The sequence below is a fragment of the Notolepis coatsorum genome (genome assembly GCF_963971535.1).
Source record: "Notolepis coatsorum genome assembly, chromosome: 2".
NCBI lineage: Eukaryota > Metazoa > Chordata > Actinopteri > Aulopiformes > Paralepididae > Notolepis > Notolepis coatsorum.
In genome coordinates, this window is record NC_140166.1 from 168,969,233 (window position 1) to 169,041,321 (window position 72,089).

Here is a 72,089-nt window from a genome sequence, read left to right on the forward strand (position 1 = left end):
TGCTCCAGAAGCGTGTGGTGGGGAGAGCACCAATCAACACGGCACCTTACAGGAAAGAAGCGTGTGGCGGGGAATGCAATTAATCAACAAAATACCTTAAAGGAACGGAGCATGTGGGTGAGGAGCGGACCAATCATCACAGTACTTTAGGAAGCCTGTGGTGGGGAAAGAACCAATCCTCACAGATATAAAGCTAATGTTTTGTGTAATTGTTATACTCATTGAGGACCATTACATTTGTAGTATTAATCGTAGAATCATATCATATCAGTACCTTCAATAAAGAGTAGATCTGACTACTTTACTGAATTAACAATTACTGTGAATATCTCCAAACCATGCTCACAAACATTGAGTAACAATACCTTGGATGATGTAACTGATATTAGTCGCGCTACTGGAGAAAAAGACGCTGGTACCCTTGACAGTTAAAAAAAAAATCACTTTATTCATTCCAGATGTAGCTTATTTTTCCAATCATATTGTACTGAACAAAGATTAGCAACACATTTTCTTGCGGTGAATTCCTGCCTCAAGACATGCTGTATTGCGTGGGGCTTTTAGAGAGGAAGATCCGTAGGACATCACAACGTCGATTCCTGAACGCAACCTCTTTGATAGAAGAGAGATTACACCCATGCAGCCGAGTGTCGTGTGCAGTCAAATACAGTACGGCGCAATACAAACAATTGTTAACACTTTGAGCGCCACGTCGCGGCTTTTCTCGGGTTTACGATAGTTACGTTGAAAGCCACGTCACGGCTTTTCTCGGATTTTTTTTTTTTTTTGCGATCTGAAATCATATTGCATCACGCGAGCCTACCCTAGCCTACCCAGGGGCCGCCGGCGATCAGATGTGAAAAAATCGCCCCCTATCGTCTCCCAGATGGTAAATTACCCTTTTGGAATGGACTCAATGAAAATGGATGGGGAAAAAAAAATATTCCAGTCCACATTTTCCAGTCCACTGATGCAGCCGGAGTTACCAGAGTTAATTCTGGATCGGTTATACTGTACACACGTTGGATCAATATACTTATCGATTTTTTCGAATGGTGATCAGGAATTGGAATATACCATTTGGATACCATCTGATGTCAGGTAAGGAATCTATGTTATCAGTGTTAGGATAATCAGACTCGTTTTCGAGGAGATAATAAGCTTTTTTGTGATATGTGCTCTATCTGTTTCACTGTAAAATCCATGAGCTATTATCAGCGCGCGGCTCGAATGTGCGTGTGTAACGGGGAAGCCCGTGGGTATGTCCACAGTCACGGAAACAGGTGTGTTGACGAGTGACTGTGGCAGTGCGGGCTGGTAAATTAAACTCACTTCGCCATAACAGGGTTAACAGACGCATAGGTACGGTAGTTAGGAGTGAATTCACTTCTTAGTGCAGCGGCCTGTGTCGTCGCCCGCGGACGTGGGAGCCCCCAGACCCAATATGATCAGTCACACGTGCGTGCACGTATACTATTGATCATCTAGCGTTTATTTGAAAACGATTCATAAATAGGCCGACAAATATCAACATTCTGGAATATTCCAGTAAAAGGCGATTATCACAGAATGGGCTGTTTTTCACCTGAAAACTGGTGCTTTTCAAAATGCTCTCAAACGGAAATGAAGCGATAAAAAACCAATCTGCCTTGACAACACTGACTGGAAAATGATTCTTTGATAAGCGACAGGCAGATTAGACACATAGCCATAATTTAAAACATAGATTAGGCGATATTAACGTTAACATTAGGAGTGGACCGTGGCATTCAAGCGGGTAAAAAGGAAAACACGGCGTGGCACTCAAAGTGTTAAGGGGATGCAGACCAGAGAAAGACTTTCGTCTTGTTTACATCAGGGTCCCCCATTTTCAATTCATATCAACATTTATGACATACACAACAACATACATGACATTAGGGATTAATAAGAACGAGCCGCCTCGGAAGAAGACGGCCGCTGCTGCTGAAACCACCGCCTCACGTCGCCTCGCTGGCTCTTCCGCTTCACAGCGCGGCAGCGGGCGATAACGGCACGGGCACACTGCTGACGAATTAATTCCACGCGCGGCTCCCTCGTGAGATTGCGCGCCTGGCCAGGCACACACAGGCATGCGTTCTTCATGGGACGGGCAACCCCACATATACTCGCTATTTGCATATCAATAGCGCCGGTCGTCAGGTGTGTTAAATACGTTCTCAGATGCATTCACACCTAACTTGTTGTGAAGACATGTGTTACATTCCATTCGTAGAGGCAATTAGGCACTGTCTTTAGTCTGTGCTCAAGCGAGGGGACATTAAATGCGCATTCGCGGGACTATATAAGCGCGCGGCGCGCAGGGAGGAATGCACATTTAACAGAGCATTCTACAGACTAGAGTTTACGCGTGGCGCGCCGCCTCGAATAGGATTGAAACGAAAAGATAGCTTGCCGCCCGGGAGCCGCTCGCGAGGCGCGCTCCCGCTCGCGGCCAGTGTGCCTACTATCGTCCATTAACATGGGAGCGGAAGTGAAGAGGCAGCCGCCCGTCCGTCCGTCTGTGTTCATTCGTCAGCAGTGTGCCCTGCGCGGTCATGTATGCATGTATGTCATATATGTCCTGATGAATTGAAAATGGGGGACCCTGATGTAAACAAGACGAAAGTCTTTCTCTGGTCTGCATCCCCTTAACAATTGTGTGTATTGAGCTGTACTGTATTGTACCCATTCTGCAATCTGTTAATAAAGTTTTCAATCAATCAATCAATCAATCAATCAATAAGTCACGTGGGCTTAGTGGCCAATCAGAGGAACCCGGAAACCGAACTGCGTTGTATTTGGCATAGACGCTTTTGGAACGGCGTGCACTGAAAATCGAAACGAGTCTCCTGACCAAATGATCATTCCATTGGTCAGGGTTGTAGGCGTGGGTATGTATGCGTATGCGTTCGATTCTCTACCGGGCGGCAGATAATGGTTTGATTGAAGCATGCTTTTGAATGGATTTTCACTACCCCGCCCGGGCGGGCTGTCATTGAAGACATAAAACCCACGGCATCCGGTGGTAGAATGGAGAGTGCAGGAGAGGACGGCGTGTCATCATAATTACTGCATTCAGAGCACGTTTCCTACAGTTTTTATGAAATGACAAATATACGAAATTATACAGCTAAAACCATACTTTAACAACAAATATTATCTTACGCACTTGTTTTGGACATCTGAATGAATTAGGAGGGAGTGGGGGTGGGTAGCATAATATGCAACTCCTTTTGGGTTGCCAAAAGGAGATTACAAACAATACACGTATGGATAAATAATACATAATAAATGAATGAATGAATTGTGTTTTATTTTTATTTTGCCCCCCTCAATAATGTATTAACAAATTCAATGTAAACGGTATTTTCTACTTTGGTTTTCTGCCATCCGAATCCTGCCCGTCTGTGACGACATGTCTTCTCCTGCTGGTTGCATTTTACTAGTCAAGACGAGAACCTTTCTGCCAGCTACACGTAAGTTCTGTATGTAAACATCGTACCTCTACTACTCTCTTCTGATACTGACTGTATGTTTGATTGACATTTTTATTAACAGATTGCAGAATGGGTACAATACTTACAGCTTGTGAGCATTGCATCAACATTGTGAGCATAGGCTGCATAGCATTGCAATGTGAGCTGAGCCTGTCACTCATTGTATTGCTAAATAGAATGGTTCAATTAGCTAAAGCATTTAGCTATCATTATACGGTTTAGTCAAATCAATAAATACTAAAGAGATACTCCGTTGTCTAGCCGTTAGCTGTGTCACCTCACCGGCTGGAGCGCTGGCCTGCTACTGCTAGCCAAAGAAGAGCAAAGCGTCGGTCGGTCAACGTCAACGTAAAAGTAAAGTTTACGAGATATACTACTAATACATCTATAGCGCTTTTCCAGATGCTCAAATACGCTTTACATGGGTAGAAGAAACAAAACGATGGCAAAACAAAAACAGAACAAAAATAATATACATGTCAAAATAAAATAAATATATCACGTTTCACTGACCCTTCACCACCTTTTGTGGCGCAAACATACTTTATTTTCAACCCGGAGTATCATGAGCCATAATCAGAAATATGATGTTGACACGCTGGGACGACGTGCACCCCCCCCCCTCCCTACCTTCCCACGAGTTCAACGTGACGCGCAAGTGCAGTAGTGGTCTACTGTAGATCACCTCATATTTACCTTTTTGGTCGCCTGACTCATTCCTGACTTGACGAGTTGGCGAGGACCGCACCGTCAACCCATCGGTAATGTTAACGTTAGTCAGGTCACCTGCTAGACACATAATGGACATTGGACACATGGGACCATCCTACCCTTGTTCTAAATATAAGTGTTTTTTTAGTCAGTCGTCGTTACATGGACTGGATTTCAAGGTTGAATCGTCTTTTGAGAGAGCTGCTACCTCAATTATTTCTGTGCATTGCTGTCTAGAGTAGACAGTAGACAGTCTATGTGCTTTAGCAATTAACTGTAAATGTGATGATAACCACAGTGCTGTGATACTATACTAGAATAACGATGGTCTGTTATGTCCCATTTCTATGCAGCATGAACATATCACGGCAAGCCCTCAGATACTACAGCTCTGCATGTCATTCGGCTCAAGTAAACTGTACAAGAACGTTTTGTACCTCAACAGTAAGTCTCTGTGGTCCACGGGCCTACACTTCTTGTTTTGTGTGCACTTATTAGTTAAGTATGTGTCCATGCACAGTGGCAACATCAGATGGTCACAGGGGCTCATAACAACTTGAACAAGTTGTTCACTCACGCCTAATGTCTTGTTACAGCACATGACATCGCGGCATAAACCTTCGAAGCGCATCGAGGGGCTGGACAAGAATGTCTGGTAAGTGAGAGTTCAGAACATTTGACCAGGAGAACTGATCGTGTTTTCTCTGTCCATCATCAGAATTAGAACTTTTTTTTGCATTAGAACACCTGCTAACAGGAGACTGTGGCCTATTTCTAATTAATTGTTTTAGCACTTAATATTCAATCTTTTGTCAAACTTATTTTGCATGCAAAATATTAACACGCTACCATCTGTGTTAGGATTTTTTTGTGTTCTGTTTTGGATAATGGTTGAGGTTTATGTCAAGACAGAATAATCGTTCAGTATTGTTGTGTATATAGTATAAAAAAGGGGAAAGCATCCTACTGTAATGCATTCTAATAGGTTTTCACGTTGAAAATAATATCATAATAGTTCTATGTGATCCTCCATCTACTTTCCAAACCCTGATGTAGGGCTGAGTGATAAACTGAACATGTATTATACCGACATTTACAGACCTACCTCTGTCCATCCATATCGGTATGTTAGGTAGATGCATTCCTCAAGTGCATACTTAGGCTGTTTTAAGTTTGTGCTTCTTTAATTCAAATGAATGTACAACAACAATTCACATGTTGACAGACCAACATGTTGACAGAGGGCTATAACACAATGGAGAATGTGGTATTTGTGCGCTGGTGTTTAAACTATTTTTTGAGAGCCTGCGGTAAAGGCTGATATGGTCCTCAGGTCAACTCTTTGTAAAAATAGACATCCTGAGAAAGGTAGAGCTGTGTTGTCTATGAACACACAGTGGCTTATTTATTTATTATAATTTTGTCTTACCTTATTCACCCAGGGAGGATTCGCTGAGCACTTTTTCAGAAATGCCCTGCTTCACACTCATGTAGTTGCACACACTGAGCAGTAGGGAGTTAAGTGCCTTGCTCAAGGGCACTTCTACACTAAGGGCACTAATCCCCCCCCCCACACACACACACACACACAGACATTTGTCTGCCAATCTGGAAATCAAACCAATGACCTAGTCACAAGCCCACTCACTCATCTAACCTAAACGACCACTGCCCCTCCCCCTTTTCCTAATTGTTTTCTGGCAATCCGCCAAAGCAGCTAGTAATACTACTGACCGTCCAACCAAAGCCAAAACCTGTTTGCTGGTGGTGGCTAGTGTTAGTCTCTCAAGCCTTGTATAGTGCTATAGGCAGCCTGCTGATAGATTCTATTAAATAATAAACATGGCTTGGTACAAATGTACAAGAAAAGGAACAGACACTTATCCATTCATCACACCATGTGCCACGCTGGCAGAGCCATTCAATCTTCATTTAATCTCAAAGAGAGAGCAAGGTCTCCTTTGCAATTATGTCGAGACATTTCTTTACAGGCGTATTACGACTGATGGAAACACAAAATAAAGATACGGAAAAGAAAATCGGCATAGACTAATTACACGTTGAATGAATAGGACAAAAACACAGATGCAAAATGAAAAACTGTCTGAAGCGGGGAGATTTGTAATAATTTTTTAAAACCATTCTTAGGTTAGCAGGGTATTGATTTCTTAGCCAGAGTTGAAGGTCATTCCAAGAAGCTGGGGCATTCAAATAAAAAGGCTGACTTTCCAAGCTCTCGGCCTGCACTCTGGGGACTTTAAGCATTTAAAGCAATTGATATGGTCTTTACAGGGTGGCCTTTACCTCGGTGGCAGCAGACCCGTCCATCGTTAACCTGGGCCAAGGGTACCCAGACATCCCTCCCCCCTCCTACGTGAAGGAGGCGCTGGCCCAGGCGGCCTCCGTGGACAAGATGAACCAGTACACCAGAGGCTTTGTAAGACACGCTTCACTTATGAATGGCTACTGTACATACATAATGGTTTCATGCAATCCGAAGTCTTTCAGCAAGCATTAAAAAAAAATACATATAAAAAACATATATATACATACTAGGGCTGACCCCGATTAGTCGGCTAATCGATCGAAAGGAGCCGTAAGTCGACTGCCAACCTCTTAGTCGAATGCACAAAAAACTAAAATAATAATAATTATAATTGTTTTATTTATTTATTTATTTGTATCATTATTTCCAAAAGCAAAGAGGCCTAGAAGCATGGCTAACGCTAATGGCGTGCATACCAGCGATGCTAGCTGCCCAAGAAAACACTGAAGGCACTGAAAGAGGATTTTACCCATCTAATGAACACACTAGACTAGACAAATATTAGGGATGCCCCGATCACGTTTTTTGCTACCGATACCGATCATCGTGAGCCATATCGGCCGATACCGATCCGATCGTTTTTGATTAAAAAGAAATATAATATATATATTATATAATTAGACTTGTACTTGTATTATCTGCGAGACATCGCCACCACGCAACAAGTCAAAATGCTCGCTATCGGCAAACAGCTCCACTGTCTGTGTGTACTCTAGTAGCCTCCAGCTCCAAAAAGGATTCTCCTGTGCTGCAGCTGGACCCTATTGGTAACGAGGGCAATAACGAGTGATGCATATCGTCAATAAAAACAGTCGGTTGCCTATTGTAATTATTACATTACCTCCACTCTGTCTGCAGCAGGTCTCTCCGCTCATGGAATGGCATATTTATGTATCAATAGTCTATGAACGCTAGGCAAAGTGGGCGACATGATGTTGGCACAATTTGTAAATGAACAAACGCAAACTGCTGTTTTTTTCTTTTTAGATAATAAAACACTAAGCGGGCTGTATTCTTCTAACGCAACAAACTTTGCTGTAACATTTAGCGTACTATCCATGCTCCACAGCTTCCATTGTTGTCTTCCTGCAACAACTCACACATTTACGGGATTTCAGACCAGGATTTATGTTTCAGTGGCGAAAAGAAGCACTTTTGGTGGACTACTTGGTGGTAACTAAAAAGTAACTAAAAACCCCCAAGTAACTGAGTACCCTCAAAAATCACTCAAGTTCAGTTGAAACGGTGAGTTTCAATTACTCGATTACTCATGCCCATCCCTAAAAAAATATATCCACATACAAAGAGGATCTGTGTCATACTAGGACTAGAGGTGGATGTGAATATGATGTCCAGTTTGATTAACCATACCGTTCTTTTTTCATTTAAATATTTTTCCAAGTATGTTGCGATTGCAACTATTGGACGGGAATGTCAGTGTTCTTAAAAGCTTGTAGTTGTGCATGTCATAAAAAAACAACCTTGCATCATTTGGGTATTTCTGAATGTTTTGGCATATGAGTCTATATAGGATGCATTTTTGTGTAATTGTTTGATCATAATACAGGACTAAGGAACATGGTATTTTTTTATTTCAAATTATATATATAGGACTATGTATAAAGAAACCATTTCTTCTTTCAGAAAGGCTGATATTGTTAGGGTTTGTAACCGACCTCAAGCGCAACGGCACAGAGAGAGTTGTTTCAGAGTTAGCCAAAGCAAGGGCGTATTTATTCTCAGAGTCACAAGATTGAATTAAGTTGAGCAACAGAACAAACGGGGAATCTGGCATGTGAAGATTGTTGCGGCTCTGCAGATTCTCCTAGTAGGTGGTGGTGAGGAATTAGCTTGTGACGTCTGAAGCCGCTCTGCAGATCCTCCCAGCTTTCGCTCCAGGTGGAAACGGAGAGAGAGAGAAATCTCAGTTAGCCCAGCGCACAGAAACAGAGAGGTGACTGATCCAAATAAATATCCAAGTGACTTGATCTTCGGTGTAACACACACAGTTAGCAGAGTCCAGAGAAAAAACAATACGGTAATCCAAAGTGTAAATCCAACACAAAAAAGGTGAGAACAGTATCAACAAAAAGGGATCTCTTCGGTGTTTCACTAACACACAAAAAACTGGTGATCCAAAAAGAACTGTTTCCAAAAACTCACCAGAGCGCAACGCGTAACGCGGGCTGATAACGAGGCGCAGCTTCGAACGGGGAATCAGGTTCTCCACAGGGATTACTTCACGAAAGTCCTGGGGAGCAACAGACAGGGAACAGCGACGGGAAAGACAGGCAAATGCAGGAGAATATTCAAAACGATCCAACCTCGATATTAGGGGGATCAGGGTATATAAAGCCACAGGGCGCTGATGACAAGCTGTGACAGCTGCAGGATGAAATTGATCATTGCTCCAGAAGCGTGTGGTGGGGAGAGCACCAATCAACACGGCACCTTACAGGAAAGAAGCGTGTGGCGGGGAATGCAATTAATCAACAAAATACCTTAAAGGAACGGAGCATGTGGGTGAGGAGCGGACCAATCATCACAGTACTTTAGGAAGCCTGTGGTGGGGAAAGAACCAATCCTCACAGATATAAAGCTAATGTTTTGTGTAATTGTTATACTCATTGAGGACCATTACATTTGTAGTATTAATCGTAGAATCATATCATATCAGTACCTTCAATAAAGAGTAGATCTGACTACTTTACTGAATTAACAATTACTGTGAATATCTCCAAACCATGCTCACAAACATTGAGTAACAATACCTTGGATGATGTAACTGATATTAGTCGCGCTACTGGAGAAAAAGACGCTGGTACCCTTGACAGTTAAAAAAAAAATCACTTTATTCATTCCAGATGTAGCTTATTTTTCCAATCATATTGTACTGAACAAAGATTAGCAACACATTTTCTTGCGGTGAATTCCTGCCTCAAGACATGCTGTATTGCGTGGGGCTTTTAGAGAGGAAGATCCGTAGGACATCACAACGTCGATTCCTGAACGCAACCTCTTTGATAGAAGAGAGATTACACCCATGCAGCCGAGTGTCGTGTGCAGTCAAATACAGTACGGCGCAATACAAACAATTGTTAACACTTTGAGCGCCACGTCGCGGCTTTTCTCGGGTTTACGATAGTTACGTTGAAAGCCACGTCACGGCTTTTCTCGGATTTTTTTTTTTTTTTGCGATCTGAAATCATATTGCATCACGCGAGCCTACCCTAGCCTACCCAGGGGCCGCCGGCGATCAGATGTGAAAAAATCGCCCCCTATCGTCTCCCAGATGGTAAATTACCCTTTTGGAATGGACTCAATGAAAATGGATGGGGAAAAAAAAATATTCCAGTCCACATTTTCCAGTCCACTGATGCAGCCGGAGTTACCAGAGTTAATTCTGGATCGGTTATACTGTACACACGTTGGATCAATATACTTATCGATTTTTTCGAATGGTGATCAGGAATTGGAATATACCATTTGGATACCATCTGATGTCAGGTAAGGAATCTATGTTATCAGTGTTAGGATAATCAGACTCGTTTTCGAGGAGATAATAAGCTTTTTTGTGATATGTGCTCTATCTGTTTCACTGTAAAATCCATGAGCTATTATCAGCGCGCGGCTCGAATGTGCGTGTGTAACGGGGAAGCCCGTGGGTATGTCCACAGTCACGGAAACAGGTGTGTTGACGAGTGACTGTGGCAGTGCGGGCTGGTAAATTAAACTCACTTCGCCATAACAGGGTTAACAGACGCATAGGTACGGTAGTTAGGAGTGAATTCACTTCTTAGTGCAGCGGCCTGTGTCGTCGCCCGCGGACGTGGGAGCCCCCAGACCCAATATGATCAGTCACACGTGCGTGCACGTATACTATTGATCATCTAGCGTTTATTTGAAAACGATTCATAAATAGGCCGACAAATATCAACATTCTGGAATATTCCAGTAAAAGGCGATTATCACAGAATGGGCTGTTTTTCACCTGAAAACTGGTGCTTTTCAAAATGCTCTCAAACGGAAATGAAGCGATAAAAAACCAATCTGCCTTGACAACACTGACTGGAAAATGATTCTTTGATAAGCGACAGGCAGATTAGACACATAGCCATAATTTAAAACATAGATTAGGCGATATTAACGTTAACATTAGGAGTGGACCGTGGCATTCAAGCGGGTAAAAAGGAAAACACGGCGTGGCACTCAAAGTGTTAAGGGGATGCAGACCAGAGAAAGACTTTCGTCTTGTTTACATCAGGGTCCCCCATTTTCAATTCATATCAACATTTATGACATACACAACAACATACATGACATTAGGGATTAATAAGAACGAGCCGCCTCGGAAGAAGACGGCCGCTGCTGCTGAAACCACCGCCTCACGTCGCCTCGCTGGCTCTTCCGCTTCACAGCGCGGCAGCGGGCGATAACGGCACGGGCACACTGCTGACGAATTAATTCCACGCGCGGCTCCCTCGTGAGATTGCGCGCCTGGCCAGGCACACACAGGCATGCGTTCTTCATGGGACGGGCAACCCCACATATACTCGCTATTTGCATATCAATAGCGCCGGTCGTCAGGTGTGTTAAATACGTTCTCAGATGCATTCACACCTAACTTGTTGTGAAGACATGTGTTACATTCCATTCGTAGAGGCAATTAGGCACTGTCTTTAGTCTGTGCTCAAGCGAGGGGACATTAAATGCGCATTCGCGGGACTATATAAGCGCGCGGCGCGCAGGGAGGAATGCACATTTAACAGAGCATTCTACAGACTAGAGTTTACGCGTGGCGCGCCGCCTCGAATAGGATTGAAACGAAAAGATAGCTTGCCGCCCGGGAGCCGCTCGCGAGGCGCGCTCCCGCTCGCGGCCAGTGTGCCTACTATCGTCCATTAACATGGGAGCGGAAGTGAAGAGGCAGCCGCCCGTCCGTCCGTCTGTGTTCATTCGTCAGCAGTGTGCCCTGCGCGGTCATGTATGCATGTATGTCATATATGTCCTGATGAATTGAAAATGGGGGACCCTGATGTAAACAAGACGAAAGTCTTTCTCTGGTCTGCATCCCCTTAACAATTGTGTGTATTGAGCTGTACTGTATTGTACCCATTCTGCAATCTGTTAATAAAGTTTTCAATCAATCAATCAATCAATCAATCAATAAGTCACGTGGGCTTAGTGGCCAATCAGAGGAACCCGGAAACCGAACTGCGTTGTATTTGGCATAGACGCTTTTGGAACGGCGTGCACTGAAAATCGAAACGAGTCTCCTGACCAAATGATCATTCCATTGGTCAGGGTTGTAGGCGTGGGTATGTATGCGTATGCGTTCGATTCTCTACCGGGCGGCAGATAATGGTTTGATTGAAGCATGCTTTTGAATGGATTTTCACTACCCCGCCCGGGCGGGCTGTCATTGAAGACATAAAACCCACGGCATCCGGTGGTAGAATGGAGAGTGCAGGAGAGGACGGCGTGTCATCATAATTACTGCATTCAGAGCACGTTTCCTACAGTTTTTATGAAATGACAAATATACGAAATTATACAGCTAAAACCATACTTTAACAACAAATATTATCTTACGCACTTGTTTTGGACATCTGAATGAATTAGGAGGGAGTGGGGGTGGGTAGCATAATATGCAACTCCTTTTGGGTTGCCAAAAGGAGATTACAAACAATACACGTATGGATAAATAATACATAATAAATGAATGAATGAATTGTGTTTTATTTTTATTTTGCCCCCCTCAATAATGTATTAACAAATTCAATGTAAACGGTATTTTCTACTTTGGTTTTCTGCCATCCGAATCCTGCCCGTCTGTGACGACATGTCTTCTCCTGCTGGTTGCATTTTACTAGTCAAGACGAGAACCTTTCTGCCAGCTACACGTAAGTTCTGTATGTAAACATCGTACCTCTACTACTCTCTTCTGATACTGACTGTATGTTTGATTGACATTTTTATTAACAGATTGCAGAATGGGTACAATACTTACAGCTTGTGAGCATTGCATCAACATTGTGAGCATAGGCTGCATAGCATTGCAATGTGAGCTGAGCCTGTCACTCATTGTATTGCTAAATAGAATGGTTCAATTAGCTAAAGCATTTAGCTATCATTATACGGTTTAGTCAAATCAATAAATACTAAAGAGATACTCCGTTGTCTAGCCGTTAGCTGTGTCACCTCACCGGCTGGAGCGCTGGCCTGCTACTGCTAGCCAAAGAAGAGCAAAGCGTCGGTCGGTCAACGTCAACGTAAAAGTAAAGTTTACGAGATATACTACTAATACATCTATAGCGCTTTTCCAGATGCTCAAATACGCTTTACATGGGTAGAAGAAACAAAACGATGGCAAAACAAAAACAGAACAAAAATAATATACATGTCAAAATAAAATAAATATATCACGTTTCACTGACCCTTCACCACCTTTTGTGGCGCAAACATACTTTATTTTCAACCCGGAGTATCATGAGCCATAATCAGAAATATGATGTTGACACGCTGGGACGACGTGCACCCCCCCCCCTCCCTACCTTCCCACGAGTTCAACGTGACGCGCAAGTGCAGTAGTGGTCTACTGTAGATCACCTCATATTTACCTTTTTGGTCGCCTGACTCATTCCTGACTTGACGAGTTGGCGAGGACCGCACCGTCAACCCATCGGTAATGTTAACGTTAGTCAGGTCACCTGCTAGACACATAATGGACATTGGACACATGGGACCATCCTACCCTTGTTCTAAATATAAGTGTTTTTTTAGTCAGTCGTCGTTACATGGACTGGATTTCAAGGTTGAATCGTCTTTTGAGAGAGCTGCTACCTCAATTATTTCTGTGCATTGCTGTCTAGAGTAGACAGTAGACAGTCTATGTGCTTTAGCAATTAACTGTAAATGTGATGATAACCACAGTGCTGTGATACTATACTAGAATAACGATGGTCTGTTATGTCCCATTTCTATGCAGCATGAACATATCACGGCAAGCCCTCAGATACTACAGCTCTGCATGTCATTCGGCTCAAGTAAACTGTACAAGAACGTTTTGTACCTCAACAGTAAGTCTCTGTGGTCCACGGGCCTACACTTCTTGTTTTGTGTGCACTTATTAGTTAAGTATGTGTCCATGCACAGTGGCAACATCAGATGGTCACAGGGGCTCATAACAACTTGAACAAGTTGTTCACTCACGCCTAATGTCTTGTTACAGCACATGACATCGCGGCATAAACCTTCGAAGCGCATCGAGGGGCTGGACAAGAATGTCTGGTAAGTGAGAGTTCAGAACATTTGACCAGGAGAACTGATCGTGTTTTCTCTGTCCATCATCAGAATTAGAACTTTTTTTTGCATTAGAACACCTGCTAACAGGAGACTGTGGCCTATTTCTAATTAATTGTTTTAGCACTTAATATTCAATCTTTTGTCAAACTTATTTTGCATGCAAAATATTAACACGCTACCATCTGTGTTAGGATTTTTTTGTGTTCTGTTTTGGATAATGGTTGAGGTTTATGTCAAGACAGAATAATCGTTCAGTATTGTTGTGTATATAGTATAAAAAAGGGGAAAGCATCCTACTGTAATGCATTCTAATAGGTTTTCACGTTGAAAATAATATCATAATAGTTCTATGTGATCCTCCATCTACTTTCCAAACCCTGATGTAGGGCTGAGTGATAAACTGAACATGTATTATACCGACATTTACAGACCTACCTCTGTCCATCCATATCGGTATGTTAGGTAGATGCATTCCTCAAGTGCATACTTAGGCTGTTTTAAGTTTGTGCTTCTTTAATTCAAATGAATGTACAACAACAATTCACATGTTGACAGACCAACATGTTGACAGAGGGCTATAACACAATGGAGAATGTGGTATTTGTGCGCTGGTGTTTAAACTATTTTTTGAGAGCCTGCGGTAAAGGCTGATATGGTCCTCAGGTCAACTCTTTGTAAAAATAGACATCCTGAGAAAGGTAGAGCTGTGTTGTCTATGAACACACAGTGGCTTATTTATTTATTATAATTTTGTCTTACCTTATTCACCCAGGGAGGATTCGCTGAGCACTTTTTCAGAAATGCCCTGCTTCACACTCATGTAGTTGCACACACTGAGCAGTAGGGAGTTAAGTGCCTTGCTCAAGGGCACTTCTACACTAAGGGCACTAATCCCCCCCCCCACACACACACACACACACAGACATTTGTCTGCCAATCTGGAAATCAAACCAATGACCTAGTCACAAGCCCACTCACTCATCTAACCTAAACGACCACTGCCCCTCCCCCTTTTCCTAATTGTTTTCTGGCAATCCGCCAAAGCAGCTAGTAATACTACTGACCGTCCAACCAAAGCCAAAACCTGTTTGCTGGTGGTGGCTAGTGTTAGTCTCTCAAGCCTTGTATAGTGCTATAGGCAGCCTGCTGATAGATTCTATTAAATAATAAACATGGCTTGGTACAAATGTACAAGAAAAGGAACAGACACTTATCCATTCATCACACCATGTGCCACGCTGGCAGAGCCATTCAATCTTCATTTAATCTCAAAGAGAGAGCAAGGTCTCCTTTGCAATTATGTCGAGACATTTCTTTACAGGCGTATTACGACTGATGGAAACACAAAATAAAGATACGGAAAAGAAAATCGGCATAGACTAATTACACGTTGAATGAATAGGACAAAAACACAGATGCAAAATGAAAAACTGTCTGAAGCGGGGAGATTTGTAATAATTTTTTAAAACCATTCTTAGGTTAGCAGGGTATTGATTTCTTAGCCAGAGTTGAAGGTCATTCCAAGAAGCTGGGGCATTCAAATAAAAAGGCTGACTTTCCAAGCTCTCGGCCTGCACTCTGGGGACTTTAAGCATTTAAAGCAATTGATATGGTCTTTACAGGGTGGCCTTTACCTCGGTGGCAGCAGACCCGTCCATCGTTAACCTGGGCCAAGGGTACCCAGACATCCCTCCCCCCTCCTACGTGAAGGAGGCGCTGGCCCAGGCGGCCTCCGTGGACAAGATGAACCAGTACACCAGAGGCTTTGTAAGACACGCTTCACTTATGAATGGCTACTGTACATACATAATGGTTTCATGCAATCCGAAGTCTTTCAGCAAGCATTAAAAAAAAATACATATAAAAAACATATATATACATACTAGGGCTGACCCCGATTAGTCGGCTAATCGATCGAAAGGAGCCGTAAGTCGACTGCCAACCTCTTAGTCGAATGCACAAAAAACTAAAATAATAATAATTATAATTGTTTTATTTATTTATTTATTTGTATCATTATTTCCAAAAGCAAAGAGGCCTAGAAGCATGGCTAACGCTAATGGCGTGCATACCAGCGATGCTAGCTGCCCAAGAAAACACTGAAGGCACTGAAAGAGGATTTTACCCATCTAATGAACACACTAGACTAGACAAATATTAGGGATGCCCCGATCACGTTTTTTGCTACCGATACCGATCATCGTGAGCCATATCGGCCGATACCGATCCGATCGTTTTTGATTAAAAAGAAATATAATATATATATTATATAATTAGACTTGTACTTGTATTATCTGCGAGACATCGCCACCACGCAACAAGTCAAAATGCTCGCTATCGGCAAACAGCTCCACTGTCTGTGTGTACTCTAGTAGCCTCCAGCTCCAAAAAGGATTCTCCTGTGCTGCAGCTGGACCCTATTGGTAACGAGGGCAATAACGAGTGATGCATATCGTCAATAAAAACAGTCGGTTGCCTATTGTAATTATTACATTACCTCCACTCTGTCTGCAGCAGGTCTCTCCGCTCATGGAATGGCATATTTATGTATCAATAGTCTATGAACGCTAGGCAAAGTGGGCGACATGATGTTGGCACAATTTGTAAATGAACAAACGCAAACTGCTGTTTTTTTCTTTTTAGATAATAAAACACTAAGCGGGCTGTATTCTTCTAACGCAACAAACTTTGCTGTAACATTTAGCGTACTATCCATGCTCCACAGCTTCCATTGTTGTCTTCCTGCAACAACTCACACATTTACGGGATTTCAGACCAGGATTTATGTTTCAGTGGCGAAAAGAAGCACTTTTGGTGGACTACTTGGTGGTAACTAAAAAGTAACTAAAAACCCCCAAGTAACTGAGTACCCTCAAAAATCACTCAAGTTCAGTTGAAACGGTGAGTTTCAATTACTCGATTACTCATGCCCATCCCTAAAAAAATATATCCACATACAAAGAGGATCTGTGTCATACTAGGACTAGAGGTGGATGTGAATATGATGTCCAGTTTGATTAACCATACCGTTCTTTTTTCATTTAAATATTTTTCCAAGTATGTTGCGATTGCAACTATTGGACGGGAATCACGGGATTCATACTATCAATCTATTTGGACCTGAAAAATGTATTTTAATAATCATCATATGCAACAAAAGTGCATCATCCCTTGGCAATTAACTTAATGGTCCTCTGATGTTCTGTTCTAATGGCTTTGATACAGTAGCCTAGAATATTTCCTTTGTGTACGTTGTTACATACATTATCTGTTAATTTGCATGTGACATGTCTATTCTTCATCACTCAACAGGGTCATCCGTCTTTGGTGAAAGCTCTTTCTCAGGTTTATGGGAAAGTCTACGACCAGGAGATTGACCCTCTCACAGAAATCCTGGTCACAGTGGGGGGTTATGGCTCCTTATTCAGTACCATGCAAGGCCTTGTGGACGTGGGAGACGAGGTAAGGAAATGCAATGGAATTGACCTATCACAAACCTTGCCTTGTTTTCTTGATCCTCCAATCACAATTATTGGGATTTAGAGGATCAAGAAAAGAGGGCAGGGCTTGAGATAGGTCAATTGTTCTTCAGGATATTCATGATGTGACTGATGTACTTGATTTTACTTTAAATTCATAGGATAATCCAGGATTTGACCCTGCACACATACAGTACTATACTTTTCTACCGTATTATTATTTGCTGGTTTTCTTCGTGGTGGCGGGGGCACCAGGACCGGGGTAGATGGGGCGGCTCGCAGGTGTGGCATTCCCGTCGCCATGCATGGCGGTGTGAATGGTGCGTGGGCTGTTTGTGTTTTCCTTCGGTCATGGCGTGCTTTATCGGCGGGTGTGTCTTGGATGGGGATGTGGTAGGGATTGATGTGTGGGGTGTTTGGGGAACTGACTGTTCCGGGGGGAGTTCACATGCCTTCGAGCAACATTGTACTATTGTACTTATTTTATGCCTATTCTTAAGTCTGCACGTTTTCATTGCACTACTTTTATTGTCTTATTTTATACCTATTCTTATGTCTGCAATTTATGCATTGTTTTTTATTTTGTCAATTTGTGTGCTGATGTTATGCCTATGTTCATTTTATACTACGGTAATTGCTGTGGTGCACTCTGGACTGCGGTCCATGTGTGAAGAGTACTATATAGATAGTTATTCATATTTATTATTGTTATATTTGTAGAAATGTCTGCATTGAAATGTCTGTAAAGTCTCGACGACATTGAAAAGGAGGGTGACCTCAATTGTATTTGAGAATAAATAAAGGTTGATGATGATTATGTCAATCTCTCTCTCAAGGTAATAATAATTGAACCCTTCTTCGATTGCTACGTCCCCATGGTACGCATGGCGGGGGCCAAGCCTGTGTTGATACCATTGCGCCTTGTAAGTCTTAGCTCAACCTTTTGTTTTTTGCAAATTGCATTCCACATATTCTTTCTTATCCCTACTGAATGCTACTGAATGCTTGTTAGCAATTGTAAGGAAACCTAACAATGACGTGTCTTTCTATCATTTCTATCTCTGTTTTTAGAAGTCGGATAAAAAGAAAACCATTACAAGTGCTGACTGGTTTCTTGATCCAGAAGAGCTAGCCAGTAAATTCAACTCCAAGACCAAGGCCATAATCATCAACACCCCCAACAACCCCATTGGAAAGGTATGTGCATCTATACAGGTTTCATGGAGCTCTGGAAGTGAAGTAATGGCTGTGTTGGGCATGGGCGATTAATCAAGTTTCAATTTCAATTATGAGCAATTACGTTCATGATAATCGAGATAAAACTATTATTGTGCCACATGTCGTGTTGCTCTCATTTAGTCTTGTGTTGTAAATGCTGCACAGTGGTGCGCCCCCAAGCCCAAACAGCCACAACACGTTTTTCCAGTTATTTTCAAACATCTTTGGTAACTTGTAGAAGATGACAGAAAGGCAGTCTTTGGTCAAGAAGGGTAAAACAGTCGCCATCATATGATCTCAAGTCGATGAGTAATCGTGTTTTAATAATCATGATTTCAATATTGATCAAAATAATCATGATTATGATTTTTTGCCATAATCGAGCAGCCCTACTGTCTTGGCATAATGGCAAAGAACAACAGATATTTAAGCATTACATCACGCGCAGGAGTGGTTTGTGAACAATAAACCATGCCTAGGGGTGGTCGTTAGACCCCCCTAGGCATGGTTTATTTTTCACAAATCACAACTGCAAGTGGTGTAATGCTTTTATACAACTGCCACATTCATCCAACCTTATTGCTATACAATAAACACACATTAATCGAAGATTTATTGAAAAAACCATCCGCCAGAAAAAGTAGTTACCACAACAACAAAAAAGACAAGTTGCCTCCATGTGGAAGCAGCTCGGAAGTGCATCCAACGGTTCTCATCCAACAAACTAACGCATCCAACTGTGTGTTATTGGAATGATTGATTGATTGATTGAACATTTTATTACCAGATGCAGAATGGGTACAATACAGTACGGCTCAATACACACAATTGTTAAGGGGATGCAGACCTACTTTCTATAGAACTTCATTCTTAGATGCTTCTATAGAACGTAGGTAAAACAAATTAAAAAGTCAACAAACTAACACATCCAACTGTGTGTTATTGGAATGATTGATTGATTGAAAATGTTATTACCAGATGCAGAATGGGTACAATACAGTACAGCTCAATACACACAATTGTTAAGGGGATGCAGACCTACTTTCTATAGAACTTCATTCTTAGATGCTTCTATAGAAAGTAGGTAAAACAAATTAAAACGTTTTCTTTGCCCAAAAGGGGAAAAAAAGTTTTCTTCGCCCTATTTTTTTATTTATTTTTTTAAACCTACTTTAGAGGGCCTAAACTTAACCAGTTGGAAACCAGGCGTACAGTAATAAAATTAGCAATCAATCAATCAATCAATTCAATAGGCCATGCTCACTTAAAACAGCGCAGCTGCTTCTATGTCTCTCAGTCTGACTCTCCTCCGCCGTTGTGTGTGTGTGTGTGTGTGTGTGTGGTGGGGGGGGGGGGGGGGGGGGGTGGGTGGGTGGGTGTGCCAGACAGTGTGAGAGAGTGAGCAAGGAAGAAATTTAAAATAAAATTGCAAATAATCAATCAATCAATCCGCGATTTTTCTTTTGTTCCACAATGACTCATGACCCATAGATTACACAATCCAACATTGTGTAAGAGACTAAGACATTCGCCGTGACAGAATCTGTTTATATTTAGTCGTTATGATGCTATCAACATATCCATTTGTAAAGATTATTGTCCCTTCTCCTCTCCTCCGCTCTCCGCTCCCTCTACAAAGTCGAACGGCGGAGTGATAGTGATTCGGTTGTGGGTGGGTCCTGGGACCAAGAGCGTGGAATTGTGACAGATACATACGTGTAAATTGACTGTTTCAGCCAATCAGAATCGAGAAATTTGCATGCCGTTGTATAAATGTCACATAACAACCCTCCCATCTAGTTTAATATTTCGTTTATTTAATTTAACCTTGGAAAAGATTGATATTTGTTTTTTTGGTTGATAACGCAGATCAACGATAAATATAAGATGATGCACACCTTTTTCGGCCAACTTGTAATTTGATTTGTGTTTTTTTTGTACATGCTAAATGGCTCGAAATAAACTTCATTCATTCATTCATTCATTCATATTACCAAGATTACATTAGGCAGAAAGAAAACAAAAATTATTAAAACAAAAACACAGAAGTCGGACAATAAAAACGCAAATATTTAGAAAGATTTATAAGCCTATTTAATATGTTATCAGGGAATCAATATTCAAAGTGCTTTGTAAGTTATTCCACAAGTCTGGAGCACAAAATCTAAAAGCCTTTCCAAATTCAGAATTTACCCAATGAGCATGCAGTGTGATCCAGTCCTGAGAGCAGGTTTGATAAACTCCTACATTGAGGAACATGCAGTGTGATCCAGTCCTGAGAGCAGGTTTGATAAACTCCTACATTGAGGAACATGTAGTCGTGTAATCCAGTCCTGAGAGCAGGTTTGATAAACTCCTACATTGAGGAACATGTAGTGTAATCCAGTCCTGAGAACAGGTTTGATAAACTCCTACATTGAGGAACATGTAGTGCAATCCAGTCCTGAGAGCAGGTTTGATAAACTCCTACATTGAGGAACATGTAGTGTAATCCAGTCCTGAGAGCAGGTTTGATAAACTCCTACATTGAGGAACATGTAGTGTAATCCAGTCCTGAGAGCAGGTTTGATAAACTCCTACATTGAGGTCTAATAGTGAAGTAATGTAAATTGGACATTTGTTTAGGAGCACTTTGTAAATAAACACATACCAATGTTGATCTTGTCTCACAGAGAGAGAGCCAGCAAACCATTTCATAAGAGAGTACAATGATGGGGTACTGTAAATTAATACATATTTTTTTAAAGAGCAGAGTGATATACAGTATCTAAGGGTTTAAGGATGGTAACAGTGTTTATTACGTCACCGTAATCCAAGACGGGGCTTTCCCTAGGATTTTCAAACAGGATGGTGGAGTCTCAACTAGGGGATGGTCCGGAGAAGGGCTGGGGCCCCCTCCGGGAGGCAAAATAAATTGCAATAAAGAAAGACATTTGCTGTAATTTCTTGCAACTTAATAACATCATTTCAATAAAATAGCAAATACAAGGGTAAGTTCCAAATAAGTTATTTATTTAAGTATAGTGTATAAGGTTGCACAATAGTTTAATGTTGAACACGCACGCACACACACACACACACACACACACACACACACACACACACACAGAGGAACAAGCAATCACCTATTAGACAATGATGCATTTTATTTTAGCATGGATGTGAGTCTGACGTATACAGCGGGTCTATACCACTGTTTAGGGAAAGGACGGATACAATACAGTTTCAACAATTGTTTTCCTACTAACATGGGGACGCAGGTTATATTTCTATAAAGAAAGCAGGTTCTATTTCTATAAAAGCCACATCTCGTCCACCGCTTTTAAACCAGATTATCAACATGAACTTCAAAAGTGAATTCATCATCAATTGAATCAATCCAGATGCCTAAATATTTAACATGTGGGACTCTTTCAGTAGCTGTGCTGACTAGCTGGACTGCATCTGGAGTGTGTTGGTCATGTTTGTCTCATTCTTGGAACCTGTCCAACATGATACCATTAGCAATAGTTTCCAATAATATCCAGAAGAGTTCCTTCCCTCTTCTAGATACTGTTACAGTAGTGTGATATTGGGCATTACAAATAAAACGCGATCATTGGCTATAATTATGTTTCAGCATAATGAGAAATACATATTATACATAATAAAATGTTTTACTGTTTAATGTCCATGACATCTGCTACCATACCCATAATCCTAGCTGGCTCTCAATCAATCGCTACTCCTAACATTACATAAGATTGACGCTTTCGCTGGCATGTGTGTGTTTCAGAGGGAAGGCCTTTTTGGAAATGTTGCCAATGAGTGACGGGGAACGGAGTACAGCTGGCCAATGAGCTGTTTGTAATCTATTAACAGGCTAAGCCTAGTATACATACAGTCTTGTACCTTTGACACTTACATTTTTTTAAGTACAGTTCTACAGTATTTGGCCATTTGTATCACCTCGAAGGATTCTGGACTAATTAACTGTGTGGAACGGTGTGAGTGATGTCCAATATGCATCATATTCCATTACACTTATCATTGTAGACATCATGCTAGGCAAACAACATTTGCTTGTAAAAAATAAAAATAAAAAGGGTAGACTATTACCACATTGTCTACTGTACATAATGCATTAAATGACAACTGTGGCCAGTGAGCTATGTTTATAGCATTACACCATATTGTTAGGAAAAGCACAACACATTATGAGAATATTATAATATAACTTTAACTTTGAATATTTCCTTTCAATTTGCTCCAGGTATTCACCAGAGATGAGCTGCAGATGGTTGCTGATCTCTGTATTAAGCACGACACCCTGTGCTTCAGTGATGAGGTGTACGAGTGGCTCATCTACAAAGGCCACCAACATATCAAAATAGGTACAGGATCTCTAGACAAATTTGAGAAAACTCAGAGACCCTTTATTTCCCCCACGCACAGACCCTGCTACTTGCAGAGGAGTGGTGATGTGGGCTTTCTTTCTTTTTTAATTATTATTATTATTTATTTTTTCATTCATGCTCAATGTTTAATTTTTTCGTGTCTTAGGGATGTGGGGGAGGTGGGTGGGGGATCTTGGGAGGGGAGGGCGGTTGAGCTGGGGCACTCGGGAGTGTGGTGGCGTGTTGTCTGGGTTTATGTTTAATTTTTATAAAGTTTGTAAATAAAAACATGTGAATAAACAGATTTATAATAAAATGGGTACATTTTCAGACTTGATCGTCTGTTCCTCCAGTTGCTCAGTGGATCACACGTTTCTATTATTCCCTCCAAAAACAGCCACTCTGCCTGGAATGTGGGACAGAACGATCACGATCGGCAGTGCGGGGAAGACGTTCAGTGTTACAGGGTGGAAGGTAAGAAATGTGTAGATGTATAAAACCATTGTAACGTGTTTGTTATCATTCCTCTTGTGAGTGTTTGTAATGGATTGGCGATTTGTGTGCGTCAGCTTGGCTGGTCTATAGGGCCAGAGCACCTGATCAAGCATCTTCAGACAGTCATGCAGAACACCCTCTACACCTGCCCTACACCTCTACAGGTAAATGCACATCTAGATGTATTCCCCTTGCAACACATAGGATAAACCAACCTCTCCTTGATGGATTACTCTTTACTTTATTAAAGGAACACGGCAACATTATGGGAAGTGTGCATCAAGTGCGCTTATGTCTTCTCCAGAGTGAGACAAGAAGATGGATACCAGTTCCCTCTCTGTGCGTTCGGTCGACAACCACCCGGCTGCATTTTAGCCCAGCTTAGCACAATCAATAGAACAGGGGTGGCCAACCAGTCAGAGATTAAGAGCCACAAAAATGACTGTGGTACCACAAAGAGCCACACCATATACCAGCGTTTCTCAACCTTTCTTTTCAGTCAAGGCACCCTTCATGTGTTTATAGGTCTCACCCTCTGGCCTCTGAAGTTACTAATGTCTTTTTTATTTGGGCCTCACAGGGTTAAAAGTACCCTGTGAGCCCCCCGGTTGCAAAATTACAAAATCATGTTTAGCCATTTAAAAAAAAAGAAAAAGTCTGTAAATGTTTATTTAAAAAATGTTATGCACATGTATAGTCAATTGGTCCTGTTGTTCAGCCTCACAATGCTATTTGATAGTAAATGTGTTTATATGTCCCACTCTCTGAAGTTGCTAATGTCTTTTTAATTTGGACCTCACAGGGTTAACCTCTTATGCCCGAAAACCAATGATTTTAACTGTTATCAGTGAAATATAAGATTATAGAAATCTCAGGGCATTGAGTCGGAAATCGGCGCATATTGACAGGAGGAAGTGGAGCAGCCAAAAGTGAGTGTAGTCTTTTGAAGGAAGAGACTCTGGGCTTTCGAATTTCGAAAAACTACCCTACCCAGCTCACGCCAGCCCCTGTCAATCATCTGACTTCTGGATTTACTTTTTTATTTCTCTTATTTTTGGGGATTATTTCCCACAAACCTGAACGTTATTGCCATAAAACAGAACACAGTTAGTTTCTCTACCTTTCTGTGAACGTCTAGCAAAAAAGCGGTGTTGCAATATGATGAAAAATGGTGGAGAAATTTACATTATAAAAAAGATGGCAGAATTCAGTAGGTTTCAGGTTTCAGGTTTTTATTTAGACTCCACAACATAAACAGATCATTACTCCAGCTTACATTGCTGTCAAGGATTGAAACGTAAAAGCCTCTTGACTTATTTCCATCGTTGTCCTTGGGTAGTACTGTCTACAAAACCTGTTTAATCATCTTCCCTTTATTCATTTGCTTAGATTTTTCAGGTCTGGTAAATTTTAGCATGGTGTTATTCACAGTCAAAGATAACAAATATTTTTTAAATATAATTGATATTCTCCTTTGGTTCATTACAATTTACTCAAGCCTAGTAACAGACACACTATTTCTGACACTGGGAATACATTCCCTGAGATCCATAGATGTCCCTAGATTCAGATACCAAGAACATGCAAATGTTCCACAAGGAAGCATACTAGGACCGCTACTATTCCTAATTTATGCAAATGACATGTCGTCAGCTTGTGACTGCAACTTGTTCCTGTTTGCGGACGACTCAGCCCTGCTGGTCTCTGACAAGAACAAGTTACAGGTTGAAAAAGCCCTCAGCACGGAACTAGGCAAAATCTGCATATGGCTCGCCGACAACAAACTATCATTACACATGGGCAAAACAGAGTCTGTAACTGAGGGGTACAATTCCCTGACTGTATGGTTAGATATGATACTTACTACCACTACCTCTTGTACTTTAGACTCTGGCCACCCAGTACTAGGTATGAATATGTTGAACACTCCCACCTGATAAACGGATCCAACACAAATGTACCAAATCGAAAGTTTGAGTTTTAATACATAGCAAAAGGTATGTACAACGATCACTTAATTACATTTATGATTTGAAATAGTATGCACTTTTATGGCAAATGAGTATTCGTAGGTAGATCAATATCGAATGTCCAATCTCTGATTGCGCAGGAAGCAAATATACAACCTGGAATATTTAGGGAACAATAGCGATGATACTTGAATGATTATATAGCTGGATACACTAGGGGAAGGTTCCGACTGCTTGTAGGACAGCTGGAGGGGGGGGGGGGGGGTTAGAGAGTCACTAGCTGGATCCCGTCTGGCCGAGGGTATCTTGGGAGAGTCCACAGTTGTGCGACACGGTGCCCAACGATCCTCGATCCACAGATGAATGCAGTTGGACCCTCTGTGGCCGGCGTCCTCCGGTCCACGACGGAGAGACGTGAGGCGACCTCACTGTGCAGAGCGCCGTCTCACCTGTCGTCCTCTCCGGGGGGGGTATTTCCAACACACCGCAGTGTTGGCCTTTATCCATAGAATAATCAAAGTACTCAAAGCATAATCCAAGCCGGGGAAGGCTAGCCGTCGTCGGTAGAATAATCCAATATACAGGTCCACTCGCTCTTTGGCCTGGAGCTCCTCGGGTGCAGCTTCACGTGGGGTCAACCACCCTGGATAAGCGTCCAGCTGATGCCCGAAACGATGGGGGTGCTGATTACTATAGAACTCTTACCGCACGAGGCACTATATATGAATAGACTATTATTAGCTTAATAGAATACGTCCAACTCGACGATATAGTGCCAAATATGACTATTCAAATATTAATATACACAATGTCTCAATGCCGATACTGGGCCGAATTGGCCTTACTGCCCACACGTGGTTCGCGGGGAGGCTTTTGCGTCTGTCACTCTGTTGGAGGGTAAGGAACTGGACTAAAAGAAAGTTCTACTTTAATAGCGCGGTATATATACGCACTATGAACAAATAGTACCATTAGTGGTGCGGTAGACATATTCCTACGCGGAACTAGGACTTGTCCATACATGTTGAGCGGTACGATTGAACTTGGTCTGAGGGGTATGGCGACCTGACACCAAGGTCTCGTCCAATGGTAGAATGGAGAGGAGACTATTATGGGATGTTCAGTAGACTAGAAGGGATATTCAATGCATATTGTACAAGGAATATACAGGGGATATCAGGGGATATCAGGGGATATACAAATACAATTAAATATATATATATAAATAAATATATATATTCGGTTTAATCTGATCCTTCAGAACAGCCGCCCCCTAATTGGTCCCAACCTAATTAGTTAAGCAGAGACAGATTAACCGCACTGTCTACCACTCAAGGGTTCGCTGTAAGGGTCAGTCAACTCACAAAGTCATAGGGTCATGGTCATCATCGATTGTGTCTGGGAGTCGGGGCAGTTCTATGAGCCTCGCCACAGGACGGGTGTAAGTGCGCCCTTGGACGAGTACTTCAGCTGCTCGGACCTTGCCATCGGCACCGGTGATCACTTTGCTTACGCGGCCAGCCGGCCACATAGCTCTGGGTAGTGACTGGTCAATAATCATGACGACTGTTCCTTCCGTCAAATTGTCTCTCTCTTTTACCCACTTCTGGCGGGTCTGTAGAGACGGTAGGTAGTGCAGTAGGAAACTGCTCCAAAACTTGTCGGCTAATACTTGGCTGTACCTCCACATTCGTCGGCCGTTCGCTTCTTCAGGCCGGTACATTGTCTGGGGTAACGCGGGATCTAGCCGCCCCATCAGGAGGGTGTTGGGGGTGACTGGGTCGACATCTGCTACATCACTGGAGACGTAACCGAGGGGCTTTGAGTTCAATACTCCCTCAATCTCCGTGAGGACTGTCATTAGGACTTCTTCCGCCACAGTCTGGGCCCCAAGTACTGCGTACAGGGCTGTCTTTATAGAACGTACTTCTCGTTCCCAAGTTCCACCGAAGTGGGGTGCGTTTGGGGGGTTGAATTGGAAGTCAATCTGGGCTGGAGCGAGGTGGGTCTTAAGTTCTGGGCCCATAGCTTGGAAGCTCTCCCTCAGCTCTCTTTCTCCGCCTTTGAAGTTTGTCCCGTGATCGGACAATAATGTAGACGGTTTTCCTTTCCGTGATGTGAATCTTCGGAAGGCCATAAGGAATGAGTCTGTGCTCATGGTCGGAAGGAGCTCGATATGTATCGCTCTGGTGGTCATGCATTTGAATACAATACCCCACCGCTTCTCGGTGCCTCTTCCTTTCTTTATGTGCAGCGGGCCAAAACAGTCCATGCCTGTTGAGTGGAATGGCTTGTCGCCGAGTCGGAGGCGACATGGAGGTAGGTCAGCCATCCGTGGTATGCTGGGCTGTGCGCGCCACTTTCGGCAGTCTAGACAGGTTCGCTGGAAGCGTCGCACCGCCTCTCTTCCTTGAAGTATCCAGTAACGACGTCTGATCTCCGCGAAGACTCTCTCTGCTCCTGCGTGGTGTACATCCTCGTCGTATTTCTTTATAATCAGCTCTGTGACCTTGTGTCGGCTGTTCAATACGATCGGGTACTTAATGTCATCCGGTAAATTGGGGGCTCTCCGCAGGCGACCACCCACTCTGATGAGGGTATGTGTGTCACTCTCGGGGGCCAGATGAATCAATCTGCTGTCTGATGGGACGGGCTTTCCTCCCTGTAGACAGTCTAGTTCATCGGGGAACGAGTCTCTCTGGGCTCGTTGCAGTAGAAGCAGTTCTGCTTCCTCGTAGTCAGCTGCTGACATATCAGCGGGGGACTGAATCTCTGGGTGGTGCCGCAGGAATGTCCGTTGCTGCGCACTCTCTATGGTAATGCAATCGTCTATGTTGGGGTCTGCGGAGACAACAGTGCTCAATCCACAGAACATAGGTTTCTTATTCTCAGCCTCCTCGTCACTTGCTTCCCTCGGGGTGGGCGTGGGCCAATCTCCTTCCGGGAGCTTGAGGAATGCTGGTCCGTCACTGTAGATGTTACGACGGGTTAAGTCATCTAGGGACATTCCCCGGGTGATGACGTCAGCTGGGTTGTGTTTTGTATCAACATAGCGCCAGTTTGCTTCTCCGGTTAACTCTCCGGTTAACTCTTGAATCTCAGTGACTCTGACTCCCACGAAGACTTTGTATTTGCATGAATCCGATTTGATCCAGGCGAGTACTGTCGTGGAATCTGACCACAGGATTGTTCTATGCACCGGAATGGTGAGCTCACGTTGGATGAGCGTGGCTAGATGCGCTCCTGCGAGGGCTGCGCAGAGCTCTAGACGTGGGATAGACTGTTGCTTGCGTGGGGCTATTCTCGAGCGGGCGAGGATGAATGCTGTGTAGATCTCTCCCCCCTCTTCTTGGGCCCGCAAGTAGGCTACTGATCCGTAGGCGACCTCGGAGGCGTCACTGAAGACGTGTATATCCATTTTACATGTCTCTGGCCTCACCGTGGGTGGGAAGTAGCTTCGGCGTATATTAACGCCTGGGAGTGAGTGGAGTTCCATCTCCCACTCTCTCCAGGTGGATGCAAGGTGTGCGGGAATGGGGTCGTCCCAGCCCTGGTCCTTGTCTCACAATGCTCGTACAATCATCTTTGCCCTGGTGGTGTACGGTAGTATACATCCTAACGGGTCATATTGTCGGGCGAGTGTTCTGTACACACTCCGTCTGGTGGTCGGTATTGCCGTCGACCTTCCCTGCTCCGTGGTCAGGGGTTTGTGTCTATAGTGGAGCGAATCTGTTTTGAAGCGCCACACTAGTCCTAGTGTCATCTCTTGGGCTTCTCCTGGGATTGTGGCCATCCAGGTCTCGCTGCTCGCTGCCTTGTCCTCGGAGGAGAGGCTGCGTAGTACGTGCGGATCGCTGCTGGCCCACTGCCTGAGATCAAAGCCGCCTTTGATCAGAGAGGCGCGGAGTTTAAGTAGGAGAGCCTCGGCTTCTTCCTGGGTCGAAACGCTTTGTAGACAGTTATCTACGTAGAAGCTGTTCTTCACACTGTGTCGGACCTCTTCGTCCGCTGCTGGGTCCTCTGCGACATGTCTCTGTAGTGCAAATGTAGCACAGCATGGGCTGCATGTAGTTCCGAAAGGGAGGACTTCCCATTGGTAGATGGCTGGGTGCTCATCTCCTGGCCTCTCTCTCCATAGGAACCGCAACAGGGGCTTGTCCTCCTCTACTAATCTCACCTGCAGGAACATCCCTTTGATATCCCCGCTGATAGCCACCTTGTCCTGGCGGAAGCGGAGTAGTACGCCTAGTAGGGAGGGGCCGAGTGTAGGACCGGGCAATAGCTCTTTATTCAGATTTTGGGATCCGATCTGGTAGCTGCAGTTAAACACGATGCGGTCTTTGCCGTTGTGATGAACCTTGTGGTGGGGCACGTACCACGATTCAGTCGTCTGGTCGGCCTCTTTAATGTCAATCTTTGTGACGTGTCCCGCTGTGATGAGCTTCTCAATCTCAGCGCGGTATACACTTTCTTGGGTGGGGTCCTTGGCTAAGCGCCGCTCTGTGTTTAGTAGGTACCGCTCTGTGGCGTCTTTCTTTGCGTGAAAGGTAGGCATCCCTTCCCGCCGCAGGAGTGGCGTGGCGTATCTCAACACGCCGCTGACTGGGACTCTCTTTGTTCCCGTCTCGAGGAGGTTAATGGCGTAGATGTCGTCTTTAGAGCGAATGTCTTTCTTTTCGTTCTTAAAGGGCATTTGTTCTAAGGTCCATAGCCTCTCTACATGCTGCAGGAGTGCGGTGTCTCCCTCTGTGACTCGGGAGTGGAGACAGCTAGTGGCTGTGGTTCGGTTGAGAGATTTGGCGAGTGGGCCTTGGAGAGTCCATCCTAGGCGGGTCTCGACTGCAGCAGGACAGCCTCTGGGTCCGGTATGAACCCGGTCTATCGGGACAATGAGGTCTGCATGGTCGGAGCCTATCAACAGTGTCGGGGTAGCACCGTCTATGAGTGGGATCGGTAGCTTGCGTAGATGTACATATTTCTCCATCAGCTTGGCTACGGGGTATGTGTACCGCGACAGTCCTATTTCTTGGCTGGTGAAAGCGTCTGTAATCCTGTACCGTCGCTCGGGCTGGCCGCTTGCTGCGATAGAGAATGAGACATTCTCGCCCTTTATCGTTTTCAAATCTCTTCTTATTGTCCGAATTGTCATTTGGTTTTCGCTCCCCCGCAGCCCTAGCTGGGCCGCAGCGGACGCGAGCAGAAGGGTCTTCTCTGACCCGTCATCAAGGACGGCGTAAGTGTCCATGACTTTATTCTGGTAGCTCAATGTCACACGGACTACCTTTAAGAGCACTCTGGCTCCGCTGCTGCTGGCGGGGTCGATGTACATGACGCTTGCTTTGCTGCTTGATGGTGCGGGTGGAGGCCGCCGTCTGTTACTGTCGTGGAGTATGTCCAGATGGGCTCCATCGCACCGACTGCACTTTTTCTTTAAGCGGCATTCGGCTGCCATGTGTGATCGCGCACAGCGAAAACAGCGTCTGTTGGACTTTATCCATTGACTCGCTTCCTCCGCATTCATCTTGGGGAATGAGTCACATTGTGACAGCCAGTGTTCTTTCTCACAGTAGGGGCACACTATCTTCCACTTCTCCTTTCTTGAGGGGGTACTGTGGCTCCTACTGCTTGGCACTGACTCCGATTGGTGCATGACAGTCACCGATCTTCTTCCATCATTTAGTCTCCTGGTTCCTTCTCTGGAGCCAGGGGTGCTCCGTCCGAATGTATCTAGCCGTAAGCTGCTGACTTCTCTCGCCAGGAAGTCGGCTAGATCGAGGAGGTTCGGTTCGGGGCCATTAGGGTCTCGGTGGTCTCTCTGCCGCCTAAAGCGCTCCTGTCGGGCGGGCGGTAGCTTCTCCAAGATCCTCTCTACATTTGAGTTGGCGTATAGTTCATGCCTACCCTTTTCCCTCTGCGCTCCCAGCATCCCTACCAGGGACTGCACTCTGATGGACAGGTCGTCCAGTGCTCGATTGTCTGTTGCTGGGGGTAGGCGGTCGATGTGCCTGATCTCCTGGATCACGTAATCCCATATACGTCCATATCTCTGGTCCAACGCTACCAGCGCTGCGGTGTATGGGGTCGTGGAAGTGGCGTAGGCGAGCGCTATGTTGTGCGCGCGGGGTACCTTTAAATGCTTCAGTAGTATCGCGTATTTATGGCGTTCATCAATGACATCCACCAACATTGTCTCCAGACACATGCGGAGCTCCGTATACTGGGCCCGGTTCTCCTGGGTGAAGTCTGGTACCATAGGTGTGCCAATGTATGACGCGGATTGTTGATACATCGGCGAGCGTTGGGGGAGAGGCCTCCTAGGCGAGTCTCCTCCTGCTCCTTGGCGTGGGCTGGTACCGGCTGTGTACCATGGCCCGCTGGTCCAGGTGCTGTTCCTCGGTGCGGGTCGTGCGTCGTGCTCACCCGTGAATAGCGTCGGGGGTCTGTAGCGCAGCTCCGCGGGGGTATAGCCTGGGCTGTACTGGACCTCCTGGTCCGGTAGAGTACTGTGCTGTCGTCGGGCGTGGTTCTCCTCCTCTTCCTCTTCGTCTTCCGTTAGGTCATCCAGGGCTTGTAGTCTCTGATTTAGCCTCTCCGCAGTGTATGCTGCTCCTTCCCGGTGGCTGGGTCTCGCTTGGACCGGTTGGGGAAGGGGGTCTGCGGGGGGTATAGACCTCGTCTGTTGGTCAAGTTCAGGGTCGCTTACTCGGCTAGGGGATGCCGCCCTGGAGTGATGTCTAGACGAGTTCCTGGAGCCTCTGGTGGAGGGAGGGGGTGTTGTCCTTCTGATCAGCTGTTCTATTAGTTGCGCTTGTGCTCTGTCGCGCTCGGCTTCGCGCTTGGTGAGATCCGATTCTCTCTGGGCACCGGTGGCGGTGCGCTGGGCGTCGGCCCGGTCTCTTGCCATATTCTCTTCCATCTGAATGCGTCTTATTTCCAGGCGTATGTGCTCTTCTTCGCTCCGTTGCTGTATCTGCAATCGATCGCGTTCACCCTGGAGTCTATCGCGTTCAGTAGAGGCTTTCAGGCTGACGAGGAATGCCTGCTGTAGTGTCCTCTCTGCCTCGCTGGGAGAAGACGGTTGTATAGGGGAGCCGTCCCTTGGGGTACTCCGTGCGGAGTCTTGGAGCTCTATCTCCACGGTGCTCTCCTCATCTTCTTCCGTGCCGAGTTCTCTCTCGGTAGTGTTGTCTTCCTGCCGGGACTCGTCGGGGACTACTTCTTCGGTATTGGCGGGGTGTAAAGTCATGTCTGGTTCCCCCTGGTCCCCACCGTGAGCTTGGTCAGTTACATTAGAACCCATAGGGGCCTCTATGGTCGGGGTAGCCTGGTCGTTAGGGTTAGACATAATTTTACTTTCTAGTTTTACCGCGTTTACTGTTGGTAGAAGACTAGGTTGTTGACTGACAGCGTAAGCCTCTAGGTACTGAGGGAGCTGTCGTTTGCGCCGCGGGCGTTGTTGGTTAGGAGGATCGTTTCGTGGAGTGTTCATCATAGGCCATTTTAATATTAATAACACTATATTAATATTACACTGATTACCCTCCGGCTCGAAGGACCAATTGTAACTGAGGGGTACAATTCCCTGACTGTATGGTTAGATATGATACTTACTACCACTACCTCTTGTACTTTAGACTCTGGCCACCCAGTACTAGGTATGAATATGTTGAACACTCCCACCTGATAAACGGATCCAACACAAATGTACCAAATCGAAAGTTTGAGTTTTAATACATAGCAAAAGGTATGTACAACGATCACTTAATTACATTTATGATTTGAAATAGTATGCACTTTTATGGCAAATGAGTATTCGTAGGTAGATCAATATCGAATGTCCAATCTCTGATTGCGCAGGAAGCAAATATACAACCTGGAATATTTAGGGAACAATAGCGATGATACTTGAATGATTATATAGCTGGATACACTAGGGGAAGGTTCCGACTGCTTGTAGGACAGCTGGAGGGGGGGGGTTAGAGAGTCACTGGCTGGATCCCGTCTGGCCGAGGGTATCTTGGGAGAGTCCACAGTTGTGCGACACGGTGCCCAACGATCCTCGATCCACAGATGAATGCAGTTGGACCCTCTGTGGTCGGCATCCTCCGGTCCACGACGGAGAGACGTGAGGCGACCTCACTGTGCAGAGCGCCGTCTCACCTGTCGTCCTCTCCGGGGGGGGTATTTCCAACACACCGCAGTGTTGGCCTTTATCCATAGAATAATCAAAGTACTCAAAGCATAATCCAAGCCGGGGAAGGCTAGCCGTCGTCGGTAGAATAATCCAATATACAGGTCCACTCGCTCTTTGGCCTGGAGCTCCTCGGGTGCAGCTTCACGTGGGGTCAACCACCCTGGATAAGCGTCCAGCTGATGCCCGAAACGATGGGGGTGCTGATTACTATAGAACTCTTACCGCACGAGGCACTATATATGAATAGACTATTATTAGCTTAATAGAATACGTCCAACTCGACGATATAGTGCCAAATATGACTATTCAAATATTAATATACACGATGTCTCAATGCCGATACTGGGCCGAATTGGCCTTACTGCCCACACGTGGTTCGCGGGGAGGCTTTTGCGTCTGTCACTCTGTTGGAGGGTAAGGAACTGGACTAAAAGAAAGTTCTACTTTAATAGCGCAGTATATATACGCACTATGAACAAATAGTACCATTAGTGGTGCGGTAGACATATTCCTACGCGGAACTAGGACTTGTCCATACATGTTGAGCGGTACGATTGAACTTGGTCTGAGGGGTATGGCGACCTGGCACCAAGGTCTCGTCCAATGGTAGAATGGAGACTATTATGGGATGTTCAGTAGACTAGAAGGGATATTCAATGCATATTGTACAAGGAATATACAGGGGATATCAGGGGATATCAGGGGATATACAAATACAATTAAATATATATATATAAATAAATATATATATTCGGTTTAATCTGATCCTTCAGAACAGAGTCCATACTCTTCGGTTCAAATAACAAACTCAGCAAGACCGACGGATTCTCAGTTGCAGTGGGTGACAATATTGTCACAAGGAAAGATGAAATTACCTACCTGGGTTCCATCCTAGAGGCAAATCTTTCCTGTGACAAAATGGCATCCAATGTAATAAAAAAAGTCAACCAACGAACTAGATTCTTGTACCGGATCTCCTCTCTCGTAAACAAGAATACCCTGAAGACTCTGGCAGGAGCACTCATTCAAGGGTACTACGACTATGCGTGCACCTCATGGTACCAAAGCACCTCAAAGGTGCTTAAAACAAAATTACAAACATCACAAAACAAACTGGTCAGACTACTACTTGACCTTACCCCCAGAAACCACCTCACCCCTGCCCACTTTGACAACCTAGGATGGCTTAGAGTAGACAGAGTACAGCAACTTGCAATGGGCCTGGTCTACAAGATACACTCTACGACTAAGGTACCCATGTACATGTCAAAATACTTCCCAAAGGTCAGTGAATACCACAACCACTACACCAGAGGAAGCTCAACAAATCATGTTAAACCCAGATTCGGCTCAAACAAGGGACTAAACACGTTTCGCAATTATGCCACATCAATGTGGAACGCCCTACCCAAAGCTGTAAAGGAATGTGAATCCCTACCCACATTCAAAACTGCTCTTAAAGAGCACCTACGGGAGGCTGCAATTACAAACTGGCCACCGTAAATGCCCAAAACCCCCACCACCTCCTAATAGACAGTCTCCTCCCCACCGCAATACCGCATGTATATATTCCCTCCCCGCCATATGGATATTTCTCTCCCACCCACCCTCCCCCTCCAAATGTACAGTCCCCTCCCCATCATATGTATATACTCTGTCAGGATCTAGGGGTAACAATACTGTATATTGGAATACCGTTTATGTCACAAATGTATCCGTACTAAATACCTATATGTCCCTATGCCATAAATGTCATGTATGTTGTGTATGTCATAAATGTCTATATGAATTGAAAATGGGGGACCCTGATGGAAACAAGACAAACGTCTTTTTCAGGTCTGCATCCCCTTAACAATTGTGTGTATTGAGCCGTACTGTATTGTACCCATTCTGCAATCTGTTAAATAAAGTTTTCAATCAATCAATCAACCAATCAAAGACCATTTAAAAAAAAATCTGTGAATGTTTATTCTACGTCCTTATGGAATGAGTGACATACAAAAAAAAAAAAAAACGTATATATATATAATTATAATGTATATATATATTTTTTAATGGATGGAAGAGCCACACATTGACGGGCAAAGAGCCACATGCGGCTCGCGAGCCGCGGGTTGGCCACCCCTGGAATAGAAGCTAATGCGTAGCGGCTAGCCTAGGCACTGGCCAACTAACGCCTCTCCCGGAGTTTTAGCTAGGCTATCCACTCCTATTCATTGTGCTAAGCTAGGCTAAGGTGCAGCCGGATAGCTTTCTACTAAACGTGCAGAGAGGAAATTGGTATCTATCCTATTGTCTGACTCTGGAGAAGACAGTAAGTGTGCTTCAAATAATGTTGCCGTGTTTTTGTTTTTTGAAAGGTAACCCATGTTATTTATATTCACCAAAGCTAGCTTTTTGTACGTCTCCTTGGAGAAGCAGTGGACCTGTCTTGAGCATGTGTCTACCTCTACCTCGCAGGAAGCTGTGGCACAAGGTTTGCTCAGGGACTACAGGCTCATGGGTCAGCCAGAGTGTTACTTCTCCTCGCTAGCGGAGGAGCTCGAGGGCAAGAGGAACCGCATGGCTACCATCCTGCAGGAGGCCGGCATGTCTCCCATCATTCCAGAGGGAGGCTACTTCATGGTCGTGGACGTGACGTCTCTCAGTGAGTACAATGAGCACAATTTAAGACCGGCAGCTCCGCATAGGCTGCAATGTCTCCCAAGTCTTTCTGCACAGGCAGCAAGCTAGCTCTGATATACTTTTTTAGCTAGCCGTGTCCTGTTGTTACAGTATATACTAAAGGTGCTGTAAGTGATATCAGCATTGTGGCTAACTTCCTGTCAAACTAGGGTGTTGCAGATCAAATATGAATTAGGATCCAGCAATTGCATATTCGAATTGAAAATGTTGGCATAAACATATTTCTGTGAACCATTAATGTGGAAAAAGAGAACGTTTACGAGCGCGAGCCACCCTATAGCGTGCTGCTGTTGGTGTGCCTGGCTCATGAAATTCTGATCAAACTGTCAAACAAGGCATTGCAGGTCAAATATGAATTATTAATATGAACCGTTGAGGTGGTAAAAGAGAAGGTTTATGAGCAAGCAGTCATGTTTTTCCTGCTACCCACGCACTGCTTTGTGGAGTTCTCTCCTCCTAATTGGATAAAGTGCGAACGGGATACCAGAAAATATATTTTCTGTTTACTGCAGAGCAGAGGGACTTGTTACTGACCAAACACACTATATCAGTGATGGCTGTCGGAATGTAGAGCTACTTAACAATTGTTTTAACAAGAAAATGGCACAATTACTTAAACATTTTCTTCACAAACATAGCCACAACACTGGTAAACAAACTACCCTCCCACTCAGGGCATTATGGGGTAGAACACATAGTAGCTTACTACAAAAACCTAGGGGTCCGCAAAGACGACTTCAAACTGGAAATGGTAACAACAGATGAGGTACTCAAAAAACTGAGCGCCCTCCAACCTAACAAGGCCACTGGCCATGACAACATCCCCTCCAAATTCCTCAGAGACTCAGCAGCCGCCATCACCCCAGTCATCACACACATAATAAACCTCTCCATAAAACAGGGACACGTCCCCAAGGACTTCAAAATTGCGAGAGTGACCCCTCTGCACAAAAAGGGCAGTAAATTAGACCCAGGCAACTACCGCCCTGTTTCTATTCTTACCTCCATCTCGAAAGTCATGGAAAAAATTGTCTACGAACAGGTTGAAAATTACCTAGCGGAAAAAGATCTAATCTACGAATTCCAATCTGGCTTCAGAACATCCCACTCCACTGACGCATGCCTTCTCTATTTGAACGACCACATCAAACAAGAGGTGGACACGGGCAAATACTGCGGCATGGTCATGCTGGACCTACAAAAAGCCTTCGACACTGTCAATCACTCCATTCTGATTGACAAGCTAAAAGCAATTGGTTTTGATAGTCTATCAGTGAGCTGGATGCAATCCTACCTGGAGGGGAGAGAACAGATGGTGGAGGTTAACGGCACCCTATCCCCCCCCTCACAGTGAGCTGTGGTGTTCCAGAAGGAAGCATACTAGGACCGCTACTGTTCCTAATTTATGCAAATGACATGTCGTCAGCTTGTGACTGCAACTTGTTCCTGTTTGCGGACGACTCAGCCCTGCTGGTCTCTGACAAGAACAAGTTACAGGTTGAAAAAACCCTCAGCTCGGAACTAGGCAAAATCTGCATATGGCTCGCTGATAACAAACTATCATTACACATGGGCAAAACGGAGTCAAATCTCTTCGGTTCAAATAACAAACTCAGCAAGACCGACGGCTTCTCAGTTACAGTGGGTGACAATATTGTCACAAGGAAAGATGAAATTACCTACCTGGGTTCCATCCTAGAGGCTAATCTTTCCTGTGACAAAATGGCATCCAATGTAATAAAAAAAAGTCAACCAACGAACTCGATTCTTGTACCAAAATTACAAACATCTCAAAACAAACTGGTCAGACTACTGCTTGACCATACTCCTAGAACCCACCTCACCCCTGCCCACTTTGACAACCTAGGATGTCTTAGAGTAGACGACAGAGTACAGCAACTTGCAATGGGCCTGGTCTACAAGATACACTCTACACGTCCAAAGTACCCATGTACATGTCAAAATACTTCCCAAAGGTCAGTGTAAGGGCAACCGAACAACAAAAAGATGCCAGTGAGGAAATAGGTAAGAAGCTCTTTCCAACGCGTGGTGCTTGTTGATGGTAAACCAGGTCCTCTCGTTGAGTGCATTTAACGAGTTTTATTTTCTCTTGCAAGGTGGAAAAGCAAAGCATAACATAAACTCTGTGTTTAACTGTAACCTAAACAAATAACTAGTGCTGCAAAATAAACCTGAAAAATAACTCAAAACAACTGGGAACAAACAAAACACGCACGGTTGAAAAACTGTGTGGCTTCCCTGTGACTTTCCCCAATTCCCTCCCGCTGCGCACCTGTGACACACATACAAATAGGCTGTGCCCGAGATCATCTGAGCCCCACCTATGCCCACTGACAGATAATTTGTCAATAATCTCAAGACACCTTCACAATAACACAGCACCTTCATACAATAAAGTGACCACAGTAAAATCATCAAATTGGCTACAACGGTCAGTGAATACCACGATCACAACACCAGAGGGAGCTCCACAAATCATGTTAAACCCAGATTCGGCTCAAACAAGGGACTAAACACGTTTCGCAATTATGCCACGTCAATGTGGAACGCCCTACCCAAAGCTGTAAAGGAATGTGAATCACTACCCACTTTTAAAACCACTCTCAAAGAACACCTACAGGGGACTGCAATTAGAAACTGGCCCCTGTAAATGTCCTAACCCAACCCCCTCCAATGTACAGTAAATTACCAAGTATGGTTTTGTCAATATTCCAATGTACAGTTTTGCTTGTACAGTGTTCCCCACCAACCCCTCCTACTACCCCCACCCCACCCCTCCTACCCAAAGTTTTCAATAAATCAATCAAACACAACAAATTACCTCTTTAACTTCTGCTGGCTTGTTTAATTTAAAATTAAATTGTTGTTACAGTACTTTAATATAAATTGACTTTTAGAAAAGAGGTAGAAAGCCAGTTTCTCAAAGAACTCCTGCATTGCAGCGTGAAACTAGTCTGTTGGGTGCTACTGTAGCTCTATACTCCGTTCTCTGTTGTCTGCTGGCTCTATACTCCATTCTCTGTTGGCTGCTAGCTCTATACTCTGTTCTCTGTTGGCTGCTAGCTCTATATTCTGTTCTCTGTTGGCTGCTAGCTCTATACTGTGTTGGCTGCTAGCTCTATACTGTGTTGGCTGCTAGCTCTATACTGTGTTGGCTGCTAGCTCTATACTCTGTTTTCTGTTGGCTGCTAGCTTTATATTCTGTTATCTGTTGGCTGCTAGCTCTATATTCTGTTCTCTGTTGGCTGCTAGCTCTATACTGTGTTGGCTGCTAGCTCTATACTGTGTTGGCTGCTAGCTCTATACTGTGTTGGCTGCTAGCTCTATACTCTGTTTTCTGTTGGCTGCTAGCTCTATACTCTGTTTTCTGTTGGCTGCTAGCTCTATACTCTGTTTTCTGTTGGCTGCTAGCTCTATACTCTGTTTTCTGTTGGCTGCTAGCTCTATACTCTGTTCTCTGTTGGCTGCTACAGTAGCTCTATACTCTGTTTTCTGTTGGCTGCTAGCTCTATACTCTGTTCTCTGTTGGCTGCTAGCTCTATACTCTGTTTTCTGTTGGCTGCTAGCTCTATATTCTGTTCTCTGTTGGCTGCTAGCTCTATACTCTGTTCTCTGTTGGCTGCTAGCTATATATTCTGTTTTCTGTTGGCTGCTAGCTCTATATTCTGTTCTCTGTTGGCTGCTAGTTCTATATTCTGTTCTCTGTTGGCTGCTAGCTCTATACTGTGTTGGCTGCTAGCTCTATACTGTGTTGGCTGCTAGCTCTATATTCTGTTTTCTGTTGTCTGCTAGCTCTATACTCTGTTTTCTGTTGGCTGCTAGCTCTATATTCTGTTCTCTGTTGGCTGCTAGCTCTATACTGTGTTGTCTGCTAGCTCTATATTCTGTTGTCTGCTAGCTCTATACTATGTTATTTGCAGTGGTGCGTTATTGAAATCATCTGTGGTTGCACGCACCACGTGCACGCGCGCTCCTGGCGCGTGCGCGCGCGCGCTCCCGCGAATGCGCATTTAATGTCCCCTCGCTTGAGCACAGACTAAAGACAGTGCCTAATTGCCTCTACGAATGGAATGTAACACATGTCTTCACAACAAGTTAGGTGTGAATGTATCTGAGAACGCATTTAACACACCTGACGACTGGCGCTATTGATATGCAAATAGCGAGTACTTATCTGGGGTTGCACCGTGCAACCCCGTCCCATGAAGAACGCATGCCTGGTTATTTGCTAGCTCTATACTCTATTCTCTGTTGGCTGCTAGCTCTATACTATGTTCTCTGTTGTCTGCTAGCTCTATACTGTGTTATTTGCTAGCTCACTCTATTCTCTGTTGGCTGCTAGCTCTATACTCTGTTCTCTATTTTCTGCTAGCTCTATACTCTGTTCTCTATTTTCTGCTAGCTCTATACTCTGTTCTCTATTGTCTGCTAGCTCTATACTCTGTTCTATGTTAGCTGCTAGCTCTATACTCTGTTCTGTCAGCTGCTAGCTCTATCCAACAACCATGTTGTTTTATATCACTGACATAGGTAGGTCATGAAGACTTTAATTTAATAAATTCTGTTTTTATTGTAGATCAGGACTTGTCACATATGGGAGATGATGAGGCTTATGACTACAAGTTTGTGAAGTGGATGATTAAAGAAAAGGTAAGGAGAGGGAAGGCTTTGTTGTTGTTGTTGTTAAAGTTGTCTCCATAATATTAATGTATTGTAGCCTATAATCAGTTGATATGATCAGTTGATATAATCATCCTACTGTATGTAATTATCCTACTGTTTGTATTTGGTGTAGAAACTGGCAGCCATTCCGGTAACGGCATTCTGTGGAGAAGAATCCACAAAGCAGTTTGAGAAATACATCCGCCTGTGCTTCATCAAGGTACAGTAAACGCAAAACTACCCTAAAGGCAAAACACTATGTATACCAAAAGCGTGCACCTTAAGTGAAACATTGGTTTGTCACGGTTAGCGCGAGGTGTTACGGTTATGTCCTTGAGGAACACAGTTAGGCTCTTGTTTACTCACCTGTGTTTGTTTTCTCTCCTGTCTCCCAACAGCAAGACAGCACTCTTGATGCTGCAGAGGCCATCCTGAAAAATTGGAATAAAGTGTGATGTAATGTATTGTCTCGAGGGCTCTGCACAATGTAGGCCACCGGTGTCCCTGTGGAACGTTGGAGGAATGGGATTAGACCCTGACTAACATGATGCACACAATTGTGAAATGGGGGGAAAAGACACTATTTATTAGCATCTGTGTGTGTGTTAACCTAACGTGGGTTAGACCGTTTTAGCTTGTATTTCTTTGTGTGTGTTTTGGAGGGTAGGGTAGATATTTGAAATGAAAAGCCTAGTTATGACAGTTTAAACACAAACAACTGACTGTGACCTATCTGAAGCCCCGCCCCCTATTTTCTTGATCCTCCAATCACAACTTTGTTTTTTTCCGATGGAGGCAACCGTTGCGATTGGAGGAACAAGAAAAGAGGGCGGGGCTTGAGAGAGGTCAATTGGCAAGCTAACTCTCACCTCTGATGTACGAGTGAAGCCAGGTATTTAGCGGTCCTACAGGGCAAACTAGGTCTGTAAAGCCTCTGAAGTGTTAGCGAGTCGATGAAGACACTTTTAGTTGTAGACTGGACTGAAGTTTACTCTGTTGACATCGCCGCTCACATACATACTGGTGCACCCATATATATAGTCCGGGCCGCACACCGGGCATTAGGGCTGGACGGTATGGTCTAAAATGTATATCACGGTATAATTTGAAGCATAGACGGTAACGGTATATATCACGGTATATTAATTTATCTTAAAATGTCTATATAAATGCTTCTGAAGGGGTAAAACACTGGTATGGCAGCTATTACCGTACTCTTGTATTACTAGGACATATTTCACATAGTACAGAGGTATTTTAAGAACATTTATTCTGCAAAACCTTTTCTCAAGTTACTTCCGTCTCTGAAAACCTATTTTTTCAAGCTGCACTAAGTGAAAAGAAAAACTCAGTACAATTAAACACTGCAACGACCACTGCAAACGTTGAGTGAATCGTCAAGTAACGTTCACGTCATTGCTACTGCTGTGACTATCTGCTCTAGTCTACCGGTCACAAGGTATAGTCAAAATCCATACCGTAGCGCAAATTCATACCGTTTATACCGTCCACCCCTACCGGGCATTATATACTACTGCATATCACTACAGCATTATATAATACTGCATATCACTACATCCCCCCTGTTTAGCTATATTGCCCCATATAGACTTTCACAGAATGCATAACCTTCCTTTGCAGAACATAATATATGTAGAACAACACTCTATGTCAATAGTCCACTGAAATCACATCACCAAGTAGTGCAAATATAGTCAATAGTCAACTGAAATCATATCACCAAATAGTGTAGCAATCCACTACTGTTACCGCTGTCACCATGAAGTGTTATCGAGTCAATGAAGACACTTAGTTGTAGACTGGACTGAAGTTTACTCTGTTGACATCGCCGCTCACATACATACTGCTGCACCCGTATATGGGCATTATATACTACTGCATATCACTACAGCATATCACTACTGCATATCACTACAGTGCATATCACTACTGCATATCACTACAGCATATCACTACTGCATATCACTACAGTGCATATCACTACTGCATATCACTACTGCATATCACTACAGTGCATATCACTACAGTGCATATCACTACAGCATATCACTACAGTGCATATCACTACTGCATATCACTACAGTGCATATCACTACAGCATATCACTACAGTGCATATCACTACAGTGCATATCACTACAGCATATCACTACTGCATGTCACTACAGCATATCACTACAGCATATCACTACTGCATATCACTACAGTGCATATCACTACTGCATATCACTACATTGCATATCACTACAGTGCATATCACTACAGTGCATATCACTACAGCATATCACTACTGCATATCACTACAGTGCATATCACTACTGCATATCACTACAGTGCATATCACTACAGTGCATATCACTACAGTGCATATCACTACTGCATATCACTACAGCATATCACTACATTGCATATCACTACAGTGCATATCACTACAGTGCATATCACTACAGTGCATATCACTACAGCATATCACTACAGTGCATATCACTACAGCATATCAATACAGTGCATATCACTACTGCATATCACTACAGCATATCACTACAGTGCATATCACTACTGCATATCACTACAGCATATCACTACAGTGCATATCACTACTGCATATCACGACAGTGCATATCACTACTGCATATCACTACAGCATATCACTACAGTGCATATCACTACAGCATATCACTACAGCATATCACTACAGTGCATATCACTACTGCATATCACGACAGTGCATATCACTACTGCATATCACTACTGCATATCACTACAGTGCATATCACTACTGAATATCACTACAGTGCATATCACTACTGCATATCACTACAGTGCATATCACTACAGCATATCACTACAGTGCATATCACTACAGTGCATATCACTACTGCATATCACTACAGTGCATATCACTACAGTGCATATCACTACTGCATATCACTACAGTGCATATCACTACAGCATATCACTACAGTGCATATCACTACAGTGCATATCACTACAGTGCATATCACTACAGTGCATATCACTACAGCATATCACTATTGCATATCACTACAGTGCATATCACTACAGTGCATATCACTACTGCATATCACTACAGTGCATATCACTACAGTTATACACTACTGCATATCACTACAGCCTCCTTGACTTCATGACGACTCTTCCGTATTGATTAGTAATTTTATATGACCGGAATCTGGCGCACGCTACTCGAGTGCTTTTGAATGATGAACTGGACTACAGGTATTCCCAGCGCTCATCTCCTCCTGCTATTCCAGAACTAATAATAGGCTGATCTGTTGTCAACATAGACTCCTGTTTTAGAATCAACTAGAGACTTTTGACAATAAAAAAGAAATGTGTAGAAATATCTGTATATATTTTGATAATTTGTCATTGACAAAAGCTGTAGCAAAGTGGAATAAAATGGAGCACTTGATTCCCGATCTGTTTATTATTTATTTATTTGTTTGTTTATTCATTTATTTTAGGGAGGGGGTGTAAAGAAATAATAATAATAAAAATCTCTTCATCCAGACTTATCGGTAATGTTGCGATTCAGTTATCCCCTCTGCGCTGGACATTTAGAAGAGTACAGGAAACCAAATGAGGAGCTACAGTATTAGACGTGTTATTAGAAGCTGTTATCACAAGGACCAGCTTTGCACTAAATGGAAACATCCTCACAGTGCTGGTTTGGGGCCAAGGAAGGCTGGGACTCATCCATCCCATTGTTAGGAATTATGCATGGAATGCCCACATCCTCCCTACTGTGATGGAACTGTGGTCCCGGGATTCCCAACACATACAGGCTGTAGATTCACAACACATACAGGCTGTAGATTCACAAACATACAGGCTGTAGATTCACAAACATACAGGCTGTAGATTCACAAACACATACAGGCTGTATATTCACAACACATACAGGCTGTAGATTCACAACACATACAGGCTGTAGATTCACAAACATACAGGCTGTAGATTCACAACACATACAGGCTGTTGATTCACAACACATACAGGCTGTAGATTCACAAACATACAGGCTGTAGATTTACAAACATACAGGCTGTAGATTCACAACACATACAGGCTGTATATTCACAACACATACAGGCTGTAGATTCACAAACATACAGGCTGTAGATTCACAAACATACAGGCTGTAGATTCACAAACACATACAGGCTGTATATTCACAACACATACAGGCTGTAGATTCACAACACATACAGGCTGTAGATTCACAAACATACAGGCTGTAGATTCACAACACATACAGGCTGTAGATTCACAACACATACAGGCTGTAGATTCACAACACATACAGGCTGTAGATTCACAAACATACAGGCTGTAGATTCACAACACATACAGGCTATACAGATCGCAGAAGTGAGCGATCACTTCAGTCAAAACCTGCTATACATTACATTAGACAGGAGAATAGTCCCTGTGAGTGACGAGAACAATGCCCTAGCAATGTCAAATCTTCCCTGAAGATGACAAAGACACACTTCCCTTCAATGCCTATGGATTACAGAGATGAGGAGGCGTAGGGAGCACTGTATGTTTGTTGAAATCCTCTGCTCCATAAAGTTGGATGCAGCTCAAATTACACATGATTACAAGTAATTACTTGTTATTGGCAGACATTGCCAGTTACTCTCTGATAATGTCTATATAATTACACAGTTATTACCCTGTTTACTGTCGAGGTATTCTTGATAATGTCTATATAATTACACTATTACCCTGTAATTTGTCCACTGTTGAGGTAAAGTGCTACCGAAATGACTGCTACTCAAGGATTGGCATACATTCCTTGAACCACACTTGCCTAATGTTTTTTTTCAAGATTTTTCTTTTAGCATTTTTACAGCTTTTATCATAGATAGGACAGGCAGATAGGAAAGTTGGGTGAAGATGGGGAGGACATGCAGCATAGGTCCCCGGGCCGGATTCGAACCCCAGACGCTGCAATTACACTGCGAGCGCAGCTACGTGGTGTGCCACCGTGGCGCCCCTCTTGCCTAATGTTTAAAGTGGAAAATCACCCAAATTAAGAATTCTAATAATATTAGTATAATAATTCTAATAATATTAGAATTCTTAATTTGGGTGATTTTCCACTTTAAACATAAATAATATTATATTATTTCCATGGCTTAGGAAAGTTCAATCAATATTCTCCCAAAACCTGAGAAATGAGAATCAAACTTATGATGTCATCAGGTATAAAGTCTGGAGCTGCTCCATAGACGATGAATGAGGAACCATAATCTTGAGTTTTTACACCCAAGTGAGCTTTATTCTATGGTAGTGTTTCCACTTCTGAAACACAAAATGTATCCGTATACACAGAACATCCCCCTGGGTGCTCTTCAGTGTCACCTTTACCATCTTTCCCAATTCATTGTCGATGGAGCAGCTTCAGACTATTAAGACCATATCCTGTTCCCGAAAATGTCCCTGAGTCATTCTTACAGTAATAAATAAACACTTCACTGCCACACAACAGCAGGTTAACCCTTTCACTGCCACACTACAGAATGTTAACCCTTTCACTGCAACACAACAGCAGGTTAACCCTTTCACTGCCACACTACAGAAGGTTAACCCTTTACTATTACACTACCGACGGTAACTGTCGGTAGTGTGATAGTAAAGGGTTAACCTTCTGTAGTGTGGCAGTGAAAGGGTTAAAGAAGGCAGGAGGGGAAATTAGATGAATTAAATTAATCATGCTTGTTGCCATGGTTGCAATGTCGAAATAAAATTAACAATTTTGCGCCTGAATTGAAAGAGTGAAGTGAATGATACAATGTTGCAATTTTTGGAATTCCACCCTCTGTATTATGCAAATAAACTTGCCTCGCCTTGAATGCAATTCATGTAACACTTTTAGAAAACAATTGAAAAAATAAAAAGTATGACTCAGTTTGTACCAAAGAGCCGTTCAAAATAACCGGTTAGTTCGTGAACGTCGCATCACTAGCTACCCAAGATTCATGTTCACTCAGTGTGTTTTTCAGGGTTCGCACAAGGTTCTTGGAAGTGCTTAAAGTGCTTGAATTTTTACAATAAAAAAGGCAAGGCCTGGAATTCCTTGAAAACAGCACATTTTTAACAAGGTGCTTAAAAAGTCCTTGAAATTTAAATCAACCATTCGCATTGAATGTTTTGTTCATCCATGATCACAAAAAGGGCAGCAAATTAGACACAGGCAACTACCGCCCTGTTTCTATTCTTACCTCCATCTCGAAAGTCATGGAGAAAATAGTCTTCGAACAGGTCGAAAAGTACCTGGTGGAAAAAAATCTAATCTACGAATTCCAATCTGGCTTCAGAACGTCCCACTCCACTGACACATGCCTCCTCTATTTGAACGACCACATCAAACAAGAGGTGGACGCGGGCAAATACTGCGGCATGGTCATGCTGGACCTACAAAAGGCCTTCGACACTGTCAATCACTCCATTCTGATTGACAAGCTAAAAGCAATTGGTTTTGATAGCTTATCAGTGAGCTGGATGCAATCCTACCTGGAGGGGAGAGAACAGATGGTAGAGGTAAACGGTACTCTATCCCCCCCCCCCTCACAGTGAGCTGTGGTGTTCCACAAGGAAGCATACTAGGACCGCTACTCTTCCTAATTTATGCAAATGACATGTCGTCAGCCTGTGACTGCAACTTGTTCCTGTTTGCGGACGACTCAGCCCTGCTGGTCTCTGACAAGAACAAGTTGCAGGTTGAAAAAACCCTCAGCTCGGAACTAGGCAAAATCTGCATATGGCTCGCTGATAACAAACTATCATTACACATGGGCAAAACGGAGTCCATTCTCTTCGGTTCAAATAACAAACTCAGCAAGACCGACGGCTTCTCAGTTGCAGTGGGTGACAATATTGTCACAAGGAAAGACGAAATTACCTACCTGGGTTCCATCCTAGAGGCAAATCTTTCCTGTGACAAAATGGCATCCAATGTAATAAAAAAAGTCAACCAACGAACTAGATTCTTGTACCGGATCTCCTCTCTGGTAAACAAGAATACCCTGAAGACTCTGGCAGGAGCACTCATTCAAGGGTACTACGACTATGCGTGCACCTCATGGTACCAAAGCACCTCAAAGGCGCTTAAAACAAAATTACAAACATCACAAAACAAACTGGTCAGACTACTACTTGACCTTACCCCCAGAACCCACCTCACCCCTGCCCACTTTGACAACCTAGGATGGCTTAGAGTAGACGACAGAGTACAGCAACTTGCAATGGGCCTGGTCTACAAGATACACTATACGACTAAGGTACCCATGTACATGTCAAAATACTTCCCAAAGGTCTGAATACCACAACCACTACACCAGAGGAAGCTCAACAAATCATGTTAAACCCAGATTCGGCTCAAACAAGGGACTAAATACGTTTCGCAATTATGCCACATCAATGTGGAACACCCTACCTAAAGCTGTAAAGGAATGTGAATCCCTACCCACATTCAAAACCGCTCTTAAAGAGCACCTACGGGAGGCTGCAATTCTAAACTGGCCACCGTAAATGCCCAAAACCCCCACCACCTCCTAATAGACAGTCTCCTCCCCACCGCATGTATATATTCCCTCCCCGCCGTATGTATATCTCTCTCCCACCCACCCACCCCCTCCTAATGTACAGTCCCCTCCCCATCATATGTATATACTCTGTCAGGATCTAGGGGTAACAGTACTGTATATTTGAATACCGTTTATGTCACAAATGTATCAGTACTAAATACCTATATGTCCCTATGCCATAAATGTCATGTATGTTGTGTATGTCATAAATGTCTATATGAATTGAAAATGGGGGACCCTGATGGAAACAAGACAAACGTCTTTCTCAGGTCTGCATCCCCTTAACAATTGTGTGTATTGAGCCGTACTGTATTGTACCCATTCTGCAATCTGTTAAATAAAGTTTTCATTCATTCATTCATTCATTCATTCATTCATCAAATTGTTCTGAATCAAGAAATCGTTTTGTTGTTGTTGTTTTAATCAAATCTGGCGAGTCGCTGGAGCGCTCCAACTGCTTTTCCTCATTTCTTCGCGTGTGATGCTCTAGCTGGCAAGCAGGCCAAGAAGATGCTTAAAAAACAGCATTTAAAAGTGAATTGTATCCTTCGAGTGACATCCTTGAAAATGAAAAATAGTGCTTGGAAAAGTACTTAAAAGTCCTTGCATTTAATTTTGCAATGTCTGTGGAAACCCTGGTTTTTAATCCATCACACGAATCAGGCTGACTGACACGCACCCCGTCTCCACCTCAGCAGTGGCGGGAGTTTGATAGCGTCACTGTGGAACCGTACCTGACATCACAGCGCTCTCCAGGCTATACAGTACATCTCTGTCTTGATAATTGTGGATATCATACTAGAGGTATCACTGTGGCTGCTGACGCCGACTGTAACTTTCCTGTTCTGGGCCAAGAGGAGGTGCGATGATGGCACATCCTTCCTGTGCTTGTAACGTAACGCTTGCAGACAGCCTGAGGAGGAGGCGGTGAGCCAGGCTGATCTGTCAGGGTTTGACTGGTACGCCGAAGGCGGCTCCATTCCCTGGATGGATACAGTACATGGCCGGGCTATGAATCAATTGTACACCTTTACCTTGCCTGAATCATCATTCTTCTACAAATCATTGCCTGCAGTGGAAAGACTCATAGTATACTAGTATACTGTAGGTCTTGTAATAATTTACATCAGTGCCATCGAAATCTTAATTCCTGAGTTGTAGGATGACGGAGGACCTTTTCAGTGGAATTCCGTTGCTAGGGGAACACAGTCTTACATCGCACTCTACCAATCCAGCTGTCTTTTTGGCACTACTTCAGTTGTCATCAGTGCTTTGATGTTCCAACTAACACGTCTCCCGAAGGCTAACCGGACATGTCCGCTTCCATTCATTGTGCTAAGCTAGGCTAACATGCAGCCAGATAGCTTTCTACTGAACGCACAGAGAGGAAACTGGTATCTACCTTCTTGTCTCTCTCTGGAGAAGACGGTAAGCTAATTTCCAAAAATGTTGATGTGTTCTTTTAAGTATAATTTTCAAGTGGATGCTCATCTCCCAGGTTTCAAAGAGAAAGCTGGATGGTCCGTTCAGTGTTCACATGTTTAAAACAATATATTTGATATAAAACTATTCGTGATACTGATCTTATAAGAAGTGGCTGGAATGCAGACTGTGCATTTTCTCAAATAGGAGAAAGACTAGTTTGCTGTTGTTCAACCACTCCTCACTGAAAAATAGATTACATTTAGTCATTTAGCTGAGGCTTTTATCTAAAGCGACTTACAAATTGTGTACAAGTCAGCAGGAATGGTACGCCTCTGGCAGCTAAGGGTACGTCTGTCAAACAGTGTCAAACCTGACACAGTGCTACACTCTTGAGTGCATAGTAGTATTAACATAGTAGGTAGTAGAATAGGCATAGTAGGTACTAGTAGTGTAGACATACAGTAGTAGCAAAGTAAATAATAGTAAAATACTATTTTATTTTATTTATTATTTCTATTGATTGAAGAGGTGTGTTTTAATTCAACAGCGGAAAATTGGACGCGTTTCTGCTGTCCTGACTGGTGGGAAGTTTGTTCCACCGCGGAGCCAGGACAGAAAATAGCCTGCTTCGCTTCGATGACCTCCCAGGACCCCCGAACAGGAGTGGGTCTCTGCTCAGATGCAGAGTGCAGGGGTCTTGGGGGGGGGGGGGGGTGTAGTTAGAAACCATTGACCGGAGGTAGGAGGGAGCCGTTCCCTTTGCGGCGCGGTATGCCAGGTCAACGACCTTGAAGCGGATTTGTGCTGCAATGGGAAGCCAGTGCAGCTCTCTTGATGAAGTGGGGTGACGTGTGCTGACTATGGCAGATTGGAGTTTGACATGACCAGAGTTATTGATTTGTTCCTCACTTTTTCTTTACTCCCATCAAGTTCTCTCGCTTTGCTCCAACAGCCAGTGATTAGGGCTGTAGCACTCAAGTCTGGTTTTATGGTCTTCAGTCTAGGTTTCCATGGTCTTCAAATGGAGCCTTTTGACTTTAGATTGTCACCGGATCTCAACTCTTCTCTAGGGGTTGAATTATTTATGTGATCACTTGTTTCTTTCTGAGAAGAAGACCACTTGTGGCCGTATCAATACCTTTTATGAACCCACGTTCTTCTGAGCTTTTAACAACCGCAGATATGGGATATTGCTATTGCTCCCGTCTGCCTGTCCACATCAGCCATAACTTCTACCGTTCTGATCCCATTTGGATGACACTTGCAACGCACATAGGTTGACCGCAGCTTGACCTACATTCTTGAATATTTTTCATCTGAAGAAGTCTTTATTTGTCGCACACATTGCAACATTGTTATGCAGCGACACACACATGCAAGATGGGTGACACACATAGGAAACAGACACACACGACCCATCCCGTCGTCCTTCCCCCCAAGGGCAGCCGGGAGCAGACATGGGCTGCGTTGTGGGCCGCACCCGGGGACCAATCCAAGTGCTCCTGTCCGTCTTCGTCAGGGACAGCGTTAGCAATCTGTTCTGCATGTTTTTCCATGCATTGGGTTTATCTTTTTTTCTAAAGGGGAAACCATTGGGGGGAGAACATGCAAACTCCACACAGAAAGGCCCGGGAGATACAGTACCACACCCGGGTACCTAGTGGCAACCTGGTCCCCAAGTGGGATTCGACCCCAGGACCTTCTTGCTGTGAGGCGACAGTGTTAACCACTACACCACTCGACAAGCATTTCATATGAATGAATTCTCACTGTTGTCCACTGAAATCAATATTGAGGTGTGGGACAGCAGCACTTGCTAAAGGCTTTGCCCGTTCATGCGTGGATGTGTAGGCATCTCTCTGCCCTAGTTATATGTACATACACTTTTACGCAAGACACTTTCTGTAAATAATTGACTATTTTATTTCATCTTATCTCATTTAACACATTCCCTGCCACGCTTCTATCCATCAATGTAGGCTCACTGCCACCAGTCTAAGCCTATGGAGATGTTCACCTTCTTTGCAGGGTTATAACTTTTTAAATTGTATTGCTAAATTGACATTACTATGGCCCATTCAACATCGATTATCTATCGTTCAGGATGTAGGAACGTTATACTTTTTCATTCATAGATTCTTCCAAAAATACCTTCTAGAATATAAGTGTTTTTATCGTTTTCTGCAGTAATTCATAGAATGTGAGTTATAGGCATAAACGCATATATAGATGATCAACTGCCGTTTATTGCCGATACACGCTATATTAAAAAATGCAACTGTACATGATCGTATACGTTATGATTCATCATGCGCAGATGAAAGGGGGGGGGGGTTGTTTATAATTCCGTGATCGTCAGTAAATGCTTTATGTAGTATGGGTGATATATTGATCAGAGCGGTTTGCAGTGAAAAGAATAAACAATCAAGCTGAAAGTAACGTTACTGTCCTCTTACCGTTCGCTGATGAGACTGGAGGAAAAAGATCCCACTTATTTTACGTCGATCTACTAGATCCATTTCCGGTTTGTATGGCGCAATAAACGCCCAAATCATATCGATTATTGAGTTATGGCAGCGATCCATATGCACGCCAGTGTGTGTCTGTAGTCCCGCAACGATATGTGACTGCCGGACGGATTTCCCAGATGCACCGAGATCACCAGATCCACTTCCGGTTGTAACTCGCCCGATCATCCACCAGGCGGCGGTATTGAGGCGTTGCACTGTTGTGCAGAGTCCCACTGTATCAGCAGAGGCTGGGTGGCGGAATTATGAATGCCAATGGTGAAACATTTTTATATGATCTCAATAACGTCATACAGCGTGGTCTGGCAGAATTAGCATGGTCAGCAAACACGTCGTAAGCCGTTTTTGACGGTCAATGTGTTAATATTTTATCTTACTACTACTATTTATTGTTACCATTCTTGTACTCATTGATGTTGTTGTGTACCGACCGTTGAGTCTGAGCTCGAAACACAAACATTTCATTACCTGCAATGCCCCTGTATTGTTGTGTATTTGACAAATAAAGTATTTGTCAAAATAAAACTTGAAACCTGTTAGTTCATACACCTAAGCTACTGATTTGGAGATGCAGGTAGATGTGGGAGGAAAACGTATTCCAAGATGGGCCTAACTTGACGAAACACCGGCAATGGGAGGTGCCCACTTGATAACCCTGCATGGTGATATGCTGCTCTCACTATCTATCTACATTTAGATTGTCATTTTGTCATTTAGCTGACCGCTTTTATCCAGAGCGATTTACAAGTTCTGTACGACAAGTCAGCAGGAGGGGTACAACTCTTTCAGCTGAGTAACAATGTTCATTAATCAGTGTTGAAACGTATCCGTTTTGAAAGCATAGTGGTAACGACATATTAGTATAGTAGGTAGGTAGTAATATAGGCAAGGACGATTATTTAATGGTCTTGGATGATAGTAAAATAAAAATTCTTAATTTCAGATATTGATTGAAGAAGTGTGTTTTTAGTCGACGGCGAAAGATTGGTCGGGTTTCGGCTCACTGCTGTCCTAACTGGTGGGAAATTCGTTCCATCTTTGTGAAACAAGGACCGAGACTAACTGGCTTCTCTTTGATGACCCTCCCGGAGCTCAGATAGTAGTCGGTCTGAGGCAGCCAGAGGATGTAGACTGTAGAGTGGAGGGATCTTGAGGGTGTGCAGTTAGAGACCATTGACCGGAGGTAGGCGGGAGCGGTTCCCTTCGCTGCGGGATATGACAGGTCAAGGACCTTGACGCAGATTCGTGTGGCGATGGGGATTGGGGAGCCAGTCTATCTACACGTTGGGTTGTGGTGGCCATTAGGGGCCATGTGGGTAGGCTATGTAGCGTAGTTCCATAGTATTTCTAGTGTGACGGTTCCCTGTCTCTATCTCTCTAGTGCTGTTGTCTATCTTCCAGGAGTACCAGTATCAATAGCGGCACGGTGGTGTAGTGGTTAACACTGTCGCCTCACAGCAAGAAGGTCCAGGGTTCGATTCCCGCTTGGGGACCACGTTTCCATGATGCCAGGTACCCAGGTGGGGTATCTCCCAGGCCTTTCTGTGTGGAGTTTGCATGTTCTCCCCGTGCTCGCAAGGGTTTCCCCCCCCCCCGATAAGATAAACCCAATGGAAAAACATGCACAACAACAGATCGCTAACGCTGTGGCGTCCATGACGAAGACGGACAGGAGCACTTGGATTGGTCCCCTGGCGCGGCTCACGTTGACGCCTGTCTGCTCCCGGCTGCCCTTGGGGGGGAAGGACGACGGGATGGGTTAATCGCAGAGACGAATTGCATCGGCGATTCTAAAGAGACAATGCATGCGTGTGTGTGCTAAAAAAAAATAAACGAACCGCTGTGTGTGCCGAATAAAGACCTCTGCAACAGGTCCTGCATTATTATACATTATTATCAATGTTAGACTTTCCTTTGATAAATTGGATTGTCTTTCTTCTCATTATTAGGGCACACCTTTTGTTTTATTTTAAATACTATAGACTGTTGTCTAATGATGGTGATATATTATAAGTAAAAGTGAATTCAGTTGTAAGTATGAGACACATTTTGCAGCAGGCTACATTATTATTATTTTTTTTAATGTAAATTTGATATATTCTGCAGAGCATATCATTAAACAAACCTCATGGTCACAGACTGGTCTTTGTGTAAAACGCACCTGTTGTTTAGTTCCCAATGGAGCGTTAGCACCCCCTGGTGGTATACTCTGTGTTAAAGGGGAATGCCACCCATTTTAAGAATTCACATGATAGCCTATTCGTACTGTGCATCAGCATCATGACAGTTCAGTTCAGTCAGTATTTGAGAACATGCACCACTGTTCTCCTAACATTACAGTAGCAATCAGACTGAGCACTCTCTGATCTGTGATGTTTGATGTCAAATCTGTGGGTGGGGCTCTGACTCTGAGACTATAAAATGTTTGTGTGAATTCACACACCACCCAAATGAGGTTTATATTCTAATCTACTAACTAATCTAGTCCCATTCATTGTCTACGGAGCATCCCTGGGTGACATCGCAAAATTGAGGGCTCTAGCTTTAGGAAAGTAGTGCATGTTCACAAATATGAACTGAAATGTCCTGGGCTGGGGCACAGGGATAATGTGAAAATGGGTGACATTCCCCTTTAAAACGATTTTTACAATGCTGATGATGATGTTTATTTATGAAGCTTATGAGTTTCGCTTTTTGTCTTTTGTTTAATCACAGAAAGATAAAGCAATGAGTTGGATGAAAATGTCTGAGTTCTTGCAATGATGTCGTCGTCATGTTGACGCAAGCTGTCCTTGGTAAGCAGCATACAAGCAGCATTCTCTCTCTCTTTCTCTCTCTCTCGCCTAATAATACTCAACCCTTACCGTACGAACTCTGTACTCTGTTACATACTCAATACATACTATCTACTGCCTACACTGCCTTGAGCTGTCTTACAATACTCACAACTACCTTCATTATACCACTATATCCAATTTATAATCTATCCATATAACACTGTATGATAGCAATGTACAATTACACTGTACACACTGTATATACATTTATCTATAACTGTATATATATATACCTGTATGTGTATATATATTATACCCACACTGTACACACAATACATACATTTATCTGTATACCCATACTGGTATGACCATAGTGGAATAATACTTGTACCACTGTATAAAATAATACTGTATAGATTTGCTTAGCATATTTACTCTGTAGCTTCGTTATATATAAGAGACAGTAAGATAAGATAAGTTATTCCTTTAAGATATTCCTTTATAGCGGCTGAGTGGCGCAGTGGGCAAGGCGCTCGCCACTAACGCAGGAGATGCTGGTATCCAGCCCAGCTCTCGGCGTTGCTACCGGCTTGGCCGGCCGTCATACTGTAACGTTTGAGCTTTCCAAACGTTATCGCAGACTCTCGAGGCAGGTTGGTAGTCCTCAGTGCAAGTCTTTATTCACAGTTCTCCATTACAGGTTGCAGTATCAGACTCATTGCTACCATTTCCCATTCCCCAAGAGAGTGCACGCTGGGTGCCCCACCCGCTTATACCTTCCCAGGTCAGCCCGTGCACTCTCGACTCTGTCAACCCGCGGCTAGCGCGTCCAATAGGGACGCCGCCAGCGCCGGGATGGCGGAGTGTTGAGTGACAGCTCAACTGACCAACCGACCCAAATCCCTAGGTCGCTACACTACCCCCTCCCTACTAAGTCTCTCGCCCCGAGAGACGAACCAAACTCACCCACAGTCAACAAAATTAACCCCCCCCCCAGCAAAGCTAGGGCAGCAGCTAGCCACGCGATGCTTCCGGTGGCTATAGCCTATACCACCGGTTACGACGCCACGCTCCTGCTAGCCCGGACGTGCTCTTATTGGTTACCGGCTGCAACCCTCTCAGTCAGGTCACAGGAGACGACAACCACCAATTACTTATACAAATACTTTGGTTCCAGGTTGCTCGCGTCCTCCTGTTCCAGGCCGACAGAGAGACACCTTCCCACAACAGAGACAGTCGCCTATCCACCGGTTACGCAGCTAGCTACACGACGCTACCGGTGGCTACACCTAACCACGGGGCGACGCTATGCTAACTGCTAGCTCCACTCCAATACACGCTAACCAGTAGGCTACTCAAATCCCCGCAGTACCCCACACAATACCCCACACCGCAATGAAATCACCATTACAAGATTTTTCTCTTTTCTCATTCAGTATAACCCATTCATCCGTCATAGTCTCTGCCGCACCCCAGCGAAGGGTGAGGACACGCCGCTGTGTCCTGGTGAGGAAGGAGCACTCCCTGCCTCACCGCTGGGTCTTGTTCCGGGGAAAGCACTCTGCTGTACGCGCCAGAGAGTTCCAAGTGTGGTGGCTCCCTGGGTCCTTCGGCTTCTTCTCTGCCGGGCCTGCCCTTGTGCCATGGGCGCCATCATGATTGTTGACATCCTGGGTCACCTCTGATCCCCATCCGGTGGGAACCGGGGCCCCGCGAACCGGCAATGGCCCGCCTCAGCCGGTGTATAATTTTGCAAACTGTTCTTTACACTCCATGTCCGTGTCACCCGACCGCTCCTCACTGCCTTCCTCTTTTGTCTTCTTAATGTTAACGCCGCCGGCTTCCATTTCTGCCATGCTAAACCTGATGCTAACTGTAAGCTAAGCTAGGCTACTCTTCATTAGCTCCCGACGTGCTCTGTTGGTTACCGGCTGCAACCCTCTCTGTCAGGCCCCAGGAGACGACAACCACCAAATACAAATACTTTGGTTCCAGATTGCTCGTGTCCTCCTGTTCCCAGACCGACAGAGAGACGCCCTCCCACAACAGACATAGTCTGGCTTCCCACTAGCTAGTGCTAGCCACGTTAGCTTACGTTAGCCCTCACTAGCCCATGTTAGCTCATTCTCCCCCGACACTTTTTAATGTCCATACTTCGCCGAATATCCCACTTCTGACACCAATGTAACGTTCAAGCTTTCCAAACGTTATCGCAGACTCTCGAGGCAGGTTGGTAGTCCTCAGTACAAGTCTTTATTCACAGTTCTCCATTACAGGTTGCAGTATCAGACTCATTGCTACCATTTCCCATGCCCCCACCCGCTTATACCTTCCCAGGTCAGCCCGTGCACTCTCGACTCTGTCAACCCGCGGCTGGCACGTCCAATAGGGACGCCGCCAGCGCCGGGATGACGGCGTGTTGAGTGACAGCTCAACTGACCAACCGACCCAAATCCCCAGGACGCTACAATACTAACACAATTAGCAGTGTTAGAGGGTGGGAAAGCCGGTGGGTGGGGATTGGACGTTGTGGACAGCGACTCCTACAGGTCGGTTGGGTGAAACAGGAAGTAGCGGGGTCAGCGTGAGCCTCCCACGCGTTACTCCTCGCCACTGAGAGTTCGAGCTGCTGCGGTGAAAAGATGCGACAGGCTGCCTCCTCGTGTACCGGAGGGGACACGTGATGCAAGGCTTCTATCCTCACTACAGCCGACCAGTGGGAGGCATAGTCTAGCAACGTTCAAGACAGGGGAGGGAAGAATTGGAAAATACGAAATTGGGATGGGAGAAAAATAGAAAATGCGGAGAAAAAGTGGATAAAAAAAATATATATTCCTTTATACACTCCACATATTCACATGTTACTTTTCTGCTACTTTACGCTCTGGTTAGAGGCCAACTGCATTTAGTTGTACTGATGTATTCTATTTTCTAGCAATAATAAAAGCCATGGAAAAGAAGGATATAGACTACTGTTTGTAGAATAATAACCTTTATTTAACCGGGCAAGTTGACTGAGAACTAATTATTTTAGGGAACACACAATCAGTCATACCTGGAAACTGCTCTGTACAACCACAGTCTTCTCCTGTGGGCCACTGAGCAGCTCCACTGGGGGGGGGGGGGGGGGGGGGGATCAGTTGTTTGCGGTTCAGTGCCTTGCTCAAGGGCACTTTTCAGTGGTAGTTGTTTAGGGATGGGAGAGTATTATTCATTCACTTCCCTCCCAGATTTCTTGCTGGTCCGGGAATCAAACCGGCAACCTTCTATGACCTTTAGGCCACCGCTATAATGGTTTATTATTCAATATATCTATTGCATATCATATCATATCATATCATATCATATCATATCATATCATATCATATCATATCATACACTTGTAAACTGTATTTGTATATTCACTCTGGTACTAAGGATGGAAATTGGAGAATAGGATCTAATGTTATTATTATGATGTTTGCTCCACCATTTTAGTAGTGTTTATTTTTACCACTTGAGGGAGACATAGTACATCATACCTCATAAAAAAAAACAGTGAACATTTTCTCAGTTACCAGTTATTCCTTTATATTTTTTTTACATCAACTGAGAGACAGAACAGCTATAATAAAAAACAAACGTTTGAATTTTTTTCTGCTGTATTTAGTCAGACTTCTAGCCTACTTCAAAACGGAGGGTAGACCTAAATGAAAACAGAAAAGAACATAACCTTGCTTGAAGGGCCCTAGGATACGATAATAAATAGCTTTCTTCTGTCATTTCTAGTGGGTTTTGAGTGAAAGTTTGATCTTAATCTGAAAACCTTAGCCCCTTCTAAATTATGCATTTTACCCAAACCTCAACAAACACAAACTCAGCGGATTTCTCAATATGTTCTGAATGAGAGTGAAAAAAAAAAACTCCTAAGGAATTGTATGAAGGGAAGGTTTTAAAAAACGCTTAAATATGATCATACCAAAACTGCCTTTTCATACTGTATATTGTGTGACTGTACAAGCTTACATTGTTGTGCATGCTATATTTGACCATGCGGTATTCGTTCCTTTTTTTCCCTTTTATACTTTATTGTGTCAAAGAAGTCACTTTACATTTAGGTATAGTACACATACAGATACATAACTGCACATATCCATACATACATACATACACACACAAATATACATATGCATATTTTAAATCTTGATTTTTTATTTTTTTTACCCATCACCCATACAAAAACAAAAGACAAAAACACATAAACAAAAGGGGGAGTACCAGTATATATCGTATCCTGGACTGTATTCGTTCCTTGACGCAAAAAACAACACACACACACAGTATATCAATGATGATAATTTATTATGATTACATGATCACATCGATTGTCATCGTAAGCAATGGAGAAAAATAACTGATGAACTGCTGATCAAACAAACTGATTATCAACACAGAGAAATAAGGGATCCAGGAGAGCCCCTCTGATGATCCAGAGACGTATGATTCCAGACGGTGACGGGGCTCCAGTGGGATCATCTCATCCCAGGCACAGGCATTACACACGTTGGCCCTAGTAACCCACTGTAGTTCATACTATTGTTACACATTTTCCAAAATGTATTTAAACAAAAATCCCTCCAAAATACCACATTAAGACACCAGGACCTTGAGGAATCCGATTCAAGGTCCTCAACCTGGAATATCGAGCGGCGAAGGGAACGGCTCCCGCCTACCTCCGGTCAATGGTCTCTAACTACACACCCTCAAGACCCCTCCGCTCTATACATAATAATTTTATACAGTGAGGTCAAGTTTAAAAATGGTCCCACTACACTGAAATGGCTACTATGGTGAGGAGCATCATCACATGAATACAGTCGGGCTCATCGGATCCACGAGAATCTCAGCTTTCCAGTCGTACCCGCGTCATGCAATTCCAATACTGTTCAGGGACCCCCGTATGCAGAAATATAAAAAAATAAATAATAATAATTTACAATAGGCGAAAAGAACACATTTGTATTGAATGCAAAAAACTGCATTGTTCTTGCCCCAAACTGCATGGGATTAGCATAGAGACTCATGGGTACCCAACTACCCATAGAACCCATTTTCATCCAGATATCTTGAGGTGAGAGGTCAAGGGACCCCGTTGAAAATGGCCATTTCAAATTTCCCGGATTTGAGGATTTCCCCTTCAGATGATTTATTATGACTTTGTGTCAAATATGATATTGTTGTGGAATATTTTAAATGAGCCAAGACAGTGAACTGTAGAAATTCAGATTAGTCAAATTGTATAAAAAAAGAACATGATTTATTTCTGTGGCCACAGAAAAGTATCCTCAGTTTACAATCAGAGACAAGTCTAACACGAGCGTCTGACCAGAAAATGACCGAGAGCTCTGGTCAGACTTACAATAAATTCATAGCTGGGAATGACAAATGAAAAAAAATATGAAAAATTAAAACAATGATGGGTTTAGGGGTTTTGTCGTGTCTCACACAAGACTGATATGAAGACTAACAAGAAAAGAACAAGATGTGATTCTTCTTGGACGTGTCATATCTAAGTCAAGCTGTCCTGAGTTTAATTTAACTCTTACACAAGAGCAAGAGTCAATTTAACACCAATTCTGAGTGGGACCAAATACACTCGGGAATAGTGTTAATTTGACACTGCAAGATTTACTGTGTAGGGGCACTAGAGGGAGAACTAACCTGGGGGTTCTTCTGTTCTGAACCTGACAAACGACAACAAAATGATTATCACTAATCAACACAACAATGAATGGCGACGGCAGAGCAGATCATTATCCACCATGTGCCCCAGGAATGACAGGAAACAGGTGACTTTGGCAACCTGTCGGTGTGGATTCATCCTTAGGACAGTTGATCACCTCGAAGATGAGTAGGGGTGTTGGCATGCCACTGTTGGAGAGAGGTGCTTTTTCAACCTCATCTCATCTTGACAAGCGATTATCATGACGTTTATGTCTCTTTGTAAATGTTCAATTTACTAAAAGCATACAGGCAGTGTTTAGCTTACTCAGTGTCCTTAGAGATCTCTGGGTGGTCAAGGTGGAATTTGCAGTAGCTGGTGTCTTTCTGGTGCCCCCCCCCCCCCCCCCGGTGTCGTCTCTGTAAGACAGTAATGAAAACAAAAACCGGACAGTATCTTGGGAAAATATAATTTCCAGTGTGTTTGCAACATAATCTTCTAGGATTCAGCTACTGGTGAACCCATTTGCAATGGCTGAATCCATCTATACCATCTATACAAACAATACTGCAGACCCTAGAAGGGACTGAGAAATCAGATAATCAGGGTCTGAGATCAATTACAAAAAAGAATACAAAAAAGAACAAAAATCTAAAACAAACACATTGACAAAACTAAAACATTGCTGTTGTCCTGCAGCTCTAGAGAAACTTGAACTTTGTTTTGTTTGCATTGAAAAAATATCAGAGTGAACAGCGGCAGGGAGGTTTTATTTTTAAATGTAAATGGGAAAACACGTGACTGCACAGCATGCTGTAAATTTCAGCTACACAGCCCTTGTTTGGAACAGAGCTTTCCCAAAACAAACGCTAGGAGTGAAACAAATTTGGATTCTGTTAAAACCGCTTTGCTATCAGCCAGTGTGGGAATGGGACCAGAAATAAAAACACTTCCCACATTAACTTAAAAAGTTTGCTAACAATTTAGAATATGACTGTATAGATCAGGATTTACATCTCAATAGTACATGGGTGTGTTCCTGGTTGAAGTAAAATTCTGTTTGAATGACTAATAATAATTATTTTGAACTCCGCACAAACGGATCTCAGCATTTTAATTGAATTGAATTGAATTGAAGTGAATTGGATCCTTTTAAATGCCCTTTTAAAATGAAAAAGAGTGCTTGGAAAAGTACTTGAAAGTCCTTGAATTTCGTTTTGCAATGTCTGTGGGAACCATGGGGTGGGGAACACTATTGTTAATTTGCTTATGGGACAGCTGCACAGCCAAGCTGCCCTCCCCTCAGAGCTGAAAGATAAGGCAAAACAAAACAAAACCAAAAAAACTAATAATTTTGAGAGCCAAAGCTCTAGAGAAATAATCAAAGACTTTTTACTGTATGAAACACAATCTCAAGAGGGTCATACATAACCAAGCTTTTCATGGTAATGTGCCTTATGTGACAAAATAAAACAAAAACTTGAAACTTGGCTGCATGCTATAGGCCTCTCTGATACTACATTACAATCCATCATAGTGACAAGTGATAAGCCCCATATAGCCTCTCACATCACTGGAATGATGGACATGAACTTGATAAGTTATTACATATGTATAGTATTACGACTACATATTATATAGTATCAAAATAGTATTACATATTTATTATATGAAAACGGCACTTTTGCCTTCCCACAGATATAGATTATAATAGCACTTCCGATGTAAAAACACTGAAAAACACTTTCAGAAATCTTGCCTAAAGGTACATGCCTAAGTAAATGGAAGATTGCTCCACATCTACATGGCCAATTTGCATGTTCTTGGTATCTAGGAACATCTAGGGACCTGGCGGTATATATTTCCAGTGTCAGAAATATTGTGTCTGTTACTAGGCTTGAGTAAATTGTAATGAAAAAAAGGGAGAATATAAATTATGATTTATTTTTGCATCTGTGCCGGTGAATAACACCATGTTACAATTGTGAGCAAGCCGAGCTTGCTGACTGAGCTCATTCAGCACCTTCTTGAGATCAAGTGTAAAAAAAATCTAACCTCCTAACATCCAAGGACGATGAGGACGATTCGCGACGTGCCACTTTGCCGACCTCTAGCGGCTCGGGTGTGCATTTCTTTTAATACAATATATAAATAGAATTAAAGTCCTATTTGTTGCCTGTCAATTGCCCTTTCAGGTGACAAAATCCGTTCAGCGGTTCTCGAGTTACATGCCGCTATGTGAGGCGTGCGCCAAAGTACACATTACCATCCCCGACCTCCGGGGGCTCTAGCTCCGTCAATCATTTGGCTATCTCAAAGTTTTGGACAGGGTTGTAGCCAATTAGAGTGGCTTTCCAATGATACCTCATGATATGATAATTGGGGATCTAATACGGTCTCTATTGATCGATTTATGATAAAGAAAAGCGGGCTTAACAGGTTAAAATTCTATTTTGGTGTCTGATATCGCATAGGTTTTATCTAAACATTGAAGCATATTTCAGGTGCATTTTTGTAATGTGAATTTAAAAACTAACACAAAACAAAAACACTATTTGATCACCTCAATACTCAATTTGTAAACATCTTTCATTCTGACAGTAATAGATTCCAAACAAAGTTCAGTATATATTACCAAATATTTTGAGATCATATTGTAGTGTCTGTAGTGTATGTTTTACTTGCCTCATTTGTCGATCTCATATTTGGTTGCAAAAAGGTGTCCCACGGTCTCCTCTATGGCCGTGATTATTTTCACGCGGATCGGAATCACGGCGCGCCCGTGGGACACTTTTCCGTTTCGGCGAGTTTATTCCATGCTTTCGGCTTTCCTTTTCTAAGCATTGTCGGGGCTACATGTGAATGAGTAAAAGTTGCGGGACGCCCAGATGTTCCCACGATAGAAAGCTTGCGTGGAGCCCATAATAGGCTCACTTAATACAGCGTTTTTAAAATCATGTGACATTTTCAGGGTCGCGAGCCGACCTTTTCCCCTCGTTTTCGATGATGGAAGTGATTTAGGAAACGCTTCGGCACGCCGAGAGGTACCCGTGGATTTAATCTCGCGAGGATCGGGGTAATATTCGGCCCGTGGGAGCAGTCACGGGTTAATAAAATTTTCAAATGTGCAGAGGGGAGGCCAGACTATACTTAGTCTGCTGACAGGCCCGTTTTAAGGTGTGGGCAGGGTTTTAGTCAGCTCGAATCTGATTGGCTAGTATTGGTTTTGGAGTCCACATACATGGGGAGGCTGGAGAAAGACACCTCCCCCTGCCTCCTCTCCAGTCTCCTCTGCTGCAGTGAGTCTGACAGTGCGTTAGAGAGAGTTAGAAGGAGAAGAGGGAGACATTAAAAAAAAAAATTATAACACAGATGAAAAATAATGATTTTTTATTATTATTGTAAACTATATATAATTTTTTATTTTTTTTCATATTTCATATTTGATATTAATTCATATTTTTATAGGGAGTCCTGGCTTCCGTTGGCTTCCATGAGGATTCGCCACTGCCAAATACCCGGGCTGGTCCAGTCTGATGGTTCCTCTCGGTCGCCCCACATGGTTTTCTTCTTTAGCACAGTTTCTGTACTCATTGTTCTTGTTTTGGTTCGTTTCACCCTCCACACAACTGAAACAGGCTAGGTTGCAAAAACACTCTGTTGATAAGGTTGCTGGAACTGTCTCTTCCTCTGCCAAAGGAGGATTGGTTATGGTTTCGATAAGGTTGTCCCTATTGTGATGGTTTCAGCTGTGTCCGACTGTAATGGTTTCAGCTGTCCCGATACTGTTATCTGTCCCATAGCTGGGTGGTTGTGTCCGTAGCTGCAGAGTGGAGCAGGCGCCTCTGCTGTTGGCTGTCCGGTAGGGTCTCTGCCTCCTGGTTCTGGAGCAGTGGGGTCAACTGGGGTCAGCTGCATCTGCCTCCTCGTTCTGGAGCAGTGGGGTCAGTGCATCTGGTTCTGGAGCAGTAGGGCCGGCGGGCATGGATAGGCATCGAGATGGAGGAGTCCACCTTGAGAAACGACCAAGAAGGGATAGATAGATATATGTGGGAGAGAGAGAGAGATGTTGTGAGTGTCCTCTGTATTTTTCTCACTACCATCCATTTTCCCTTCTTTCTCCCCTCTCTGCTTCCATTTTCCACGCTTAAATAGTTTTTTTCACATATTTAAAGAATTTTCACATTCACACACTTAGGTCGCTTTCACACAGGGGCTGTTTGCAGTGGCGGCCGGTGGGTATTCGCCACTAGGGGCGCTATACCAAATATTTTGTACAGTACAGTACAGTACCACGCAACACTCATGGCAAGACGTGAGCGATTCGACTCACGCTCACGGCAATGAATCGGCTCTTATGAACGAGTCGCTCAGCTGTTACTACAACAACACACAACCAGTCAAATAAAGTATAGTCTAGACTCTAATTCACAACTTGAAACACAATATATAAATAGAAAAGTTAGAAACAAAACTCGCCCGTCTACAAACACAGGCAGATCTCTCCCTCTCTCTCTCACACACGGCGCGACGTGGAATCGATTCGTTACACAATCAGACCTCTTATATACCAAGAATAACTTCAGTATGAGTACAGGGCTGTACACATATTTTGCATATTGTTAAACGAGCCAAGGCTAGCTATTAAACTATCGATATGAATCGAAAATCTGGGACCCTGATGTAAACAAGACAAACGTCTTTCTCTGGTCTGCATCCCCTTAACAATTGTGTGTATTGAGCCGTACTGTATTGTACCCATTCTGCAATCTGTTAATAAAGTTCTCATTCATTCATTCATTCAAACATAGACGATCTCTCTGTCTCTCGGATCAATCAAATCAAATAATTAACACATGTATGTTGTCATTTTAAACAACTCACCATTCATTCATTATGCATCAGCAGCATCAGAGAGCATTTTAGTAGTTACATTTTCAACAAGATTGCTGCTATTTAAACACTTCATGGAAACGGGGTAACGTTAACCTTATGTCGACTGTAGTATTGTATGACCTCGACATAACGTTTAAACGTTAACGTTACTCCGTTCCATGCACTAAGTGGCCAGCTAAGCTAACGGAGCTAACAGCTAGCAGTACAACGGCATCAGTAGACAACGTATCATGTATTAAACTAGAGTTAAGATCGCTAATCTACCTTGTTGTTGGCTTGTTGATAAAGTATATCCACTCCATGGCATTGTCCATCCAGCCTGTGTTGATGTCCATCCATTGTCCATACATGTCCCTCCACACTGCCTCCATAATATAGCTTGTTGTTAGTTAGCCAAGAGCTGTGTCTTTGTCCATTTTCGCCTCGAACAGCCTGCAAACTACCTGGCGTTCTATCGCCATGCTCTAAGACAAACTCTAACCTTAACCAACTTTGAAAGAGTGCCTAAGCTCAGTGTAGTAACAGTTGCTGTTGTTGTTGACGACGAGTCGACTGAGTTGCATTCTCTCTCTAACCAACCCGAGAAATGCGGCAATGGAAAAAAACTGGCATCGCGTCGGCCAATCAGAGAGCGTCTCCGCGAAATGCGGCTATGGAAATTCTTCACGGAAGTTCACACGCTGCTGGCTAGACCGCTTCAAATCGCGCTCGGATTCCAACATAATAGTCATATTTCAACGCACAACGCCGTATGCACTGATTGGCTGTGACGGAGACAGCGATCAAAAAAAAATAAAAAAAACATCACTTCCTGCCCATGAAACCGATGTTTTTTTAATTTAGATAATAACGTTATATTGTGCATTGGAAATACAAACATACTTAAAATGAGTAAATATTATTAATTTTAAACATGTTTATATTATTTATAGGGCTATAAAACACAAAAACGAAAAAGTTTTATTGTCTTGTTCTCTGATTTAACAGCAGCTGGCCAGCAGGTGGGTCGGCGCCCTAGCGCCCCTAGTGGTAGAGCCGCCACTGGCTGTTTGGTCCGGACTTTCGGACCAGAATTCGATAGTCCGGTTTTTCGGGTTTGTGTGAATGCGTGTCGAACTCGGTTCGCGGACCAAACAGGCGAACTCTGGTCCGCCTGAAAACGTCGGTCTCGGTTCGGCTTCATCTAACCAAATGCACATCGTTGCGGGCAAGACCACCCGCATTTCATTGTATACCTGTATGCCGTGACAATTAAAACTCTTGACTTGACTTGACTTGACTTGACGCGAACCAAATATAGGAAGTGATTATTATTACCACTGCTTGCAGCACTCACTGCAAAACAAGCACACTGCATCTAATCTATCTCTCTATCTCTCTATCTCTCTATCTCTCTATCTCTCTATCTATCTATCTATCTATCTAACTGTGCATCTTGGGAAGAAGGAAGAAAAAACACGTCTTATTTTTATTACCGAGGCGCACGGCATTGGATCAATGGATCAATGCCACGTCAATACTATTATTACCTTACCACTGCTCGCAGCATTCATTCACTGCAAAACAAGCACACTGCATCTATCTATCTCTCTATCTATCTATCTATATCTCTATATATCTGTGCATCTTGGGAAGAAGGAAGAAAAAACGCGGCTTATTATATTATTAATAAAACAGCTACTTGTGGGCACTCATAAAAACACTGTGGTCTACAAGTTGTTTAGCGAGAGGATGGTGGTAATGTGCTTCAATAGAACAATGGATCAATGCCATGTCAAAACTCGCCTCCGCTCCGCTGATCTGGAGGACTCGCAGTCCACACACAGACACACACACACACGCGCGCGCACACGGGCTCGCAGCCACACACACATTTCCACTGTCCAATAGACAAGCGCCCTTTTCGACCGCGTGACATTGTTCAGAAGGTTCGGTCCGCCTCACAGATTTCTATGTGAACGCAGGCGAACCAAATGAAGAATGCAACAATGTTGCAACTTCACCCCCAGAACCGCACCGAGTCCACCAAAACTATATGTGAAAGCGACCTTAGCCTAGCTTGTCTCTCCTGTTCCTTTAATTTTTCAATATCCGAAATTTTGACTTGTTTCTTCCCTCTTGTTTGATATTCTTTTTACATTTTGTCTTTCTTTAAGTTGGTTTAATATTTTCAAAGAAAATTCCCCCCCCCCCCTGCGGGAATTCATACTATTTAACCCAATAATACAAGTCAAGTCAAGTCAAGAGTTTTAATTGTCACGGCATACAAGTATACAATGAAATGCGGGTGGTCTTGCCCGCAACGATGTGCAATACAGTGTTACAACATATAATAGAATCCAATAAAAAAACAACATTGTGCAATAAACAGGTAACAGGTAACATATGCTACACTGTCAGAACCACAGTTCTTCCTCATATACTTTACCTTTTCACTTTCCTCCCGCGTAGCAGAAAGCGTGCTTTCACCCGTTCCCATGGTAGGTTAGGGTTATACCTGAGTTAGTGTCACCAGACCCCCACGGGAAGTATCCAGGTCTAAGGTTAAAGTGTGCAAGTGCACGGATACACTTCCCAAAGGGCTCAGCCGACCTACCACAACAAATTTCCCCAAGACCACAAACGGACACTGGAGAATGCTTTGAGAAACCAATAGAAAAGATTTTATTATAGGAGAAATAGATATCTAACACATAAGGTTTATACTTTACATAAATAATTACTAGCTAACATGTTGCTAAAAGACCCACGCCTCCTAGGCCTAGGGTAAAAAGGAAGAAGCGCTCAATGCCCTGACGGCCCACCCCAGGCTGTTACTCACACCCACGCTACCTATCCCCGCCCCTAAGGCACTACACACGTGGATAAGAGTGCTCACACTGCACACGGGTCGATGACTATCACCCAACTAGTCTAGAATCACACTACACCTTAAAACACAGTTCACTGCAAATAGCATAAAATAGATATATATATATATATCACACCATCTCTCGGGGAGTCACGGCAAATGATTATAGAGAACACATGTTATGTCAATACACACTGAGTGTCACACGGTAAATTAAGGGGGCTGGGATAGGATAGTGGGTGCTGCTCACCGCTAGGGGTTGTGACCAGGCCTAGAATACTCCTCTCATATCCTAACCTAGGTTTGGGGCAGTGGAAGCGCTGAGTTACAAACAATACAAAAAGGTTAATGATGACCGGGGCCCGAAGGTGAGGGCCGGAAGGACGCCTCCCCCTTCCGCCCCCGCAGCCCCTCACGCCTTCGGGCTAAAACCGTTTTGTCCGTAATGGGGTGTTTAGTGTACTCCAAGCGAGGCATATAATAATGTCCTCCCGCCTGCAAGGGAGAACAAAGTCAGTAACAGCAAAGTCCCCCATTCACGGGTTAGTCACAATGCACAATTATATATATTCTCCACACGATAAAAAAGAGAGGCGGTTCACAGAGGGTGGAGCGTCCAAAATACTGTGCTCCAATCTTCTACAGTTTACTGGCTTACTGCATGCCGTTCTGATAATCCATAGCTCCACACCGTTAACGTCATTCACAATTCCAATGCAGTCATTGTTCTTCTATTCCTCCACTGACCGCTCGAGAAACAGTTAGCTTGTCAAGCGCGTATTCTGATATCTTGTATCCATGTACTCACGGCGTGCAGTGTTGCGACAATGTCTCTCCTGTCTGAAGCTCCACCCGTTCCACAGCAGGGTGAACACCGTCGTCTGCAACAAGAAAATGTTCCACTGGAGAAAAGCACAAGGCAAAGAGTTGCGTGTCCCCGTACTTCCGCAGCTCCGCGTCCTCTGGTGTCGTCCTCTCGACTCCCGTTCTACTACTGTCCACCATTGATCCTCCTTTCAACAGCGCCCGTACTTCCGGGCACCGCCCCTCCACGTCAGCCAGCCAATCCACCTCTTGCTCCCTCCAACGACACCCCCAGCTGAGTAAGAAAGAGGGAACACATGTGTAGACTGCATGGCGGTAATTAGGCTACCCCCCCCTGGTGGTCCTGCACTCGCCTGCTGTCGCTGTCCTCTGCACAAAATCACCATCCTCCTAGGACGGCTCCTCACTCTCCCACCGGGACTTCCTGGACTCCGTCTAGACAAGAAAGAAGGGACAGCATGGTGCAGTACAGTGACGCCGATTCGAATACCCATCATAGGTAGATATACACTTGCCTGTTACACCAGCCAGGTAAGCATGTCCTCCGGGGCATGTCCTCCTCTTGAGATCCCGCAGGTACATCCACAGCCCCATACAGACACACACATACCCCCACCCGCGACATTAGTTAACAGGAATTTTGGTTCCTGACTTACTTTAACAGAAACAACAGAGCAGCTCACTCTCTGAATTTCAAAGGTCTGCTTTCTAACTTGCTTAAAGGTCCCCTATTGTAAAAATGGCCTTTTCCAGTGTTTTGCATTGTTTTCAAGCAATGTGGTGTTGTACCAACACTGACAAAATATGAAATCTGTACCACGTCCCGTTTCTGCAGTTCAGCTGAGACAATAACGCCCCCCCCCCCCCCCCCCCACTGACACAAGCCATTCTGAATTGACTCGATCTGTGACGTGTAATAAATCTGATTTGCCACCGCCCGCCCCACAATGAACTGTGATTGGAGGAGTTGGCATAACGTTGAAAGTATGAGCAAAACCAAGCAGCAAGTGGAAATAATGCGGAAGCGGTTTCGACAGCAGAGTTGCCACCTTCAGCTGTTCCACTGTCAGCACTTCCTCAAAATTGTTCGACAGTGTTCCTAATCGTTTCCTAATGATATCGTGCTCCACAAGCAATGAGCCAGGGCAGTGGCAGCACACACTCACGCACGCACACACACCCAGAGACGGAGCGGGTGTGTATGCGTTTTCAAAAGGTTCCTCCATCCTAGTGTATCTGCCAGTGCAGGTGGGTGACTGTCAATCAAAGCGCATTGCGAGTATGGGCGGAGCCCAGCCAAAAACAGCTTGTACTTTGGAAGGGGAGAAAGTGGTGCACCAAAGTACTTTATTAAAAATACAAAACAATGAATTTTATTGAAAAGAAAATTACAGATGTGTTCCATAGACTCACAGGAATTGTGTAAAATTGCCCAACTAGTGAACAATATCGCGAAGGAAGACCCAGACCCACCGAAGGGACTGGATCCCCTGGAAAAAGGGGGCCCGGAGAGGTCAATGACGCCAGGCATCAAGACCCCACCAGGCGGTCACTTAGTGACACTGCCCCCCACATCGCCAGCGTATTCGGATAAGGCCCCTCCAAGAGCGGGCCCTTTCCCCCCAATAGCACACCGCCTGGCACACTGACTCTGAAACACAGGCAGTCAGCATGGCCGTAAGCACTCAAAAAGGTTAACCAACGGAAGCAGGCAGCGCACCGGGGAAACCAGGCAGCAGGCTGTAACCTGAGCCTGGAGTACTGCGGACGAGACAGGCGCCAAAGGAGTCCGCTGAAACAGCCCCCCCCCGGCGGAAGGGGCATATGCTGGCGTTGTTGGTCACCATGACAAAGCCTCCATTAAAAAAAACCCACCCAGAGGGGTCGAGGCAGAGAAGGCTGACATGATTGGCAGACGTCATGAACGTGCAGGGGCACACTCAACCGGGCAACCCGGGAGTTGACACCGCCCCAACATACCAGGGAATCAACCACCCTCTTGGTACAGACGGTGGTTGTTCCTATAACCCCTCAAGAAAAAACTCCAAAACACACCTGCGGGTATACACTGGCTATACCGCAGTACAAGTGTTTCAGTTTTCAAAAAAGGGTTATCCCAGGCCTACGGTATCAACAAAACTTTACTTCGGACCGGGCCCGGCGGCTCAGGAAGCACAGGGTTATGAGAGGAGGTCCAAAAGACCACCCCAACAGCCCCCTCTTCGCCATGCGTGAGAGAGGAGAGAAGAAAAGAGAACCAGCCCCTTACGATAGTGCAGAGTACCACATGTACCCAACAAGGGTGTCCATAACGCCTAACCTTGTGACACCCGGGCCGACCCGGCATTTTCCCCCCTGAAAAAAGCCCAAGTCCCTCAGGGTACCAGAACAGCAGATCTGCATCCCTGGCAGACAAACGGGTTAACTGACCTGGACCAGCGTGACCAGAACCAGTCCCATGCCCTAACCACGCCGACATGCCTACTC

General features: G+C 43.9%; 1 protein-coding gene across 5 annotated transcripts; it reads left to right on the forward strand.

Annotated features, from left to right (window-relative positions):
• Positions 1–3,473: 3,473 nt before the first annotated feature.
• On the forward strand, positions 3,474–42,947 carry LOC311248615 (kynurenine--oxoglutarate transaminase 3-like). Of its 5 annotated transcripts, none has more exons than XM_084338022.1 (17): positions 3,474–3,506; positions 4,583–4,673; positions 4,826–4,884; positions 6,522–6,666; positions 13,544–13,634; positions 13,787–13,845; positions 15,483–15,627; positions 17,173–17,322; positions 18,176–18,262; positions 18,411–18,536; positions 22,810–22,930; positions 23,331–23,407; positions 23,503–23,592; positions 36,053–36,239; positions 40,875–40,948; positions 41,094–41,180; positions 41,359–42,947. In XM_084338022.1, the coding sequence occupies exons 5-17, from the start codon at positions 13,545–13,547 to the stop codon at positions 41,413–41,415; spliced, it is 1,350 nt and encodes a 449-aa protein (XP_084194148.1). In that variant the 5' UTR covers positions 3,474–3,506; positions 4,583–4,673; positions 4,826–4,884; positions 6,522–6,666; position 13,544; the 3' UTR covers positions 41,416–42,947. The 5 variants fall into 5 exon arrangements, with proteins under 5 accessions (XP_084194148.1, XP_084194149.1, XP_084194152.1 ...); XM_084338023.1 differs by lacking the exon at positions 3,474–3,506 and adding an exon at positions 4,237–4,279; XM_084338026.1 differs by lacking the exons at positions 3,474–3,506; positions 4,583–4,673; positions 4,826–4,884; positions 6,522–6,666 and adding an exon at positions 12,346–12,458.
• Positions 42,948–72,089: the final 29,142 nt, after the last annotated feature.

What these genes read in the sequence shown, in the direction of transcription:
- LOC311248615 (XM_084338022.1), top strand. Translation starts at nt 13,545, where the DNA reads ATGAACATATCACGGCAAGCCCTCAGATACTACAGCTCTGCATGTCAT. An exon ending in ACCAGTACACCAGAGGCTTT is followed by an intron (nt 15,628 to 17,172) that starts GTAAGACACGCT and finishes ATCACTCAACAG; the next exon opens with GGTCATCCGTCTTTGGTGAA. An exon ending in CGTGGACGTGACGTCTCTCA is followed by an intron (nt 36,240 to 40,874) that starts GTGAGTACAATG and finishes TTTTTATTGTAG; the next exon opens with ATCAGGACTTGTCACATATG.